We start from the raw sequence: 72,089 nt of genomic DNA, 5'->3' as shown, positions 1-72,089 counted from the left end.
ACTTGAAGCATGGTCGCACCCTCCTCAAATGCCCCCTCAAGGGCTTCGGGGGGCAGCAACGGTATGTCAGACTAAAGTGAAAAGTGTACCCATTCCCTCTTTATGTCTCCATTTGCCACCCTCATTAGGGCCATTCATGAGCACTTAGAGGCCCCCTGCACATCCCACACATCACCCTGGCCAGGTCTGCCCTCTCCTCGAAGCACCTTTCCCCAATCAAATAACTATCATTAAAAACCCCTGTGTGCACGGGAGTGTATGTGTGTGTGTGTGTGAGAGAGAGAGAGAGAGAGAGAGAGTCAAAGACAGACAGAGAGACAGGGAAAGACAGGAGAGGCAGACACAAGACAGTTGTATCCATATAGCGTGATCATACTAATGTAATATTGATTGGTCCCAGTCACCATGGCACCAGGACAATAGTCCAGTCCTCCTGGCCACTGGTCAGTCCCCCAGCAGCTCCCTCCGTCTCCGCTCCGCTCCCCCCCTCCCCCCACCTGGCTGGCTGGCTGGCTGGACGCTCCACGCTGCAGCAGATTAAAACGCATGGCTCCCTGCATCGTTGCATACAGTACACCCCTATAGCTCCGTAACCTATAACACACAGGACAGCAGCGCCAGCCAAAGTCAGAGGACAAAATCTAAATGTATTCATAAACTTCAGCCTCAAAGTGGCAGATCCGTAGTCGTAAATCTCTGGCTCATCCTCTCGCTCCGTCTCTCTCTCTATCTCCCTCTCTCTCTCTCTCTCTCTCTCTCTCTCTCCCCCCCCTCCCTCTCTCTCTCTCTCGCCCCGACGCCGCTGGCCTGTCAAGCCTCAGAGGAAGGGAAAACAAGAATGGGGCGGTCGTGAGGGAGGAAGAAGAGTGTGAAAATACAAGGAGGTGAAGCAAGTACAAATGTTGAGCTCAGAGAAACCGGTCCCCTGTGAGTCCTGGTGCAGAGCTACGGAGCCACGAGGAAAAACTCACGCTCACACTTAGTCCCCCTGTGCTGAACTTCTGCTACAATGCAAATGCGGCGGATGGGTTGACGTCATCTTGAATTCCAAATGTCTGACACCGTTTCTTCAGTCGTTTTTCGTCCGGACAGCTGTCCCCTTCCATCCGCTGCGGACCACACACACTCTGACACGAGGGACTGAGCACAACGCCGAAGAAGCTTTACAGCAGGAAAAATGTAAAGCAGAGGAGAAATGTGTGCCCGCTATTTTCCTGATGTCTCAGCTACCTGAAAACAAAGGGAAGATTCAAACCACAACCACTTTTGAAGAGAAGCGAGTGATTTGCATAGAAAAGTTCATAAGCACGGGACATAAGGATATGGTCATAAAAGAGGGCAATAAAAATTTTAACTATGACAGAATATTAAAAGTGGCTGTAAATTGAAGGCAGGCTGCAGAATGACCCTTGCGGAGCGGCTCCTCGGTTGGGACCGCTAATCTCGGCGTGTGAGAGGGGCGCTCACTGTACACAGAGAATAAAGCATCTCCCGCCGACCCCTGACAGATATGGTTGTCTCTCACACTTCCATCCTGCTGGATAGTTAAGATTTAAGATAATGACACAACGACTTTCACGTTGATGCGTTTCCCCGCCGACATTGAATCTTTTTAAGAGGCCTCCTCCCGCCGCGCCGGGCCAGCCTGTCACCCACTGGCAGTGAAAGAGTTGAATGTCTTGCGCATACTCGTTTCCCGATGTCAGGAAGAAATTGTTCGTAACATCGGCCCCTCACACTTGTCTCAACTCATTTATTTCAGCCAAGGTCTACGGATATAAATAAAAGGAAATGTTACTGGAGCATTTAAACTCGGCGCCAGCCTTGAGACCCGTAATGTAACCACATATCATCAAAAGTGCTGAATCTCCCTTTGTCACCACACATGACATGCAATTCCTCCAAACATATTCACGTTTGTTGCCATTCATACAAATAAATAATCACACCAAGCCAGGACAGCCCTTTAAAGTTGACCTCTGCTATTGACTGTCCATCAGATTTATCCTCCAGCTGTTAAAAATAGATCTGTGAAATTATTTACCACCAACAATACAAGCATTTTCTTTTTAATATTGTTGCGCACCCCACCTTTAAACACTCCCTATGTAATAAGTTACTCCAGCCGGATTCATGGGTTTTCATCATGAATGCAGTTCAACAGGTGGTCCATAGATGGAGCTCTTCTCATTAGAATATACTGTACATTACACTACATTACGAGGCTGTCCTCGGGTAACTGTGTGCTGTCCTTCATTTCTTCAACAGCGTTGCTGAGCAGGGATCCGGGCTCTTCCTCTGCCTTTGTGTAAGCAGGAGGGAAGTTTATGAAAAAAATGAAGAAGGAGAACAGATGTATGCCGCCTTGGATATATATTGATATGTGTCTTTGATGGATCTAGTGACCATTTTAATAGTTGCGTTCCTCTGCCTTACTTAACAGACTGGACCCCTTGTGAGTGAGTGTCAAACCACAAACCACTGGGTCCCCGGAGCAGTATGACTTAATTGAGCTATCCTGGGAAATCTAATTACAATAATGCACAGAGGATTGTGTAATATTCCCTCTGCTTCTGCCCCGACACCTATCACTCCATACACTCACACACACACATGCACACTCAGGCACGTGCACACACGCACGCACACACACAGGACAAGAGAGAGAGGATGACAGAGAGACACACAGACACAGATGTGTCGGAAGGTTGTAGATAGGCACAAACAGCAACAACCGTAAAGCGTTTCATGGGAGATGTTTTAATCACGATTCATGGGCCAGTAAACCTTTAAACAGCAGTCAGTCAGCCTCACTGGCTGTGCAGAAGGGCCCAGTGAGGACAAAACAATGACAGTGTTATATACGATCAAAGAGTGAGGCGCGGGGACAAAAATAAAGTTCTTCAAAATATTCAAAATATTTTACAGTTCTTCAAAAAGAAGGCAAGGAGGTTATAGCGCAAGAGCACGATATTTCCATCCACGTCCCACAGTTAGAGGTGAAGGAGGAGGATAATAATAATAAAAAAAAACACTTAATTTGCCCGCTTGATATTGCGCTGTACAGCTGTGCAATGATCATCGCCATATCACTGTAGAGTAGTTATTGAGCAAATCGCAGCCATTCAAATACTGCTGGGGCCAAGAGACAAGCTCCATACATACACACCCATGGCGCTTATTGGGATTTCTAGAATAATCTATCCTCTGACCGTTCTCATTAGCTGAGTAGTGACAGCGTTAATTCCACTGAAAAGTGTCCGAAAATGCCTGCCGATATGTGAGCTTTAACTACACAAAGACAATAGCAACAGTCCTGCAGCTTTACATTGGAGGTATTGATGCTTGTCAGGCATTGACAGAGGCAGCCTTTGTGTCTGGCATTGAGTAGGACCAGACTGACAATGTAGGGGGCAGGACTGACCCTTCTAAAGGAAATGACCTAACACTGTATGCTGAAATGAATGAGCAAATAAGTGAATAAATACTTTAGACTATGCACATTTTTTTTTATGTGAGGTTTCTTGCTGTAGGGTGTTGCAGGGTGTGTATGGTGTGAAAAATGCACAGCATCTAAATGGGGGAAAAAAGCAAGCTAGGAAACAAAGCAGATATGTCTAAATTGTATTATGTGTACGGTTTCTTATAAAGTCAATGTGTGTGTGTGTGTGTGTTAGGTCTGTTTGTGATTGAGAGCAAGGTCAAAGGGACATAGGGGAGATGGGGGGGGGGGGGGGGGGGGACTAAGAGGGGGGGTTTGCTGCTGTGCCCAAGGCCATACCCACACAGACGGACACCATATTGAAATTAGCAAATGGACTGCATAGTGTCGCTTGCTGCCCCATTTGCGGTTCCCCTCTTCTCCGGGTGATATACAGATGCACCCAGCGAGGGGACATCACCGTTTCAAGGGACACTGGAGGGGGGTGGGGTGGCAGGGGGAGCGGAGGGATGGGGGATGGGGGGGGTACGGCTAACCTCCCCCTGTCCTAAAATGAAATGGATCGACTCTTATTTATTTACTGCATGTTTTGCACTCATCCCATAACACTGTAAATTACCCGCATGGTCAAGGCTCCTCTCTCAGGCAAGGAGAGAGGGGAGAAAAGGACATAAAACATGTGATCTATACGATATTTAATTCAGGAATCACATATGATCTGTCAATTTCCATATATCATGCTTTATGAGTCATATTTTAAATACAAAATCACGTTTATGAATATAAATGTGTGAATTACGAGCGGTCATATGTGTTATATGATGTACAATATGTCTATAGGCTCCAGACAGACAGAGTGTCTTGCCAATATTTATGAGATTTCTATATCTCCTAAGAGGATAAGGGACGGGTGATTTCCTCTCTGGGGTCTTAGGTGGTTGATCACGTATCTATTTCCCAGATCGCATGCAGTCTCATCACGCTGCCATGTTTGACTCCCTCTTACCTTCTAAAATGCAAATGACATGAAAATGGCAAAGATAGACATCAGGCAATACATTTTCATTTTGCATTTGTTTTGTAAAAGCGTCAATCTAAAATACTTGCATCGTACGTTTATTTTTGTTTGATATGAGAAAGGCTGACACTTAGTTGAACTTATATATGGCAAGAGAAGCAGGCAGCAGTGGAGACAGTAGGCTGTGTGTGTGTGTGTGTGTGTGTGTGTGTGTGTGTGTGTGTGTAAAGAGAGAATTCCATCGGAGGGAATTCTCTCGGGACCGGACCTGGTCTCTCCCTGCTAGCTGAAATAGGCAGGGGCCTCCTCCATTATGGCAAACAAGTGCATTTGCTTTAAGGCCAGTGGAGATTTCTAACCTTTGCTTGACATGCCGAAAAGGTCAGGTCCATCCGCGGCTTCCCTCCAGAGTCCGGCCTGACCATTTTCTCCCTGGCCGGGGCTCCGAGGGAGGCTGAACTCTGCTCCTCCAGTCCCCGGGAAGCCCCTGGGCCCCCGGTCCCCCGGTCCCCCGGTCCCCCGGTCCCCCGGTCCCCCGGTCCCCCGGTCCCAACAAGCATGCATTCATATTGCAAATGATAAATGACAAAATTAGTCTTCCTACTTAAATTGCACAATCACTGCTCACTTATTTTGAAGGCTCAGTGTAAAGAAAATGTATAAATGCATAATACAAAAAATACTACCTATGCATTTTAGTGTTTTTTAATTGATAGGTGTAGGCTAGATATATATGGATATGTACAATAGAGCAGATATTTTTGCTAAATTTGGAAAAAAAAAAACTTCTTACATCTGATTTTCATCTAAAAATATGTTCAGAAAAATGATTAAGATATTAGAACAACCACACTCGCACACTCCGATCAAACAAACGTCTTAATATAATTCAATACATAGACCTGATCCACAGTAATATCACGGTAATTGTGTTAAACGCCTGTGAAGTGAGCACACACAGCACTCTGTGTGAGTTTTTCTCCATTTGATGGACGTATCCATGCTTATCAGTGCTCCTTATCTCCCTTCATTATTTCCAAACCAGTGGTTAAATTGGAAAAGCCCATAAGAACGTGTGAATACATGGCAGAGGCAATAAAACAGTGGGAGAAGAGCTCCCACATCCCACAACAGTGTTTTCCTTGGGTGGAGGGAGATACATTCACCAGATAGTTGGAAATATTTCTGCTCCCCCACAGCTTCATATCAGTGAGCAGCACAGATAAAGATACAGCTGGGCAAATAAATCTCAAATGAAGGAACAAAACCCTTCACATGCAGTTATCTTGTGTGTGTGTGAGTGTGTATGCGTGTGTGTGCATGTACGCGCCCACTATGCGTTATTACCTACCTACTCTCTACCTACACAGTGCTTGTGTCCCTGCAATATTCAAGAAGTAGGAAATAAAGGTGTACTATTTCCAGGTGGAATCAGTGTGTGTTCCCTGCAGTCCTGGAGAGCCGGTGTGGTCCCGTCCTAACATCCTGTGTGGCGGCGGCCCGCTGGTGCGCTTCCCTCTGAATCCTTTGGGACGGCTCCTCTGGGGGGTTTTGTGGATCACTTAATTTCTATAGTGCTGATCAGCTGAAACAGTGGGGCCCGTTCAGGCAACACCCTCCCTCTGGTGAGAAGGACCCAGAAACCATATCAGCACACACCACACCGTCAGCTGATGTCACTTATGAAATACAGGACCTGATATGAGCGTTCCTCCACTCCATTTCCTTTTTTTTTTTTGCAACCATCTGTTATTATTTCATTCAAACCATCCATCTTTGTCCCTGGATTTTCTTCAGATACCAAGACTGTCTTCAGATTGATATGGATCTTTAAACTGTACTTGCCTGATTGCATGATGGTGTGATGAAAAATGTAACCAGAGTAATTTGGCAAACTAGGACAAAGGTCCGCTGATGGCCATTAAGGTTTTTTTAGGACAGCGGCTCAGCCATGCATTAAGTGGCGAGGAGAGTAGGCGTGTAACCTGATAAATGCACTTAAAACAGTGAAGATGGACATAGAGAGGGCGAAATCTCAGATGGCCTGGCCCGGGTGCCTGCTAGGCACTTTGACAGCCTATTGATCAGCCAAACACAGTCTTGGGCAGGGTCAGAGGTGCGGGCTTCATGGCTCATCTCCTGCTGGGGGGGCAGGTACAGGACAGAACCAGGATCTGTTCATAAATACATAACAAGGAGAGAGGAGCCACCGTTGAGCCAATTCAAATTCAGCTACAAATGATGTGTTCTTGACTGCTGGCACTTACGATTCCCTCTTTGGCTGCAGCTCCTGTTGGACACCATAGAAAACAAGACTCTGTCTAGATAAAGTTTAATGGCTGAATTTTCCTCTCCAATATAATACACAACAAGAGCATTGCAATCTTTCTGTTGTTTGAAATTGATGTGACGTAACATTTCTGTCTGGGACATTGATAGCCCTAGGTTGTGAAAATGCCCAGCTCCTGTTATTGAATAGTAATAGGCTTGTCGGCCGGTGCCTCCAATTTCACAAATGGAGCAATAAATACACATAACAGAATCAGTGGAACAATAAGAATCCCCATAAAGAACGGTTGTGTCTCAAAAACAAGGAGGAGAGTGAGGGGAGAGGCAGGGAGAGGAGGCTAGGAAAAAAAAAATGACAAAGGGAAGAGATGAAAAGTGTGTGTGTGTGAGAGAGAGAGAGAGAGAGAGAGAGAGAGAGAGAGATGGTGGCCCACTCTTCATTTCTGTGCCACAAGCTCTCCTGGGCATTTGCGTGCTCCGTTTTCAACCTAAGTGTAATTTGAGCCCTGGGTTGATACAAAGTGTATGCAGCAGCTCTGTTCAAACCCAATCACTCACCCTGACGTGTAATCCTTTCCCTCACCATCATCAACGTTGCTTTGAGAATAATGAAACACACTTAAGCAGTACACAGCAGTCATGCAGCTGGGAGCGGGGCCGCATCTTGATGAGATGCGTCGTAACTCTAATGAAAGGTGTTTTGACCTGTCAATGGAGGTAAATGATTGCCTTGCTACTGTATCAGTGAGAACCGTATTGATGGGGATATCTGGTCCTGCCGGATGATTTGCATGAGGAATGAGTGGCCCATTGCTTTTAAATATACAGCGCTTGGCAAGCCCGCTTTACCTTTTATTTGTGTACAGTTGTGTAGCTGACATGTAAGGCCTCCAGACCTCACAGTGACTATCCATCTCCTCTTTCTTTCCTTTTCCTCCTCAAGTCATCTTGTCTCATGCCTTGTGATGCCATTGTTTCCACGTAGAGGATTATTACAATTAATTGGCTAGCAAGACATTATTTCAAAAAGGGAAATTGGCTCTTATAATTATATAGAGAAGGGAATACTTTAACTCCCTGGAATATCAGCTTCCTGAAATAATGGAGCTACAGCCCCTCGCTTCCCCCCCACCCTCCATCAGCGCTAGCGTGTCTGTCTGCCTGTTTCCTGTGACGGATCCATTTTCAACAGCTCCCGGCCCTGCAGCGGCTGCGGCTGGTGGCTGGGCGGCTGGGTGGCCCGGGTGAATCTGACTGGCTGCCTTCTCCTCCTTCTCTGTGACCCGTCTCTGGTCTGCTGGGAGCGCCGGGCTGCTCTTTGTTCTGTCCCACTGCTGAACTCCCAGTCAGTCGTCAACAATCATGTGTGTGTGTGTGTGTGTGTGTGTGTGAGTGTGTGTGTGACTGGCCATTGCAGAATGGGTAAATACACTGAGGAGAGGACAGGGTTAGGGTAAGGGTTGCTATACGAGCTGAATGACTAAGTAGACATACTATACTGATGGTAGTACACAGTCAAAGGGCAAATGTTATACAGTATAGCTATTTCTTGTGAAGCTGTTAAGTTACTAGAATAATTTGTTTTTTTTTATTCCGTGTTATCTGAAACACTGTTGGCTTGTATTTATTAAATGTGATGTATAAAACAATTATCAAACCAGTCGTAGACCATGTAGAATTCTTAATGTTGGAAGTTTAGTTGGAAAACGAATGAATCACAGAGTTCAGGGAGTATTTAATTCATTGTTCCTTTACCTTTTTGAAAATCAAAACATAAAAGTTACACAGATATTGGTGATTCAACGATCAGATATCAATGTACACCATTGCCAAATGATATAATTCACACCATAAATACTCATATCACAGGCGCAGGAAATCATTTACCTGCCCCTGTCTGCAATTTATCATCAAGGGACCAATTCTGACACACTGATGTTCATAAAAACACATACCCGCTTAGCAACCAGAAAGAGGGTCACGCCCACTAATGGCCACGTCATGAGGTCAACTTGAAGCATGCTTTACCTTTACAAACAGATCTATGAAGGATGGATGGAAGAGGAGACTGGTAACTACAATTACAAATATCTTGGCAGGAGCACTGAGGGAGAGAGACAGTAGTTCTTTGATAAAAACGTGGATGGCTCAGGTATGTTACAGTCATGGTGAAGATGACAAAGAGGAGAACGTGTTGAATTGCAGAAATATTGACAATATGATAATGAGGTAGTAGTCAGCAGGGCGCTGCATACTTTATTTTCAATGGTATTTCGGCAACCCACTGTGTTGACGCTGATATATTTACACATTTAGACACAGCTTGTAATGTAAGACATGTTCTTTTTTACTCTACACAGTGCCATATTGCAAAGTAAAAACCTTAAAGGGAGATGAGTGGATGCCCATCATTATGAATCCTTATGGCTGGTCATCTTGGGCCACTACAAAATACTAGTTGTAAAGATTTTCTGCAAAAGTTTTCATTTATACTGCACTTTTATTGAAACAAACAAAAAAAGTCTTATTGACAATTGAGCAAAACAAATATAGTTCTTCTGATATACAGGATACATATGTTTTTGATTAGAGGGATTTAGAATATGTTACTAAATGGCGTACAAATTCTCCCAAATCTAAGTAAAAGCATGCTCTTAGCATGGTTTCAGTCAGAATTGGTCCCTGTTGTATTGCACAACAGTAAAATAACTCAAGTTACATTGTCACCCTCTACAGTGGAGCTTGTTAACTGGACAGCGGCTAGATCAAGTTGGGATGATTAGGTGCTGGGGTGTGTAGTCATCCTCCATCAAGTGGCCGATCGGGCCACTGTAAAAAAGGGTTCCAGCCGTTGGATTAGTGCTGGCCAATGATATTGCTAGCATGGCGGCAACTCTACCCTTTTGCAATGTCAGGGATTCCTTTGATCACAGTATCATATTGTTGTGACAGCGCCACAATTTATCACATCACATAAATTCCTTCAGTAGTATAAGCATTCGCCTCCAACACATTCTCTCTCACATGGAGGAGAGCGGCATGGCTCTGCTGAACCGGACTATAGCACTAATCCTATCCAGCATTATGGACGTGGAGCTAAACACAGGGAGAAGGGAGCATGAGATCTCATTCTCCCACCAGAGATCACACCTTGTACTGACACACTGCTGGGCCGCCGTTACCCTTTGGAGCACGCCGACACTTTGTTGCTTGCATAGCTATTCACATGGTGCACGCTTGGGGGTCCTTAGCTGTCCTTACAGATGCCTGCCTGCTTCCTGGCCAGTGGGAAGAGTGTTACTGTGCACTGGCCACTGTGTCAACATGAGGTCAAGAAGTGTTCCACGTGTCTACTGTACTCCTGGAGGGAGGCCGCGCAGACAACAACCTCCTGCTGGGTTAAAAATAAACCCAGTGTGAAGTGCCACCACTTCAGCCCTGCACCTGCCATTTACCTCCGTTTGGTTGAAGCTCTATAAATGCAGGCACGGCTATTAAAAGACGGGAGGCGTCTAAAATGGTGAGAGCAGATGCTGGGCACCTTGCTCCCTGTGTGTGGGATGACTCCGCCACAGGCTTAAAGGGGCAAAAATAGAGTGGTTGACATATGGGCCTCTGATTGTTTGAACATGGAATCTCCTGGACTTCTGCCACTGGGCATAAATCCTTTGATACTGCCGCCCCAAACCCACTGATCATCTTTCACCTAGCCCAAATCAGGTCATCTATTTGCATGCCAAGGGGCAATTTCCATGGGCTTAAACAGTGACCAAATTTGGGGTTCAAGGAGTTACAGGAACAGAACCGACACACACAACTACAAGAGAGGAGACGTACGACTGTGCAACAGTGGCGCAGTGGTGTGTCCCGCTGGTGGGACTGAGATACACACGCATGGGAAGGCATGGTCTTCTAGCAACAGCAGCATTGAAAAGCACATGAAGGATAGGAGGTTAAGCATGGCTTTCCCACAGCTCCCTTTATTGCTGAGTTACTACAGAATAAGACGACTGACTATTGTACCTGCCTATGCTAGTTTGGTTAAACATGGGACCAGTAAGTCTTCCTGTCTGAGACAGATCCACACAGATCACACGGCTCACTGCTCTGGAGAGGTATATTCAAGGACATTTAAATCGATAGAGTTCACATTTAGGTAACAGTTTTAGTTCTTTTTTTCCAGGAGAACAAGAGAAAATGGCCACCGAGTTCACCAGACTTTGAACTGTACACTCAGTCTTCCAATAATAAATATATACATGTCCTGGTCAAGTCCAGGCAAAAACACAACTGTGAGACAAGTGAGTCTGTTTATGGTTGTTGACACTTCTGTTGTCTTCAGAACAAATATAAGGAAGTTTTAGTTTTCTGAGAAAAAGAAACCCCGTTATCTTGTTAATCAAGAACTGGCAACTACTTATTCTGAAGATACTGAGGGGCAGAAGGGTCCTTCTTCATATACAGCATGACCACAGACCATAAACAAAAAAACAAAAAAATTATTACTGTACATAGTATTTCTTATATATTTTAAATTAATCTGCATCATTTTTATATTTATACTAATAACCAAGTATTGCATTTGTTCTTTTTTAGATAGTGTTCCAGGGTTCCAAGAGGAGGAGTGGGAGAGGTCGGTCCTGTCCTGCCTAGCACAGTCAGTGGGGGTCTCCCTCTCCTGAGTACCCTCAGCCTTGGTTCAAGTCACTCTCTGCGTCGCCAACGCGACCCTCCGTTGCCGTGGCCGACGCCGGGGCAACCCGCCACCCTCCGATCAGACCTTGGCCTCCAGCATCTCCAGGAAGAGTTTGTGCATGGGCACCTTGCCCTGCACCTTGATGCTGTAAAAGTGCTGCACGGCCTTGGTGGCTGTCTGCCGCAGCAGGGGCAGCGTCATGAGCAGCTTGCCCGCCCGCCGTGGGTCCTCCTGGTGCTGGCTACTCTCGTAGTCCTGCAGGGCCTCGTGGAGAGCGTCCTGCAGCTTCTGGACCGCCTCCATGTCCTCTATGTGCATGGAGTCTGACGGGAGGGAGAGCACAGGACACACACACATGAACACTGTGCCCTGGGATACTCAGGATGATAGCATGAATACGTCTCAAACACGATTTTCAAATTTGAAAAACCTGTAACTTGGAAGAAATGTAGTTGAACTTTGAGACACCAGTAATATAACAGGAGTGATGGGAAATGGATTTTTCTAAAACAAAATTAAATCTCATGATTGATCTTTACTGGCCTGTCAGTGCAGTCAGGTAGAGGACACATTATCAGTATAACTCACACCCTGACAAGATAAAGAATAGATCATAAAGAAAGAAAAAACAAGATCTAATATCTTTTTTCCTTGTCTGGTGGACTGGGCGGGATATTCATATGGCCTTTGACCAATGAGACTGAAAATCAATGTTATCCTCCAGCAACAATGGAATGAATAGCAGCCAATCTCTGCTGAATGAGTACACATTAAACACCTCACTGTTCCAGAGGACAGATTGTTTTCTTTAAAAAAAACAAAAAAAACAAACTCCATTAGAGAATTGGACGGCATAAACAAGCCCCAGTTAAACACAATGCTTCCTTCCTATTAATTTCCCTCCTATTCCCTCAAAGGAGTTTGGAGAGTGGAGAGAAAACAAATACTATTGGGCTTATTTCCCTACTAGATACAACAACAAATGTGGGCTTTCTACATTGGTGTTCATCGTCTTTCAATTTGGAAACCATTTAAGCAAATATAAGCATTCAAAACTGGCAAAATTAAATTTGCCTGTTCAGTTTTTCATTACTTGTCTATAATTTTTTCTTTTTTCATTGAGATAAAACACAAAATACCGAACATACCTCACAGATTTCTTACCAAAAACACAATATCTTATTATTTTGGAATGATTGTGCATTACAATGTAAAGTTGTGTTTGTTATATTGCAACAACAACAACAACAACAACAACAACTGTGACTCTCTCTCAGCCTCAGTCAGCCCAACTATTCTCTCTCACCTCCTGTGTTCAGTTTCAGTTTCTAAGGTTTTTCGGCCTGTAACGTTTCTCTCTGCTCCTACTGTACGCCATGCCACAGCACTCCCTCCTCATTCTCTCCATTTTCTGTCTCTCCCTCTGTCTCTATCTCCCCTCCTCTCTCTGGGATAGTCTGGGGTCGCGGTTCTCTCACTGGTTAACCGGTGTCTGGCACTCCGGAGGCGGCATGTCATTGGCTGCCTGACTCGTCTCACCTTGGCGGTGCATATTTTACCACACGGGACAATAAAAGGCAAAACAGATTTCAGACTTCGCCCCAAATTCATTGACTGGAACAACTGTATTCCCAAGACCTTGAGACATTTCTCACCCTGACGGTTTTCAAATCCACAGCGGTAAAATGAAGTAGGTCGTTTTGGAAAGTGAATGGGGAAGGGAGGGAGGGAGGGGGGGAGGATGGAACAAGAGAGAAGAACAAAAGGCAAAAAAAAAGAAGAAAAAAATCTCTGATGAGGATGTGATGTGACATAATTATCTCCTGTTCGTTTCACAGAGGATTGGCCAGTAAAGTGACTCCTTGGGATCACAAAAGTTACATTTTAACAAATCAAAGCAAAGTGTGAAAAAAAAAAAATGTAAAGTCAAATATTTTGTTCTCTTTGGTTTCTTCTTCTGTTGAATATATTTTCTGATGCCTGCAGGAGAGTTTCAGCGATGTCTCTCACACACGCACACACATTGTAGTGATAAACCTGATTTGAACCGAACTATAGTGGAATGTTTTGTGGCGAGCGAAAGGGAAAAAAGAGGGAAAATAAAAAGCGAGACAGAGACATCTCACAAGATGGGAAGGAAAAGGCGAGCGAGACGCGGGGAGCACGCCGCCTGTAGCCCTTGGAGGAGGGGTGGGCTTAAAAAAACAACTTTGAAGAAACAATTTCCTTGCAATCCATCAGAGAGCCCACGTCGATCCGATTGATAAACTGCTAATTACAAAATCAATCGCTATGAATTTTCACAGCTGTCAGACAGAGGGGCTCCCGGGAGAGTGATCTCCCAGAGACCTTGTTCTAACGTTCCGGACACCCTCCTCCCCCTCCCCCTCCTCCTCCTCTTCTCCCCTCGACCCCCATCTCTCCTCTCGCCTCCCTCCCACACCCCACCTCCCTACCAAAAGCTCTGTCGTCTGAAAGCAAAGCCCCACCATCAGCATTTTCATTTTTCAGCCCCGGACAAAACAAGGGAAAGCGGCCCGGTGACCCAGGCGCGCATTGATCAGAGCGGGACAGGTCCTGCCTTCTCAAAAGCAGCCTGTCGATAGCAGCGTGCCGTCTTCGCATTGGAACAAACGAGGCCTATCACTCCCTGATACTCATTCCATTCGACTTAACACATTTTATTGACAGCCCCTGTGCTCCTAATGAAATGCTAAATTTATCTCCCGTGGCTGCTGTGCCCCGCAGCTACTGTTATGGAGATAGAGAAAGAGAGGGAGAGGGAGCGGTGGAGAAATACCACAACATGGAAGGCGTTCAATTAAAAAAGCTCCCTCCTCCCTCCCCCCCTCCCTCCTTCCCATACACTGCCCTTATCTTCTCTCCATCTCTCCGTCTCACGCTCCAAACTAAAGGTTACACTCAAAAACTCCTGAGAAACTAAGAAATGTTATTTCAGAAACTGTGTTAGACTTCACTTTACAGTCTCTGGATATCGTACTGTACTGTGCAAGGAGTACACAAACTGAAACAACAGTACAGCTGGGTAAAAGTAAAAATCCTCTCACAGTTTGTAACATTTCCATGTAATTAAAAGTATTTAAGTATCCTAAATAAAGGTACATCTTCAATGTACGTTTCATATACCATGCACATGTTCATTTATTTCAGTATATGAAAATGCTAAAGGGTTTGGTGATTCACTTGTCACTCTTCTTAAAAACATTTTTCTTCAAAATAGTTGGCTGCACTTAAATGGATAAATGGAGAGAATAATTTTTGCATAAAACAAAAATTTAATTAAATCATGAAATGAAATCATATTAACACCAGCGTAATATGCACTGTAGCACGGAACATGTTCAAAAAGAAAATTTGATGTAAAGTGTAAATGTTTTCCAAAAAATTATCTTTTGGAAAAGGTTTATGCCTCTGAAAGTGTCCTCTTAAATTTAGAGTCAAATATTGTTTAAAATTAATTTATTTATATATTGGATTAATCAGAAAAGATTTGAGGAACTGTTTAATTCAAACCAATCATGGTATACATACTTACAGTGTAAGTCTAATTCTATATATAGTATTTCTGATGCTTTGATATTATTAACACAATTTTTTGATATGTTATTATTATAAACCCAAATGTGTTTAAAATACTCACCCTGAAAATTTATAAATAAATGTTTTCACAATGAAAGTGTTTTCCACATCAATACTTGCATATAATTTCACTTTGGTGTTTGTAAGTTACAATGTACTTCCTTCTAATTTTGTAATGCTTAATTTAAACAGTGTAGATGAATTTTGACACTTGACAGTCATTCGTGATAAGTTAGCATGCTGCAGCTCCCCTACCTGAGTTGGCGAGAGCGATGGCCTTGAGGGTGACGAACTCCTCCTTCTCCACCTTGAGCTTCTTGTATTTGCGGACCAGCTGCAGGATGGAGACGTAGAGGTCGAGCAGGCCCGTCAGCCGCGAGTGCTCCTCGTCCATGATGTAGTCCTCGGCGTACACCAGCTCGTCTTCGTACGGCAGCGAGCGGAACACAATGCTGAGGATGAGGATCTCCATCCAGGCGCTCTGCAGTAGACTCATCTGGTCTCCCAGAGACAGAGTGGAGAAGCCTGGGGAGACGGGGCAGAGGGGGAGACGCCATGAGGATCGGAGGACCTCCAAGGAAAAATGGAGGGACGTCTGTGTGTGTGTGTGTGTGTGTGAGTGTGAGTGTGTGGATTTGTGCGTTTCTGTTCACACCTAAATAACATTTTGAAATATGCTCATATGTGTGCCTGTTCCATGTTTTCACAGAACTCTTGAAATGCAACACTTGGAAACAAAATGTATTTTATTTTAACAAAGAAAGTACTTTAAATGAAAAGAAAAAAAGCATATTGGTCATTCACACAAAACCATAGTCATCTCTCTCGGTGACTTCAGCTCTCTGGGTTGATCAGCAAAGCAAACATGAGTTGTTGAGCCTCGCCCCGGCAGCCTGCGGGACATGTAAGCACGAGGTGTTTAATTTTAAATGCGCTGTGGAAGGTCCTCTTTGAGGCCGGTGTCACAGCACTTGAGTGGGCTTTACTGTAAGTGAGGACAGTAAATCGGTGCAAAGGTCTGGGAGACACAAAGCCGTGTGGTTACCCCTTGTATCCTGTCACACTGCTATTGGTGTGAGGGGGATTAGCACTGAGACACATCCTCATTGGAGGGGTTGAGGACATGACATGTACTCAGTGCTGCACCGTGTAGCGCGGGGAGGTGATGAGGGAACACACACACACACACACACACGGACGTGCATGGATACACAAAAATGTGTGCGCATGTACGGACACATGCAACCACGAAAACAAACACGCAAAGCGCATGTGTGCACATGCATGCCGCATGTTCACACATATATGCACATAAATCCATACACACGCACGTAAACAGAAATACGCACAAACACACACACACACACGCACACACACACACACACACACACACAGCAAGGGGTCACATGGTTCAACCCCAGCCTGAAGACCTGATTAAACTCTGTCCCCCCCATTCTAAAACAGCAGCTGGATGAGCTGAAATTGGCTCAGTGGCATCAAACCGCTGTCATTTCCCCCTCAAACACCTCTACATATGCTTAGAATAGAACATTAAATAAAACAAACCGCGAGATCCCCCAAAGATGAGCTGCGAGAAATTCAAACAAATTAAAAGGGTAAAGGCGAAAGAGAAGAGGAGAGAGAGGAGCAGATACCCAGATAGCCATCTCATCCCTTTTTCCCCTCGTACTACCCTTCAGCTGTCAATAAACTGCGATCCCCTCCCCCTGCCCAGCCTGCCTGCGGGCGGCCCATTCTGACAGCATATTAGGCCCTTCAACTCAGCCCCTGATTAAAATGATTGCTTTTACAAGTTTGCTGTTGCCATGCTATCTGCCATGCCGTGATTAAGAGGCGATAGATTACAGTATTGACCAGGGCGCTCACCACACCTCCGCCCCATGTTTTCTCTTAAATATAAATGATCTCATTGGGGCGCAGTCACCAGCCTGATGTTTATCTCCTCCAGCCAGGACACCATGAACACACGCACACACACACACACAGGTCCATGCGCACACATAGACTCTCTCTCACACACACACACACACATGCAGGTTGAGAAGAACGAGAGACACGATGAGGAAGAGTGAGAGAAAGTGGAAAAGAGGCAGGACAGGGAGCGAGTGTGAGAGAGAGACAGGCAGAGAGAAAAGAAGAGCGAGGGAGAGGAGTACCTGAGTGTTCAATTTCCCTTATCGTGGTGATGACCACAGGAGGGGAAGAGCTGGAGGATACATTAATTAACAGATTGTGATCAGAATGTGAGGGCCTTCACATTGTGAAGGGGAATCAATAGTCAGTAGAATGGAGTGCTGTGATCAAACACAGAAAGGTGCTGGCGCCTGGCTGGACCGGTCAGGGGGTCTGAGGAGCATGCAGCCCAAATTAGACCCAACAAAGCAAACTGCCGAAAGCACTCAAAACAGTTGACTATTATCAGTGGACGCAATAAGCCATATTTTGTAAAAGTCTGTGCCATTACACATATCCAGAATGCATCTTAAAATCTTTTGTTGTGTAATTTCCTTGTCTGCATACATGGCCATTAAATCGGACAGAATGTGGACTGGCCGGAGGGAAATTGTCATGCAAGCATGGACGCGGTCTTGATTGCCGCATCAGGTTGGCATCACAATCACAGGCAAGGCTTTGTCTAGCCTTTTAATGCCAAGGAGGACTGAAGCGGAACTAAAGCGCTGCTCCCAATGTGACAGCCCATATGAAGGCCTTGTTCAGGGCTTGTTGGAGAGGCTTTAGAGTTGCTCTGATACAGCAGACACCTCTCAGCCATATGCACACACACAGCCCAGCAGCCTACAATTACCTTTGACGCTAAAAGTCCTTGAATTTAATCCAGTGTTGTGAGATGGAGAGGTGGTGTTTTTCCCCTGCTCCATCCCCTCTCTTCAGGGCCTAAATTATCGCTCCAAATGGGATCTCGTGTCGTTGCCTTGCCTTTTTCCACTCAATTTAATCGAGTAATGAAGTGACTTCCCGACTCCGCGGGTCACACGGCGCTCCGGCCGCCGCACTCTGAAGGCGGCCCGGTTAAGTGCCGTCGGAGTGGGTGATTTCCTCTAATGAAATATCAATATTTACATCTTCATTTCCAGCCCACTGCCTTGGTGGGGTTTGACCAAACATGACACAATATTGACCAAATCAGAAAGGCCTGTCTGCGCGCTTGAAGGGCCTTTTCCACTCCACTGCTGAGTGCACCGGCGGATCTCAGTCTGAAAGGCTTCTAGGCTAGAATAGGGAGATAATAACAATGCAGAGTTTTTCTTTGTTCACTCTGAGTTAAGCACCCTGCTCATGGGGAAATCATACGTCTCAAAGGCATTTTGATTTTCGACATTACAAGATGTCAAGATGAGTAAGTTTATCCTATATGTGCATCACTGAATTGCGGTCCAATCTAGACAAAGGAACAAAAATAAATATAGGTGACAAAAACAACACTACAACTGACCACTGTGTAGCAACATCAGTACACCATCATTCACGGCTTGCAAGTGAAAACAAGACCACTAAAGACCAACAAGGGAGCCAAAACCCACATCCTCTCTCCCTTTATCTCCCCAAAAGCCCTTGGCTGTGGGCAGGAGGGGGCAGCCCAAACCCACAGACGGCTGGTTCAAACCCCTCGCACAGATTAATCAGAGCGCCGTTTCATCTGCCAGAGCACAGGACGGTCCAAAATGAAATGCTGGAGATTTCTGTTGAGCTGGAGTTCATATTCTATTAATTTATTATTGTTTCCCTCTCCCCGAGGGCCATTAGCGCGGGTAATAAAAAGAGATGTAATTACGAGGCACGGTGGCCCCCTCCAGCTGCAGCCCCCTCGTAACTCACCCTCAATCAGACGACAGAGCAGACAGAGGGAGGGAGGGAAAGAAAAAAAATGGCGAGAGAGAGAGAGAGAGAGAGAGAGAGAGAGAGAGGGAGATGGAGGAGAAAAGAGAGGAGAAGATATGGGCCAGAGAGGAGGGAGATAAGGGAGAGAGAAAGAGAAAGAGAGCAGCAGGGAGCGAAAAAGGGGAAGAGAGCATGAGGGGGGAAGGAAGAGGGAGATAGAGAGAGGAAAGAGAGTAATTCTGGCTGGACAGCGGCTGATCTATCATGGCCAGCTATCAGAAGGACAAGCAGGCCCTGAAGACTTCTGCCCAGCGGCAATCTCACCTCAGCCAAGTCAAGTGCTCTCCAGGCTCCAGTTGGAGTAAAACTGCCCCTAACAGGACCCCAGAGGTTCAGCTCATCTTTTTTTTTTTTTTTTACTATCAAACTGATCTGAATGATCATGCTGCCATAAGCTTATTCTATATCAAAGCTTTCTATTTTAGATGATACCCTTAAAAAAAGAGGACAGGGGGAAAAAAGATGTATGCACCTCTGATTTGTATAGCCTCCTGTGATCATACTATAGTGTAAGATGTATAACCAATACAGGAATGAAGGACAATTTTGAGCAGATTCATAATGGTGTGCGTGTGTGTCTGCATGCGGGCATGTTTGTGAGGATCTGTGTGTGTGTGTGTGTGTGTGTGTGTGTGTAACTTGCAGCTGCCGACCATGATTCTTCCTGAATTTACATGACAGCGTCAGGAGGACCCAATCAATAGCAGCTTGGTAATAAATTGCTGCGCTTGACATAAATAATTTGACCTGAAGTCCAGCCACATGTACAACAGAAACAGCTCAGTTTGCCGTGAGCCTTCCCTTGATACTGATTTGATGACACAAAGGCTGTTTTATATTGGACAAAATCATGTCAACACAAAATATATCTATATCTATCTATATATTTTTTTCAGCTTCAATGCTCCACTTTAAGGAGCGCTGGCTATCTGCTTCTTTTCAACGCGATAACCAGCCCATTATCCCATTGTAAGTAGCTGGGGAATGGGTGATTTGACCAGCAGCCTGTGAACGGTTATGAGGTTGAATAACGTTAAATTCAGTAATCCCCTTGTCTTAATCTGCACCCTCTGACCTCCTGACCCTGGCACGGGAGTCTTTAGCCCTCCCCAGGGTCCCACTGCCCGCCACTGATGTTATATATCTCTGTTTAGCCCCAAAGACCAGGACGAATCAGGCTTTAATCATTGCCATAATTACACATAATTTATCTCCGCTGCCATCCAGCAACACTGCTTAATGAGGGACGGCGCTCTGCTGACGATGACTTAAAGGCACATCGGCATACAAGATTTCCTACAGGAGGATTTTATGCAAAATACGACTACGGAAAATGCTACACAGATGCTGCAGTTTCAGACCCGGGCACCGATATGGATTCAACTTACTACAGTATGAGAAGCGCACGCACGTAATTGCGATACTGCATGTACCTGTTCATGTATCACAGTAACTAAACAAAGCCTTCCCCCACCCTGCCTGGCAGATGTCCCTTTCCTGGCCCTGCACACCCCCGGCTGCCTGTCTGCCTCCGATACGCCCCCATCTCAATCTCCCCGCAGCTTTTCCGCCTTCCTCCCGCTCTCCTGCCCGGGTTCAGGCCTCAGCATCCACCTGATTGCTCAATCTATCTTTATCTCCTGTGTTGAAGCCTACGTCAGAGGGTAAATTGAATATACTAAGAGCTGTCTGTTGGTGTCTATATTTAATAAAGTGCACTGATGAGGTGCTGATTTATTGCCCGGCAGTATTCACACTCTATTACAAGGAGATTACGCAGCTTGAGTGGGATCAGGCTGGCAACACAGTAAGTAGATTTCACAATTTAATGGCAAAGAGAAAACAGGAGCCCGGAGGGGGCTGGAGGAGGGTGGGCTGATGGGTGGGTGGGTGGTTATGGTGGTGGGTTGAGCTGACACAAACACGACAACATACAAGAGGCGTGATCTCTCATCGCTGCCTCCCCGCTAACAACTAACACGCCAGCCGCGCGGTTGTCTGTCAAATGCTGAGCTGATGAACTGAAATCCAATAAAGCAGAGATGATGAATATTCCCAAAACACCAGTAATGAATAGAACAATGCAAACAAGGATATTTCATTAGATTCATCTGGTCTAAATCTAATACAAAAAAACGCAGAAACACACAAGGAGGACGTTAGAATAAAAACATGGTGGGAACGTATTCCTTTATTACCTCAACTATTTTAAAGTAATACGAAAAAAATATCAAAAATGAACAGCATGAATCACAACTCTATTTAAATATTTTACATTCTAAGGGTGATATGCCAGAGAAGAAGAAATAGGTCTGACTGCACAGGAGGCAAGCAGTGTCCGCTCATCCCTTTAGCTTTGAGAGAATTCCCAGCTGAAAACACTGCTGGCCTGGGAAGCTGGGATGGGAACTGTGGCAAACATCTAACAACAAGCATCTCTTGCATAAGCAACATGCATGGCAGTTTTTACATATGGCCGCATGACATTCCCACTGCGGCTGGGAAGTGACAGGGGGGTGTCATGGGGCTAAAGGGGTCACATTGGTACCCCCCCCCCCCACCCCCCGTTCACCACTCATGAGGAAGGGAGCAATGTCAAGGAGGTAAACAGGTTCCAGTGTTTTGAAGCTGCAGTATACTTAGTTCCTCCCTAAACCTCTTGGACTGAGTGAAATGCAGCTTTAGGGGATGGAAGGGGGCCAGAGGGGTGGACAGTGGACTGCTATGTGTGTCAAAGGTTGTTAGCACCTTAGGAACAACAAGCCATCTGTCAGCATCCCCCTAACACTGCTCCTAATGACCCTGCCCCCCTCAGGCAACAGCCGTGTTAGACTCTGCTTCATGGTGCTATTTGGAGCAGTGACACTCGTGTCCAAAAGCTCCACAGTGATTATCAATTAATCAAAGGCAGATTCAGAATGAGGGCAAGGCCGGGGCCTGGCAGTGGCAAACCTGTGAACAGGCTCTTGCTTGTTCACACCAGCCTCCGACATCTACTTCATTGTACTAAGGTAAAACAGCGGTAGTGCAACTATCGCCTCATCTTATTAAATAATTCTTATTTCTGTGTTCATTTTGTTCAATTTGTATTACTGTGCTTATAAAAACGATTGTAAAATTACTTCATGTATGTAAATTAACAGACATTCCCCTTTCACTGTATGTAAAATAGAGGAGAGATGACAAAGTTGACATTGAGCCTGTAAGACAAAGATACCATCAAGGCTAATGATACAGCTTTGCTATCCTCCAATCGCCCTCCAATTAGAACTCAATAAGGCCACTTTATTGCAAATTACGCCACTTTTAAAACACTTTTTCAAATGTTAGCTGAGAAAAGGGGAAATTAAAAATCAATTGGGAGAAGGTAAGTGCCAATTTTCCTGACGTCTAAATTGTTAAATTTGGACTTTGGTCATTGGCCCATCTGTCAATGGCCTAATCAATGTGGTCTACTTCATAATGAACTGTTAATCTTTTTAATTCCATTGCCAAAGGCCGCAAAAATCTATCAGAATGCAATCAGCAGTTTTTCCCTCTTCCCTTCTTCTCCCTGAGCGGATGGAGGGAGAAATATGGTAGGAGCGGAGCATGGTGCTGCCCTGGGGTACCGTTGGTGCATGGAGTGTTAGTGCATGGAGTCTCGCTCAACCAGTGAACCGTCTCTGATCAGGTTCAGCCATGTACAACTCAATTATGCAGCCATTTCATGGCCAGAGGAGACCCACTGTCCTAATACAGACGCCACCAAAGGGACAGACACAGACCGAGCTCCCAGCTGAACTGGAAGTCTCTATTTAGAGTCAAATCGTCTGTTTTTTAAGGAAAAAGAATCAGTGAGTGATTTGATTTTAAGATAAAGTCACAGGTAATAACTTGACTAATAGAAAACAAATACACAGGTGTGCGTGCAAGTAAATGTATACCAATGCAGATCTGAATAATCCACTTAAGGTCCATCATCTCCCAGGTAGCTTGTTTAGCAGAACTGTCTATTCAATACTGAGTGTTCACTCAATTGGAACAGTCCGACACGCAAGCTTACTGCCTCAGGTTTTGGGTTAAATGATCATTATCGACGCGTTCAGAATGACGAGCCCTCTGCCACAATCTGTACGGCAAATCCCATTAACATTATGAGTCTATCCACTGCACAGTAGGTGTTAGTATAATCTGATTAACACAGCGCTTAAAAGCTATGACACTCACAAAAACCTAGTTAGAGTGTACAGCTACTACATTGATGACGCACTTCAGGAATGCAAGTTAACCTGTTTAACACCAACTATATGTTAAAACATGAGTATGTATTTTTTCCTATAGACTATAAAATAGAATTTACATGGAAAAACACTAAGCCCAGTCATAAGCAGTATACAGCACGAGTATGGCTGCTGTAATAACTAAACCCGCGTCAGTGCCTCAGTTGCCTCAAATGACCTGTTAAGTTTTCAGTGTATTTTTTTCACTGAACTATAAAAGGATTATGTGTGCCGTCTGTATCTGTGTGTATGCGTGTCTCGGTGAGTGATGCCTCCATGCCCGCACAGTGTGTGTATCCGTACCTTGCATGGGCGTGTTAGCGTGTGTGTGCATGTCTGTCATGCCGGTATGTTTTGGGTCACGTCGATGAGAGTGTGTTATCGGGTCAGTTGTGATCCGGTCCTGAGTAAGCTCCTTGGTTACACTCTCAGCCTGCTGACCACGCAGGGCCCATGGGGAGTGATCCAGACAGTTTAGATGGGTAAGGGACGGGGGTTGTGGCCGGGGCTGGGAGCATATCCATCCCTAATCTCCTTACTATCAGATCTGTACCTGATTAATACCCCTCCTTCTGAGAAATACTCTAATACCTTTTCAGTACAAAACGCTCCCGCCTGAGGTCAGCTGGAGTCCAGTCCACTTTACTGAAAATAAACGGAGTGTCTAAATCTCTGAATTGGGATTGCGATTCATCTTCTGAATAAACTGATATGATGCCAAATTTAAGTGGACCCTGGACCTAGAGGATGCACACACTCACTTTTTGTGTGTGTGAGAGAGAGAGAGTGAGAGAGAGAGAGAGAGAGAGAGAGAGAGAGAGAGAGAGAGAGAGAGAGAGAGAGGAGAGAGAGTGTCAGTGCTGGAGTGCCGTCACAGAGGCCCTGCATGCTGACAGCTCTGTCCCTGTCCAAGTTATGCTGATGAGAAGAAGAGGTTATGGAGGTGCCGCTGAGGGACACATTCATTTAGTGTGTTACCTCTCCATGCCTACAGCACTGTAATGTTATAGAGTTATGGGGGGTCAAGCTCAAGATCAAGGAGAATCTGCTTTGGTTGCAAAAAAGAGCAGCTAAACAATGTGTTCTCTGTCAAAAATCAGAGGAAAACTCTTGAAGGAAGCAAAATCTCTGCTGACGTGAGGCGCTGTATCCTTAATTCAACAGCCTCTTATAACCTAACACCTCGTCTATCAGAATGTCTATGGGGCAAGGAAGAAACATGATTATGCCCATCAATAATTCAATGGAAGTGTTTGTGCGTGGGTGTGCGTGTGTGTGTGTGTGTGTGTGTGTGTGTGTGTGTGTGTGCGTGTGTGATGTGATGTCTTGTTTGATTGGGCGGGTCCCCAACTCTGCTCTAAATCTCCCTTGTGATTACGATATACATTGGCACCAGGTCTGTGTCCCCCTCCCCATTCAATGCAGGGATTTTAGCTGCACTCTATTGATTTGTTTCTTGCAAAGCTGTGTCCATTTTGCCCCACCCCCCACCCCATCCCACATACCCCGGGGCCGTGTGAGCTGCTGACATTAATTATCTATGTGTGTGTGTGTGTGTGTGTGTGTGGATGTGCACATGTTTATGTGTACATAGCATGTGAGAGAGAGAGAGAGAGAGTGGGTGAAGAAAAATGAGAATGGGAGAATGCAGCTCAAAAAAGACAGAAGGAAAAGGGAAGAAGAGGAAGAAGAAAAGGAGGTGAGGATATTTGTTATGTACCTGGGATATGCTTGGCCCAGCCGATGATGACCACCAGCTCGCGGTCAGCCAGGTCGCACAGCGTGGTCAGGGCCTTGATGTCGCTCTCCGGCATGGTGGGGTCAGGCATGGCATAGATCTTCTCCGGCTCCGCCACCAACAGGTGAGACACTATCTTTGTGACTGAGGATGGAGGAGGAAGGAGGGGACGAGGGGGAGGGCGGGGGTGTCAAAGCAAAACAGAGGTCAAAGGTCATATCACTGCAATGCTCAGCGAGGCGCAAAGATGCACTACACTGATAAACATTGTGCGCCGGTGAAATTGCACTACGCTGTACAAATGGGCGGTCGGCTTTTTCTCTCTTCCTCATTATGCAAACTAATGGATGGAGCTTAGATTTGTAGGAGTGAAATGAAGGCACTGAAAGCACTTATCCCCACAGAATGCATGTGGGAAAAAAAAACGTATATGTGAAAATGTGAGGCACTAGTGTCCCCGAGCGCTCTCTCATTGTTTAATATCGGTCATCTGCTCAGAGACTTATCATAATTCAGCTCTGACCGGAACAATACCTGGCCTATATTTCTGACCAATGAACTCTCAACTGTCCAAACACGGGAGAGACAGGGGAACGCGAGTCTGGCCTAGAATCTGCCTTAGCGCTTTACCTGCGCAGGGGAGACAATGGGCTAGTGACGGAGCAGTACTCACGAGGCTTTTTGGTGGGAGGGGGGAGCGTCAAGCCCAGGTACGGGGTGTTTTCTGCGTCCAACCTCCTCTTGTACTTCTGTCTGCCCCCTCGCACGCGATCCAGACGCACGCCTGCGGGGGAGGAACAAGGAGGGGACATGGTTGGCATGAAAAGAGTTGATCTTCTCAAACTAGATCTTACGGGATATCATGACAGTATTACAGTCAATCAGAAGAATGAAAATTAAGTAGGTCGTAAAAATTTCTGCAATAAAAATTCACAGTTAAAAGTAGATACTGTACATTAGAGATACACAGCTATCCAGAAGAAATCATCCATCTTTCACACATACACACTGGGACAAAGATGTAGGGTGACATCCAGACACGGTAAGAAATTAAAGCCCGCCACATATTAGTTTGCACAGAGACATATCATGTGTAAAACCAGTAGTGTGAGTGACCGCGCTGGTCTCTAGCCTGTTTTTGAGCATTGTAAAGGGACGGTGGGTGTGTGTGTGTGTGTGTGTGTGTGCGTGTGTGTGCGGTTGAGTGCGCGTGTGTAGACGTGTCAGAGGCACGGCTGCCTTCCCATATGTGGTCCATGCCTGGCTGGTCTACTGTGACACAGCTGAGCCCAGAGCAGGTCTAAACATATGAATATTTAACGCAGGGTCAATGATCTCACAGACTGGCCCTCTAATTATTTAGCTTTTGGGGTGAGGCAGACTGCATACCAATTAGCTGCCAGCTACATGCCTTTTTTGCGTGTGTGTGTGTACGTGTGTGTGAGCTCAGGTGTGAGTGTCCCTTTCGGTATCCAGAATAGAAACTTAACCGGCCTACGAGCGGAGGCATACTCCCGCACACGCTGTACAAAACATCCACTGTCTTACGGCAGATAGATAGCTAGGTATAGCTTTCCCATAAAAGACCCTTATTTCACCCCTCTTTCACTGGAGGAGCACCGAGGCCTTATCACCCCCAGCCACACCTAGGGGGCCAGGTTCCGCACTGATACTGTAAATGTCAAGCCGGCCTCATCATAACATAAGTTATTTATTATCTCATTATTTGATAAGAATGTTTCCATTTGGATGTCTTTTCTATTCTATTAATTTTCAACATAGTTAAAATATTTCATCTGCGCTGTTCTATTTATTTGATACCACTGGGCAGGTATTTGGTTATTTAATGTAATTGTATGCAAACATTTATATCCTGCATCCCCATATTTGGAGCGGCGTGTCACTGCGACCGCACAGCTAAAATATACATGATATCTTAATCCCGCTGACAGGGACGATCCCTTCAATTCGCCTTCTATGCATAATGTAACCCCCAAACAAATTTATACTAAAGGGTAGCTGAAAGAAGCCTCAATGAAATGCTTGCGGTTGGGGAGGAGTTAATTTGTCAGCCTACCACGTCCTCTGAGCGAACAACACCCGCAGCCGGAGCACTTCCTTGATGATTTCATCACTTTATAACAGGGAGGACGGTGTCAAACCTGGGCATTGTGTGGCCACTGCAAATGAGCCTAATACAATTTGCCCATCAGCGAGTGCTCTCGGAGAGGATGAGTTTGGATGTGTCCCATGCACAGTGACTGGAGGTCGCTGGGTGAACGGGGGAAGGAAGAGCAGATGATGTAATATAGAACGGGTGGCCTTCATTTCACAAAGAGGAATTCAACTGTGGATTTATGCAAAATGTCCTCTTCATTGTCACCACTTATCTGACACGGCCAACACTGTATGCACGGGCGGGTGCAGTAAACTGTATTATCATGTAGCAGTAGAATAAAGAGATTTCTTCTACTTATATAAATTATTTGATTCCCTAGAAACACAAATCTGATTAGGATTGTCTTTCAATTTCCTGACACTGACAACCCACTAACCTAATTACCCCCAATTCCCAACAGAGGCTCATCCTTCCCAGCAAGCACTAGGGAATCATCTGATGGCAACTACCTGTACTTTACACACACGCAAAAAAAATCACTATTTCATCTTGATATGTATCATGTCATATCAAGGATGAGAGAATATTTTTTTTTAATGAGCAGGAATCTTGTCTGGGAAGGCGACTTGAGAATAGCCTTTGAACACCCTCCACTCGGCTCTTGGGTTTAAGCGCTTAAGAACTTTCCGATTCAGCTGTGATGGTACGGTTACTACTGTAGCCACGGAAAATTCCTCTCCCTGTTAAATGTGATGTCACCACTTTCTACAGTTTCTTTCCGGCTCTCCTGAAGAGCTCAGCCGCTGCCAGGTGGACGTGCTCCTGCTCACCATGATCCTCTCTGCCGGTTGAGTCATGTGGCTGTGTCAGCCAGCGCAAAGCCAGTGTGAGGATTCCAAGGTACATGGGTGCCTCTTTTAATTAGAACAGTCCCGGCCATAATTAACAGATGCTGACAGGAATTAAAGCTTGGCACTAACCTGTCTCATTTTACTGTCCAAGAGGGCCAGACGCAGGCAGACAGGAAGAGAGAGTGATGAAGAGCAGCTAGACCGATTCATTCACTCACACTGCCAGGGTCTGCGGCCAGGACTTTATAGAGGCCTTTGTGAGGCTCACATGTCCTTTTGCCGGTCCTCGAAGCTTTAAGTGCTCCGACTCGGACCAGTCAGTATTACTCCCTCCAGAGTAAACAGTAGGTGTGTTATGAGTGTGCGAGAGTCGAGTACCACCTCATCCAAAGTCATCGCACTGTTTTATGGCCCGCTACACGGTGCAGCGAGGGTGGTAGCGGGTGAGCTCGGGTATCATCTCTTCAAAGCAGGGTGCTGGGGGAGAGGGCTTTTGGCCAAGGCGGCTGGCATTTGTGCGCGGATTAACGCAGGCCTCGGGGCGGGGGCTGGGGCCAGCTGACCTAGGGCTCTTCTTTCTCTCCAAAAACAATAATGATCCCCCTCCAAGCACACTCCTACAAAAGGGCCTGTCTTCACTCACTTTGTGTGGCCGGCCAGGGCAGGGGCCCTTATTTTGAGCCTCTCACCTGTTCTGGGTGTCTCTCCCTGGGGAAAGTGTCAGGATGTCTGGGATGGTTGGCAATGCCAAGGGGGGCTTAGGCGGACCCTATTTTAGCTGGGAAAATCAGAAGGCCACATGGCAAGGCATGGTGAACCCTGCCTTTCAAGGCAGCCGCCCCGCTAAACTGCCGTCAGCACTATTTCAAAGGGCCCCTGTTGCCAGCTTTGCATGCTTGTAAGCGTGTTGCAGCATTTTTAATCACGAGTGGTGATGAGCGAGGGTAGCGGAAAAATGGTCACACGTTGGCCCCCCTATCTGCTGACCCCAGGGGCTGCCATACTGACACCCTCCTCACATACTCCATTTACAGGTTAGCTACAATTTCCCTGGTGAACTGACATCCTCCTCATACTGCATGACTAATTGAAAAACACTACATGGTATTTGCGAAACAGAAACTATACTGTAAATGCTCCAAACTTAAATCATATAAAAAATATATTTTAAGTGAGGTTTGCCTTAGCAAAAAGCTGCAAAAGACATATGGATAGGTCTATAAATTATATAGATAGGGTTCTGTTTGCCTATTTATATGTCAAGTATTTCAGTGACTATACATGTGAGTGTAGTGTGGTTTGTATGTATGTACTGTATGTGACTATGAGGTGGCTATTGTGGGATGTGGTTGTCGTTTGCATGCCAGTCTGCTAAAAACAATGACATGCTGGGAGAGGTGTATTGTGTATCAGCAACTCTCTGCTCCTTTGATCAGCAGATGTTCATGACTGTTGCAATGCTCTGTCACATGTCATACAAAGGGAATAAGACAGGACAGCTCTCATCCCGACTCTCTACTGTCACACACAGCATTGTTATACTGTGAGGACAATAGAGCAAAAATATATTTTCTTTGACCAACCCTACAGATGTGTGCATATATAAAATGTGCTTTACAGAAATCAAGTGTTTCTTTGCACTTGTGTGTGTGTGTGTGCGTCTATGTGGAGGCATCTGTGTGTGTGGATGCATGTGTGAGTGAGTGAGTGAGTGAGGGAGGGAGAGAGGAAGTCGGGGCAGAGAGCAACTGCCACTGAATGATGTCAATGTAATCTCTCAATAGTATCTTGTCTTCTCTCTTGCTCTAAGCTCTGATCCGTTTCCATTGATCAGAGGAAAAACCTGTTGCCCCTGACATTTGATTCTTCTATTGATCACTTCCTCCTTTATACAGTCAGGGGAAAGTACAGCGACTCGACACAGGTCTCAGGCAGATCCCCTGTAAGCGGATTGCTGATCTTTGAAGACTATTTTCCTTACACATCTCTGCTACACTTACTGATATGAACCTGCTAACAGTACATTCTGTGCTTGATCCGAAGATGTTGAAAGTGCATTAATTTTGCTTTTGTGAGTATAATCAAAAACATCAAATCTTAATCTGCAGTATTTTTATTATGTGATTCTTTGAGGGACAGTGATGGATTTAAACATCTGCTTCATCCGGAGACGGTAGGGGGGCAGCACTGTACTTTGTTGGAGCTGTAAAGTTATAATTAGGTGATTTTTCCATTGAGACACAATGTGACCTTTCTGCAGTAATGAAAGTAAGTAGCAACCTCAGTCACATGAGCAGTGGTCATCTCCACACCCTGGGCCTGAGCGTGGCGTTGAGCCGACGGCTTCATAGAGCTTACAGTGGACACAGACCACGTGTCTCTCTTTCCATCTCGTCTTGGTCACACTTTAAGGCGCCCGGGGCTCGAAGTGAAGGTTACGCAAAAATGCACTTCACATTTCTCCATTAATCAGGACAAATGTTTTGAATGATTTTGACTGTGGTAGAAATCAGTTATTCGAGAGGGATTGATGACAACACCTGCACAGGGCTTCAATCAGTCAGTGATAATGGTTACTGTGTGGTGATGGTAGCCACTATGTAAAAGAGGAGGGTCATTCTCATTCTGGGAATGTGCTGAATACACAGAAGCTTGCATTAGAACCTCGGGCTTAGCCTAAGTCTGCATATTTGAGCTTTACGCTCTTTTTTACTCTGACCCGACACTGGTCATTCATTTATAGCCATGACTACATATTTTTGTAGTCTCTTATTCTCCAAGATGATATATTGGCATAAATTTTTCATCAGATAGTAATGCGATTACTCTGTCTTTCTGGCACTGTGTCTTTATCTGGCTGCATGCAGTCCAGGGGATTCTGTTACTGTGTGGAGATCCATATGGGCTGTGTCTGTGGCTGGGACTAGATATTATACATCCATAAATTCCACTCTCCGGTGAATAATGGGCGAAATAATGGGGAAATACATCGCAAGTGAGTTTGACAGAGAATTCATACATGTAAAGTTTACGCGATTTTGTTTATTAGATCTAAGTAAAATTCTAAGACCAAGTCGTGAGCTGTGTAGTGTAAGCATTCCTGGAATAAATTCCCAGAGAGCGCTACTTATTCATATATAGACTACTGTATACCCTGGTCAAAAGTGAGGGACAATCATACTTTGTAAAACATAAGTGCCACTTGACCCACACTCACCAGCACTCAAGGAAAGCCGAAAAAAAAAATAACAATAACATGTTTCCTTACAGAGTCTCTGAGCTGCTCCCAGCGGAGGCTTGAATAAATATAACACCGCCTCTTCACCCCCAAGCCACATATCTTTCATTATTCATTTGTCTGGCCTTTTTGGAGCAACCAACAAGTGAGAGAGACAGCAGGCACGAGCATGAGAGACAGAGAGAGGGAGAGAGAGGGGGAGAGAGAGAGACAGAGACAGAGAGAGAGAAGCAGGGGAGAGCGTATCCACTAATGCAATGGGGTAAGGGAGACGGAATAGGTGCCTCCCCCGGAAGAGCGTCCCGGCCTCTGGGTCTCAGGGGGCTCGGTGGCGATAGGGAGGGGGGAGAAACCCAGCCAGAGAAATCCATCGGAAGCATGTTTAATTGTCACTGAATTCCCTGCTGGCGTGACTTTAAAAAACCATCCACAGGAAGAGAGCTGAGATGTTCGGAAAACATTTAGTGGATCAATATGCCGGGGAGAGCTGAGACTGTGCCGAGTGTGTGCTCAGGGACCCGGCCTGAGCCTTTCCAGTCGGAATACTGTTACATTTCTATCACTCAGACGGCGGGATCGACCTATTCAGCATATTTTTGTCCCCAGCTCAACTGCACATTATTTACTGCTGTGTTGGTAGGGGGAGGACAGGGGGGCTGGGATCTGTTGTCTAGGCCAGCCAGCTGCATGTATTTCTCACTCTGGGCTGCTGGGAGAAAACTACTGTGCTGCTCATTGCTGAAGCAGTCTGGGACTTAACAAGATGACTATCATGAGAGCCAGTGTGTGATGTTGCAGTATTCCCTTAGCATATTCCATTTCACATCAATGGATTTTTTTTTTATTTTGCATGAATGAGACTGTATAACAAAATACATATGTGTATCTGTGGACATAGTAATAAACAAAAAAAAAGAGTAGAATTGTTTTCTTACCCTCTTTGAGCATCCCCACTTTGAGGCATTTCATGAAGCGACAAGCTTGACAGGATTTGCGTCTCCGTTTTGTGATCTCACACTCATTTGTGGCGGGACAGCTGTATTCTATGTTGCCTGAGAAGAATAAGAGGTAGAGCAGGTTAGTGTCAACATAATCATAAGTGAGTTGGGCAACACCCAATGCATTACAAGTTAAAATAAAATAGTAGTAGTAGTTCATGTTTGGGGAAATAAAAAATGTAATATTTCAATATTGGGAACCATATTGAGTGGAAGCATTTCACTAGTCGTTAAGACTTAATGCAAAACCTTGGGGCGCTGCTATTGATGCAATAAACAGTGTGTACTCGCTGCAGTATCAGATGCTCTATAATAAATCATCTTTTGCCGACCAGGCGTGGGCACGTGTTAATCATATCCTATGGAATACATTTCAATAGCGTGCAGGTGGCTGAGTTGTCCTCCAGCGACAAGGTAACTTCCAGCACCGGGGGCCTCGGGAGGAGGAGAAGCGAGGGGTGGGGGTGGGGGGTACGGCTACAGCAGTCCTCCAGGACCCATCAGTAGACGCCACCCTGGTCCCACACTAAATTGGCCTCATTAATTCTGCGCGTGTCCCCTCCAGGCCCCGGGTGCAGGCCACGTCCCCCTGCGCTCAGAGGGGCCTGCCACTGCCTCAATAGCGGGCTAGAGAGCCGGACATGCCGCCCCTGGCCACTTTACATAATACTCCGGCAGACCCAAACCTGTTGTTACCACTGTTGCCATTGTTGACTATTTACATAGTGTACAGGCAAGAGGCCTTATGCATTATTCAACTGCAGCGTCTGATTCCAGGATGGCGCAATGAAAAAGAGTTTCATTGCTACACAATAAAAGAGATGCTTCTGCTCTACTCTAGCATTAGCAATAGAAAGGGCAGGGTATGTGAGGCAATTCTTCCGCTTGTGTCTGATTCCCTACATTTTACTGTATTCAGGGGTTTTCAATAAAGGGTTTCAGTATAATGGCTGCTTCAGCCTAGGAATTTGAATCATCCCCATTCTGAATGGGCTTTGAGCTTTTAAGCTTTTTGACATTGGTATTTTACTAAACTTTGCTCTTAAGATAGTTTTATTTCTTTGTCTATACAGTACAGAATTACATTGTTGGGTAATGTAAAATTTTAATTTAATTATCAGAATTGCCTCATTATACATTTTTAAGTAATTGCCCCATTCACTGACATATATGTAAGCACGTCAGTGAATATGGTCTCTGTCATATTATATCCCCAAATACACATACTCTATCTCTCTAGCTAGAGTCTGTTAACTGCCAGACAAACATCCATACACAAGCACACTGGGATTGCATCCCAACACACTGGAGCTGCTCTGACCCTCACTCCATGTTTTCGTACAGAGAGACAGAAAGCTGTATAATATTCCAGCAGCGTTCCACCACCAGCCCTCCAACACCCTTTGACAACTTATGCAATTATGTTAACATTATTGGACAGATCAAGTGGAGGGTCCCAAGATGTTATAAATAATTAGAAATTCCTCCTTATATCTGGGTTAGAAATCATTATGCTAATTCCCCTCATCTCTTTGGGATTGGGGTAAATAAAGGTGTGAGGGAAGCGGCTGATGAGCTCTGATGGTCTCTCCTCTGCCTGTTTTCTCTGTTGTCATAGCAGAACCAGACCATAATAATCCTATCCATTTCCCATATGTTGGGAGGAGGCAATCAGCGCCAGCCAGCACTGGAATCAATTCATGGAGGTCTGTTTTATTGTTTGCTTTCGTTATTGTATGCTATCGATTTACCAGTTTGTTGCGATGTACATTCTAAAATAATAAAAATGCTGATTGCAATTCAAAAACAATTCTGGACATTTTTACTTTTAATTGTCATGGTGCCTCTTGAGATTCACGTCATATTATCATTCCTAAAAGCCAGTAGACTGTTGGCACATGCATGCTGCTATGCTGCTGGTATGCCTGCCAGACCAACAGGGCACAGTTGACCCCGTTTGTCCCTGAGGACGCTTTGTTTACAGGGATATTTTTCGCTCTCCCCCCCCCTCCCCTCCCTTTCTCGGGGGGTGCCGGGGACACGTGCGCACAACACACCTGGTGGCTAACTAAGAGAGTTAGCCCTCTGATAACACACACTCCAGAAACAAAAACAAACATGCGCTCGCACACTGCCGCGCCACCGTGTCCACCTGTCCCGTCAAGCCCCCTGTGTGTCTGATGTTCGGTCAGAAGGGGCTTCTCATAGCTCAGCGCAGGGAGAGGGGGTGGATTAACTTATTTTTCATCTCTACATTCGGCTTATATTTAGAGACTGCGAAGAAGTGTTTCAGTGTCAGTGTGCACAAAGTGCCGCTTCATGCCATGCCTAACGCCTATTAGCTGTTCTATTGTAAACTACGGCCTCTCTTGGCTTATTGTTTTTATAAAATGGTAAAAACACACAATTGTAATTAAAAAAAACACAAATAACCAAAAATCTAATCTATACTAATAATAACAATATAATGTAATTATAATAATTATTTAGAATTATTATTTTATTTTTACACCTACTATAGCAATACAGTCTTCGAACAGTAGATACGCGACACATAAGTACTGATATGATTAGAGATTTTTGGTTAAATCAACTGTTATGCGGTCAAAGTTGCGCCTTTATCAGGTATTTTACAATGGCTTCAAAAGTTTTAAAGTGGCTTAACCAATCACAACAGAGGACCAGAACTGTTATATTGTACTATTATATATTACATTGTATAATTATATCTAGAGACTAGTAAGGTGAGTTTTAATATCAGTAATGAAGCGTACGCACAGAATGCCATGAAACAGGCAGTGTCTCCACTTCCCATGAAACGAGGTTAACATGACTATTTATTACCGTTCGATCAGTCAAGCATCTGAAGTGTAACCCCTGAACTGAGGGCCACGCTCGGGTTTATCTGCCTCTACAGAGGTTATGGTATGGTTACGAATAACATTACAGAGTGAAGGGAGAAGAAAAAGATTTCCCTCCTTCTTCTCTTGATATGTATCTGTCTCAATTTATTTTATGGCTTTTCAGGACCCATGCCAGGGCACAGAGGGGAAAGTCAGGTCTTGTAAGTAAATTACAGTAAAATGGCAGGTATTTCTCATCAAAATCTAAACTGACTTTTACAGGCTTACTGTCAAGGTCTATTACTTCATATAAAAAAAAAGAGGGCCACTGAGTTCAGTTGGTTTTCAAGCAATTTTACACTTGGGTTCAAAATGGGAAGAAAATACGGTTCAATAAGAGATTTATGTTTTTGATTGGTGGGGCACGTGAGGTGCAGGGATGGGGGTATGATTAGGGAGCAATGAGAACAGGGGTATTTCTGGGATGGATGGTGATCTAGGTTGACATTAATTTGGGCCTGGCCTTGACTAATGTAACTATCTCCACGTAGGAGTTCAAGGGGCTTTTCACTGGATGAATAGGTGACAGAAGATGGATTTTCCGTCCCTTTTTGCTGAAAAGGTAGGGGCATCAGGTCTTTTTTCCCCTCCACAAACCTGAAGACGTGGAGGACAGCGGAGCAAGTGAAATGGATGCAAAGGTTAATGAAGATAGTAGGTTACGCAAAAAAAAACTAAGGGTTATGAATGTCAATATTCCAACAATTCTGACTACTATAAAAAATGTAGATGAAATGTAAGGGCACACGGTATGCCCGATTATTTCAAATACAATAAAACAGTAAGAATACGATATCTTGAAAAAAAAAAAAGTGAATGAGCAAATGCGAAGAATTTGCCATCAAGAATCTGCTGCAGTTTAACAAGGATACACAGAGTGATACACAAGGTGAGAGCACAAGGTGATAAAAGAACTGTCATGTACATGGTAACATTAACTTAGCATGCTGTTTGCCCTAAGTGCTATAGAACAATGTGATAAAGGGCTGGAAAAGACAGCTCCTTTGTTTTCTTCTCATTAGAAGAGGCCGTCTCACACTCCACCCTTGACTGCCTCGTTATTCCTTTAATTAATCAGTTCTCATCAACGGCACCCTCTCATTCTTTCAAGGGCTCTACATCCTGCTATTTACTGCCTCCATTTTCCTCCAGCGATCCTGCATGTGTTTCTTTTATCATTTCGGAAAGCTTTCACCTCCCCCCAAAAAGTCCCTGCGTCCTCCTGCCTTCTCTGCCTGGGACCCCTGTCTGATTATTATGCCATTAAGCCTCTCCTCCTCTCCTCTGAAAGAGCAGCAGGGTCCCTCTCCAATCTAAAGAAGTCCTGGGTTTTTTTCCCCTCCTTTCCCTGAAATTACCCGGCGACGCGTGCCTGAGTTTCTAATTGGCATGCCCGTCCCTGGAGACGGCCCCCTCCCTTCCTCCTAATGAAAAGCCTCGGCCTTAATTACACTTTCCAAACGCTGATTGTTATTGACAAAACTCCTGTGGCTCGGACAAACGACGGCAGATTAGCTCCATTACAGGCAGCCCTCCAAGAGGAGAAAGAGAGGGATTTCAAATCGACAATGCAAAGTGAGGGGGGGAAAAAAAAGAAGAGCGCTTTCAATTTTTTTTTCTTTCATGTACCTCCCTCTTAATTGTTTGGGCCATTGCTCCACTTAAGACGTCTCTTTCTTCCCCAATGCCTCTTTTCTGTTCCATTGTGTTGCCGTCAGTGTATTTTTAGTGAGGGGACAAAAGCTCAGTTATGTTACTTGAGAGAAAATGTTCATCTTTTGTCAATAGACAGGATTGCTGATGGCAGCGTGGGTAAACAGGAGGATTTGGCCTAATGCTTTTGTTTGCCTGCAAAAGGTACATAGACTGTCTAAAGCTGATAGGGCTGGAAGGTCCAAAATCAACACCTAGCATCAAGACAGCCTGCACTCCATATAATGCCTGCAATCGATTGCTGATAAAAACAAATGAGGATTAAAAGATATTGGACTAATTTAGCTTAAATGTAAAATGTATTTTTCTTCCATTCTAAATCGTCTCATTTTACCATTACTTTACCCTTTGCCTCATTTTGCCCCATTTTATCTAGTTTTCCTTTGCATGTCTTCCACTGCTAAGCAGACAGGGTTAGACCTAGGCAGCTGTGCCTGTTGTGCAGTGATTTTTTTCCAGGCTCAATAATATCTCTGTCTCCCTGATTAATCTGGGACAGAGCGCACAGTTTCACAGTGGGGGGCCTTTCATTGCCTCTCTAATGGGAAGCTGTGATACATCATGCCATGCAGATAGCCAATCGCACCCTAGTCCCCAGGCATAAGCACACACACACATGCACATACACACACACACACACACGCACACACACACACACACAAACGACAGGACAGGACAGGAATAATAAAGCACACGCTCTGAGCCCCCTAAGGCATCTGGGCAAACAGCCCCCACACTCCACCAAATCTGACCTCTGATGATGATGTCATGGCCACCGCACCCCCACCCCACCGCCCACCACTGATCTTGACTGATGATGTCATCATCTGCTCACTAGCAGCGTTCCCCATGTCAAAATATTCTTATTGTTTAGTGCAGTAAATGTTGGCATAATGGCTTAGTATGGGTCTCCTTTACCATGATTAAATGCATAAACTTTAAGTACAATGCTGTGCATGTTGTAACAGATACAATTAAACTAGAGGTACTGTCAGATTTTATTCTTCTATTTTGCCTTTTTTTTAAACAGCCTGTAAAATCAATATTTGAAGACAAATTGAACTATTTCATGTCCAGTGTATCAGTGTGCACTGTGCATGCTTTTTATGCTCGACTGTAGTAGTTAGGTGCTGCACCGGATTGTGTAAAGGGAATAAAACCAAACAGAGTCTCTGGAGGTGCAGAAAACGCCTTGTGCACTATAGTGATTTTTAACACTGTGAATCACTTGGACTGAGTATGTTTAAGTGTTGTTGAGGGGCCGGGGGTGCCTTGTATGGAGAGTGTTTTTGTGTCCGGTGATGCGGCGACGGGGGATGGAATAACTTGTATTGAGTGTGTTCAAGTGTTTGTGGCGGGTGAAAGGAGAAAAAATACCTTGTATTGTCCTTTTAAAAAAGGCTTTGCAGGCCTCACAGGAGGCCACGCCATAGTGATACCCCGAGGCTATATCTCCACAGACCAGGCACAGCCTCTTGGGGATGGAGTTCAACATGTATTCGCACTTTATGGGCGAGTCCTCCATGATGGTGCTGGAGCAGTCGTCGTAGCGCTTGCGGCAGGTGCCCGCCCCGAGCCCACCGGGGGTGAACATAGGTGGAGAGTCCAGGCCGTTGGAGTGGCTGTTCATGGCGCTGACATAGCCGCCGCTGGCGTCCGAGTTGCCACTGGGGCTGTGGTGGCTGACCGTGTCGATGACCGAGGAGGGGCTGGACGGCTCCGTCTTGATGTAGGACCCACAGCTGGAGGGTAGGTGCCGGTCATCAGCGGCCATTCTATTCAGCAGCCTGGGGGAGGGATGGAGGAGAGGGAGGGGGTTGATGGGAAAGGGAGAGGGAGAGGAGGAAGATGATTAGCAGAAGTCTTCAGAGGGTAGAAATGAATCTCACCAACCAGTGGTGTGACTGACAGAAATGACAAAAATAACTGATTGATGTTAAACACAAATTACATGGATTATGTGGCCAAAATATCCATTCAAATGTTGCATTCATGACAATTACAACACAAAATTCTCTATTTTCCTACAACTAGACGTCACGTTGACTTCCTAGAGGAAAACATTTTAGACCGTCACAGAAAGACAAGGCTTGACAGACTGCCTATATTCAGTGACACAGTTCAACTGCTCTTGTAGGGTAGATGTCAAACACCTGAGTTTTTTTTTTCACGCTTGAATGTTTTCCTTATGGTTTACAGTGGAAAAGATGTGTTTTTGAGCAGAGATCTGTGCAATTTGTGCATATAGCACAGGGGGCAGAAACAGACGAAACATGAAATAGGTTTCATGGGGTCGCACTGCACCAAGATAGCATTTCTTGTTCCGTTTAATAGCCAACTCACACTTTTGCCAGTTTGTTGGACATATCCCCTTTTACTGACATCTTTCTTTTTTTCCCACTCTCTCCATCGCTCTCGCTCTCTCCATCTCCTGCACCACTATGTGTCCTAACCTTCCCTATGAACCAGTGAACCAGGTGGGAGGATCCTAAGTGCCTCATTAGCTACACACCCCAGCAGCTGCAAAAGAGTTCCAGTGAACAAATACACTCTCACACGCAAACGCAACCACAACACACACACACACACACGCCTACACAGCACACACACAGACAGGAAGAAGAAAGCGAGAGAGAGAGAGAGAGAGAGAGAGAGAGAGAGAAGACGTAACACACACAAATACCGAAACACACACACGCACAGACTCACAGACACACACATCCTTAAAAGACAGCGGCCTCTCCATAGTTTAGAGAGCAGAGTGGACCTTGGCTTGTCTCCTTGAGTCAGCAGTCAGGCAAAAGGAAACATGATGGCAGGATATTGACTTTTTCACTGTCTGCCTAATAACTGTATTTTGGAGTACATACAATCTGATGTTGTAGCGCGTGCAGACTAAAGTGCTGGCTGTGGCCACAAAATGCACTCCGAACCCTACCAGCCTTCTTTGCCCATATAAATCTATTCCTGTCCTGCTCTATAACCTTTAACTTTAAACTGCACCGGGAGAAGAAGGGGGAAAAACTTAGCTCGGACACGCTCAGCCCATTTTATTTCCAGCAAATAGAGTGAAGTGAAGAGGTGGACTGATAGAGAAGATGGATAACTCGATGTATTGGGGACGCCGTGTGGACATTGTGACCTCTCAGGGTCAAGGCGAGGTCGCACACATACGTACACACACACCCCTCTGCATTAGGTACCGCTGAAGAGGTGAAAGGTCACCTGCACTCGCCTACATTAACGAAATTGAGCCTTGCATGGCTTATGCAAATTCAGACACGGGGGCTCCTAGTGAGTGGCAGCTAGACAGCCCAAGTTCTGCCTTAGCACATTAGTGCCATTAGCATATTGCCAACTAATGGTAATGTTTACATACTTGACATGTCAGTTTACCATCAGCACTGGGAGAGGGGGACGTTCCCCACCGGGCGCGCTCTTCCTTGGTTGGTGGACAGCTGTCTGTCTCAGAGTGCTTGAGAGGAAATGGGAAGCGAGAGGCCTCCACCGTGTCCCCTATCGTTCGGCCGGACTGCCTCTTGCTCTCTCCGGCTGATTTAATTGTGAGAGTGGGTGACGGAGGAGTTCAGGCCCAGGGGTCAGTGGGTCAACCTTATTTTCTCACCCTGGCTTCCTGGGCCCGTGGAGATGGGGGTCAGCGTGTCAAATTAAATCTCATTCCCGGGTTTCCCTCCCTACTGTCATGTATATTCATCGGAGCTCCAGGTGCCCAACACTTCTGGAAATTCACAAAAAGGTTAACTGCTAAAATAAATAATAAAAAATGCCCCCTGTTAAAACCGTTGACCTTGTGGAATAAGCCCTTTGGCTGAGCACTTCTGGAATTCCTCTTTCAATATTAAGCCTACACAATATAAAACCTATACATAAAACCTACACACCAACTACCATTTTGCTAGAGACCATGCTGTCCAATTTACAGTTTTTCCCTCAATGACTCTGAACTCATTTAAACAACGCAAAAAAAAATCTGTAATATTGGTGGTGGGGGAGGTTATTCAGATTTAGCAGTTTTAAAAATTGTCCAGTTGTGCTTCTAAATGTCCTTGCAGTGAGAAATTGAAAAAGTGAATCCATTTCATGCCTTTCTAAAATAGAACTTGCCCCTCTTGATAATGAATGCAGATTGCATCCCCATAAATTAATGCACGGCTCTGTGTTCATCTGCTTTATGTTCTCTGTTTCAGATGGATATGTGCACCTGTGCGATAGGGCACCTGCACTCGGCTTATTAAAGGCTATATATTAAAACGCAGGAGCGCAAGATGGCTCCATTTAGCTTTTATTTCACAAATTCAGAGTAAGCTTAACCCCGGTTCAAAGGCCGTCTTCAGGGTGACACTTAGCATAATTGCATAAGTGTCTTAACTGTTTCCCCTCCAGCTCAATGTGGTCATTTATAATAAATGTGCTGGCTAGAATCCCCTTAACTCATTCTGCTATGACACATTATACCACTGCTATGCTTATGTTTTTAACAAGCTTGCATATATTGATTAATGATACTGAAGGAATACTAACCACTTGAACCTGGCATATTAATCAAATAGTCTGAAATATTTCTATAAATATTCGTATTCTCTAATGGGACAGGTCCAATTTAAATCTATAAATACCATTGTATGGGAAAATGAATTATGAACATTAAATAGTTTGACAGCAGCAATAGTACTAATAAATAATTCAATATGTGGGGCAGGTGCTAATTAGCTTGTGTGCTACACAGACAGATAGAACAGGAGAAGGAAAAGGTCTGCTGAACTAACTGAGACTTGATGCTGTAAAATCTATAGTTCTGTCTTACTTCCTTCCTCAAGGTAAGAGCATTTCAAATTCTGCTGCCTGGCTGCCCAAAGGAGCAGTGCTCGTCAAAGATACAGTATCTCTCTCTCTCTCTCTGTTCCTCCTCCTTTTGTTCCCTTTGTACCGATCAAAATTCATGCTGAGTGGTGGGTTATGGGCCCGCAAAAGCACACTGCGCAGTTTGGTTTTAATCTGATTCCACCTGGCCCTCCTAACAGCATTTCAGATCCCTAATATCATTCCACTGCTGCTGCCGTGACCAGGATTAGCCGGCCTAATGATCTGGCAGCTCGGCTCGCGCTCGCTGCTCCTCGACTTCCAAGAGGAGAACCGAGGAGCTCGTTCCCCCACGTCTCAGCGCTCCCCTCGCCTGCAAGCCAAACTCAGAACACGGGCTGACACTGTCGTAAGAACGCAGAACCTTGAGGATCTAATTGGGCCAATTTGTAAGTACTCCTGCTGAGAGCTTCCCACTCACTTCAGGAGGATACTGATGTCCTCCGCTGTTCTTCTGAATCGCTACGGCCCTTTCCCCGTTTCATGTACATCATACACATACAGCACAAACCTGTGCTAGAAGCTCCACTCAAAGAGTGAGTAAATGCCTGATGTCCTTTTCACTCTCAAGGCCGCCAGATGCCAAAAACATGGTTTTATAACATTTGCTAACCTCATCCCAGAGTGTCAGAGCCCTGCTACCTGATCAGACTGGGTAAGCGGAGGGGAAGGGGTGGGCGGTGGGGGAGGGGGTTGACATCCGCAGGCAGGGTGACGGTGATATCAGATGCCCCAGTAGGGGCAGATCTGTCTGGAGGGCCCCAGGCGATGTGGCCTGATAAGCCACTGGCCCCAGAGTCAGCGCGGGTAGGACGAACTCAATTAGCTCCTGACAGACCTCCTCTCAGCCCGGCTCAGCCTCCCCACCACAGCCAGAACCCACTGGCAGCTGCCACGCTGACCTCTCCTCCAGGGGCCACTGCCACCTCTTACCGCTCCGACACACAGCCAGGGACTCATTTGGGGAGAGCGCAGACCGTGCTGAAAGTCTGCACGGCACAGCTACAGTTGCGGAAATACATACAGTATATGCCACCAAGTGTGAGGGGTGTGTGTTGTCACATGGGAACATGTAAATGAAAAAGGAATATGGGGGCTCCAGGAGGGGTTGGAGCGGCTCCTGGGAGAGAGGGAGGGAATGGAGACTCCAAAACACACTTAGCTGAAATATGGAGGACGCCTCTCTGTGTAACTGGTTCCAGGTTAATGACCATCAGGGGAATATGGGGCCAAAAGACCCTTGGGGCAATCTGTGTGTGTGCATGTGTGTCTGTGTGCATGCATGCATGGGTGCATGTGTTCATGGGTGTGAGTGTGTGTGTTTGCGTTCCAGACAGAATATGAAAGGTGGAAATACGGCAGGGAGGGGGGTTGATGGCAGTGGTTTGGTTGGAGGCAAGCCCGGCACTCCATAGGGACCCATTCTAATCTATGAGGGAGAGGCCCCTAATTTTGGAGTTTCTCATTCATTAGTCCTGCTCTGGCAGAGAGAGGAGGGAGTGGTGGAAGGGGGGGGGGGGGGGGGGGGGGGGGGGGGCTGGACCTGAGGGGAGGGGAGGGGCCTCTTTATTAACGGATATGCCAGACACTCAGGAGAGGCTGACAGAGATTTATGATGTGCAGATCTATGGAAGCAAACAAAAGGGAAAGAAGAGAGGAGACAGAAAAACAGAGGAAAAGAGGGTAAGGGAGAGATAGAGAGACATAGAAGAGCGAGAGGGAGGGGGAGAGGGAGAGAGAGAGGGGGAAAGAGAGAGAGAGCTGTTTATCGTACCAATGGAGAGCGAGGGCCCCAGATCAATAGTCCGTAGGCTAGGGGCTGGTGCTGGGTTACCACTGGGGGGACCATGCTGCTCCGTGGCCTGGGCAATTAAGTTTTTCAGTCTCCAGCAGAGGATTATATTTAGCTGCTCCACAGCGATGTCACTGTAGTCTTTATAAAGCCATGAGCTCACTCCACTACGACAACATGAGCCCCATGCTCCAGCGGCACCACAAGATAGTGCTGGCCAAGAAGCAGATCACATCTATTGATCCCCCCTCCCACTCCTTCCTGTTCTAGAGATGCTGCTGGCAGGAAAGAGAGGGCCTCTTGTGATACAGGCGCTGCTGTTTGTCTGACGTAAACTGTCTGAGCCGCACTGGGCAGATCTTGTTCTTATAAGGGGCTGAGTTCAGGATGCTCGGAGAAGCGACGGCTAATGATAGGATTATTGTCAGTGGGGGATGTTCGCGCTGTTAGAGAGTCGCGTTGTCCAAACTCCCCGCTATGGAGAGCAAAGAGTTAACAATCTGCTATGCGTACCCAGTGGGGACGCTCCCAGCAGAATTGGACAGCTCATCACACTGTATGTAAAAAGAAGTTCAGTGATAAGTCTAGCCTGGCATGCGGTACTTTTGGGATCAAATTTCTAATTCTGCTTTTTCATCAGAAATAATTAGTTTCCATTACATCCATTATGTGGCATGGTCGCGGTATAATTTAACAACAGAAATTCACAATGGTTGATGATAACTAGAAGAAGTTATGATAGTATAGTACCACCAAAATTCACCCACAAATTCTTATGGTTATGGGCAGTAAAGTCTACTTGTGTATATGAAGTCTCCTCCAAAGCTAGTCACAAGAAAACCAAATCCCTGGTCGGTAGAGCTGAAACAATTAGTCGATTAATCGATTAGTCGAACGACAGAGAATTAATCGATGATAAATTTGATAATCGTTTTAGTCATTTAGTTAAAATTTTTGTTAAAATACCAAACATTTGCTGATTACAGCTTCACAAATGCTAAGATGTGCTGCTTTTCTCAGTTTCATATCATTATAAAATTTATACTTTTTTACTTTGGGAGTTTTTGGCTGCTGGTCAGACTAAAGCAATTTTAAGAATCACTTTGGGCTCTGGGAACTTGTGATGGGCATTTGTCATTATTTTTGACATTTTATAGACTAAATGATTCATCAAAAAAATAATTTCTAGATTAATCGATAATGAAAATAATCATTAGCTGCAGCCCTACTGGTCTGTAATGTCATCAAACGATACTTTCTAGAGCTGCTGCACTGACGTTGAGGACGAACGTCATGGACAGTGTGACGGGGTGATTTTCCTGGAATGTGGGGACGATTTAGGATTCAGAACTTGTACAAGTTCAATGACATGATGACACATTTGTCTGTAAAAGCTAAAAAGAATTCTATGAATACAAAGTCAGCCAATGGAAAAGATTCAGAAAGCAGAAAGCTCTCTTGTTTCCACGTTAAACAGCAAAGACATTTACTGAACTGTCTAAGCTCATAGGAATAATTTATGTGAATTCTGCTTTATGAGAGAAATGCCTTTTAAGAAGTTTTATTCAATTGCATACACAATGTGGAACGCCAGCCGGTGTCCACACAACACAGCACAGTAACACATACTCTCAATAGGGTTCAATGTGTAAAATCCAGGGCAAGATTACATGAAATATGACTAATAAACATGTTCATGAAAAACAGTGCTATTGGTGCATTAATGTTCACTATCTACCGGCTTGAATATTTGTGGAAGAACCTTTTGAGAGAAGAGATACAAGCAATTTGGCGGAGACTGGTCAATTTAATCAGAAAATGGTCAATAACTAGTACACAAAGCACGTGAAGTGTATTACTGATTATGTTGCATGCATTCTGCAGTGTGTGTGTGTGTGTGTGTGTGTGTGTGTAGATTACAAACAGAAAGAAATATTATTATAAAGGGTTAAGGCTATTTAACACAGTCCAATGTAAATCACAGGTTTAGACACAGTGACTGTGTGTACAGGGGGACAGAGGCAAGGAGCCATGCATGAAATTACTTCATTAATCTTCTTCTGATAGGCTGTCCTTGTTTAGGGGGAACTCTACCTGCTTAAAACAAAGAGCCCATCCTGCCTCAACCATAAATTACCCTCTTCATCAGAAGAAGAGCCAAATACAAATAGACAAACACACACACGTGCACACACACATACATAGACACACACACAAATATACAAGGCAAAATTAACGGGCCAAAATTAGCAGGTTTATCAGGTGTCCAGGATAATTTAAACGCAATCAAATGTGTAAATGTTTGTACAGGCTCACAGTCGTAATGCAATCACAGCACATACGATCCAGATATGGTGCATGATACAGAATGCTGTGATCATGTTCGAATTTTAACTTGATTTGTCAAATATAAAATGCTGGCTATAGAGCACAATTCAAATAACTCAAAAATGAACAACTCAAAAAATGAATTGATGTTGCTCATAACACTGGTTAAGAACCTGGCTGAGGCAGAGTAGACCTCTCCCCATAGTCTCTAGCTTTTTACAGGCTCATCTCCGCCAGCTGCCCCTCATTCCCCATAAATAGTGCTGATAATAAAAAGGCGGGTGGGCCTAACTGATTTATACGGTAGCGTCCAGCACCACACCATTCAGGAATAATTAAACTTTGGGGATATTTCCTGAATTAATGTGTCTCCTTCAGGGGGCAATCTAAACATACATTTCAGCACGCATTGCGTCTGGTGTCACCGCCGTCCTGGGAGGGACTCTCCAAGTGGCAGGTTCAACAACTAGACACTCAACTTAACCATTCGATTGCACTTAGCCCTGCAGGGTGGTCGAGTGTTGACTCGCAAGGAGGCATTTTATGCGAACATGTTTTGTGACCAACGGGCAAACGCACACACACAAGTACACACTCATATAACATGCAGGCAGGCAGGCGAGCAGGTACGCACACAAGGAAGCACACACACGCACACACACACACACACACACACACACACAAACAAATCTGCCAATTATCAGATCATGATCGTATCACAAGAGTAAAGTTGTGATCAATTAGAAACTGGTGTCCTAGACTTTTTAACAAGCTAAGCTATCCTCTAATGCATGACTTGTCTCCATCTCCTGCTCCAAACCCCTGGTATGACATTCTAGATATGAAGGTAGAAAGGCTTCACTCTGAATAAAGATTTACATTGTAATGCATTCTGGGTAACGGAGACACTCAAGGTCAGTAAAGCACAAACACACACAGAAACAAAACACTGATTTTGATTTACACTGAGGTAGTAGAAACTTCACATGGAATTAAAAGAAATAAATGAAATGGATGTGCTAACCTTCCAAAAAGAATACAAAAAGAAAATAAAGCAGATAACAAACAGTAAGGATACAGTTAGTTAAATCTTATTATATTGTAAATTCATTGCATAGTGGAACATCGCTAATCCTGTGTGCGCCAGCAAGGAAATTCAAATGTGTGTATAAAATTGATTGAATATATTTCCACACTGCCAAACATTTGTTCATTATGTCAGTTTTGTAGACCAGTCAGCTCTGATTTCTGACAGACAAACAAGATTCTACTGAAATGTCTTCTATCAGAATTTATGTTTTCAACTTAACTTCAAACTTCAAATCAAAGCATTCCTGTTCTTTCTGCAGCACAACAGCAAAGCATATTTGACATGGGTCAAGAGAAACAAATACATCAATAGAAATTCCTATCCGCCACTGTGAAACTAGGCCTGCACACTGGCTGAGTGGCTGGCAGTCTGCACCCTGCCATGTTAATGGCTGGTTATTGGTCACATCTAGTTCCCTTGGGCAAACCAGGAGTGAGCGATAGTAGTACTCTCTGGAAGACATACCCGTAACGCTGGTAGCTGTACACACACCGTCACTACACCTCTGCGTCTATTCTTTTTAATTTAACAGTTTCAACATTTGATGATACCGCGTCCGAAGGCAGTACATCAAAGAACGTCCTGTCCATTTTAAAATATCAGCCTGAAACGTCTGATCAGAGCTTCCCAAAGAGTGGTGAGAAAAACAGCTCTCAGTCTAAAAGCTGTAATGGGCGCAAGGCTCACAGGCCGCTGTACAGTGAAGACTTTGTGAAGCTGTCAGTGGGAATCAGAGCTGCTATTGTGACGGACGGTTTCAATATTGATTTCATAAATAAACAGAGCTAACCATCGATCCTAATGTTATTTTGCATTTCAATTACTGCTCCGAAACATAACCTTCAAACGACTGGCCGCTCAATACCAATAGCCTTCACTGATAAACGCCCGTGTAGCCGCCCTACTTTACGTCACACTTTCTTACCAAGTGTGAATTAGCGGACTTAGCATTTTCCCTCCATCACATTTAGGACGGAGCGATTTCGAAAAGCAAGAGAATTGTCATTACCCCTTCATATCCACAAGGCGACCATGCAACACAAATACAGATGGGAAGAACCGCATGAAACATGGCAAACACAGCAAACCTCACTTTCAGCAGTTTCATTTTTTTTTACCACTCAACTGCAGTCTTTTTCACAGAACTATTACAATTTGTTAAATGTTTTCAGGATTTCGCCAAGTGTGTTACCAGGTTATAAGCTCTTCTCATGACTCAATTATTTCTTTGAACTTCTCTGGTATTTCAGTTCTTGAGCGGTACCTGTGTGTGTGTGTGTGTGTGTGTGTGTGTGTGTGTGTAAATGAAGAGGGGCCCTTTCAGTGTTGGAGCAACAGGAAGAAGTGCTGACGCACCGTGTCAGTGATAGCACTCTGCTGCCACAAGGGCATGAGAGCCCACGTAGGCTAGCATTATCCTTCTAGACTAATGGACCTGGTTATTTTTAAACAGATTCTCACACTGCGGTGGAGGTGTCCAAGGTTACCGTGGACGAGAAATCAGGAGGGACGCGTGCGGTGACGGTTGGTGGTTTCTGTGCGGGTGGATGTCGTGAAATAGCCAAAGAGGCATGGTAGCTAATCGCTGAGGACTGTAAAGGCCAAACATCACATGGGTTCTCATGAGTCACGGTGTTAAAATAACAGTGAAATCCTCATCACTGGACAATAACATTACAAATCATGCAGTAATGTAGTATGCTCTCTGCCATGGGATTTATGCAATGTTTGCTGTTAAAAATAGAACAATAAATCATAAACTTCACACCTGCAACATGACTATCTTTACACACATTATTATGCACAATGAAACACAGTACACATGGCATCCCAATGAAGAAAGAATATAAAATAAAGAGGTATAGTTTCTTATAACACTACTGCATGGGAAGCTAAGTTTTAATCCTTACATTCTGTCCCAGCTAATTACCTGGGGAATAAAGCTCCCCAGGGTGGGGAGGGCCGCTGCATGTGAGAGGGTGAATCGAGGGGTTTGAAGTGGCTGCTCCTAAAAAGCAGGCCCAGGCCGCTAACAACTACAAACACACAGAGAGCTACAGAATAGTGAACACCCAGAGAGCGTCAATACACTCTGCATCCCCATTTGCCCTGGAGAGGGACAGCATCCCCCACCCTCCCCCCGCTCAGTCCGGGCTGAGTGACATATTTACAGTGAAAGAAATGATACTCATATGCAGGGCTTACCAGAAATGAGAGGGCTCCAATGTGGCCAGTGGACTGAGTAATCGCCCTAATGAATTGGACAACGAAGCCCTGTTGGTACAAGGAGATGCATTTAGAATTGGGTGACAAATTGAATTGAAAAACATTAGGTTTTCTTTAAAAGGCACACGTCCCAACACCTCCTAAATGCCAAGGGAGAGGAGGAGGGTGGGAGTGGGGCCGGTGGGCTGGCCGGTCAGCGGGGCTGGACGCTGCGGCTACAGAGGCCACCGGCTCCTGGCTCTTAGCGGGGTGGCCATTCTCGGCCAGGAGCCTCTTCTGGTAATGTATTCTGAAACCAAATTACCGTAAGCTGATCCCATCTGGATAGTGTCTGTGCAGGGCTGCTTTGGTTACCCACCACTGCCTCTAGCCTGCGATAGCATCTCCATGAAGACAGCAAAAATCTGATTAACCCAATAACACTGAAACACTTGGTCAAAGAGCAAAGAGCTTTTAACTTAAGATACACTAATGCAATTCCCTCGCCTTGTTTTCTGAAACCTAATAAGAACCAAGAGAAAAAGGACGGGACGGAATGGTAGAGATGGGCATTTGCTGACTCTAATGCAGCAAGCTGGGAATGAAGTCAAATAAATTGAAATCTAATTCATCATTGTGTGCTAACTTCTGCTTCTCTAAAAAAATACATTAAAAAGCTCTTATTTCATGAAGGGAAATTGGATATTTAGTGAATGGCAATGGCTGGGCCAGGGCTTGAGGAAAGCAGCGAGGTGTTGATGGAACATTTAGGACCAGAAAGAAGTCACATCTCAATTCACTGCCGCTCAGGCTATGTGTGTTTTCTAGTAAGCACAGATGAACTCAAACTGACAATCCTCAGCATTGGCTGATTTCTGAGTGGCGCGCGACCAGCCACTGCAATACAAGATCAACAATAAGCCTGTCAGACTCATATATGCTCCATCTCACTGTGTGAGCCAGGAGAGATTTAGACTTAAACAAGTCAAGCAAAAGTAAATAACAGATTGAGTGTAATGGGCTACATACTAATGGCAATGAAGGAAACCAATTTTGAGCAAATACACACAATGGAGAATGCAACTTACAGTAAAACCTAAGTGTTAACAGAATGCCTGGTAATAACCTGCATGTGTTCACATTTCTTAGATGACCAATCTGCAAACACACAAGAAGAGTTTACCTCTCCATTCTGAAGACAAAAACTCTGCCACTGTTTCAATCCAATTCCCAGGCAGTGCGATGCCCCCAGGTCAATCTATAGAGTGTATACTAGTGATTCCACAACAGTGCTGTGCTAATTACATGGAGCACATACGTCCCACTAATCCTCTCAGCCAAGCATCACGGCCACATCCAGCCCACACTGAGGGCTGCAAATACCGCTATACAATTAGCAGAGGAGAGCTACTGTTGAACCAAAATTAACAACATGCTCAGGCCACTGTTGGCTAGATCCCACCAATGACTGGTCGGCAGGTAGGCCTGTAATTAGGAAAAAATTAAATTTAGTATGCTCATTTCTATGGAATGTATTGTAACAGATTTTTTTGGAGTTTGGAAAAAAATGTGTTGCAATCATATTATATATTGAAAACAATTTCTTCAGTTAAATGAATATGCCAAACACCTGTTCACCACTCAGCTTTGCAAAAGCAAAGGCGCTTTTCACAAAACTACATTTCAAAATTGAAATTCATGTTAATACAATATTATGAATATGAGATATGAAAATCTAACTTCTTTCTTGTGTACAGCGTCATTAAGTCATCAACAGTATTTTCTGTTATTATATACAAATGCCCAATCAGTGCACATAATCACTAAATCTCTAATAATAATATTGTAATTTGTCACACTGTAACTGGAATTTCTTAAAAAAAAAAAAACAACAACTCATAAACATCTATGCCACTATATCGTGGAAACAATGTTTTGCATGCACAAATTTGGGAATTTGTCATTTCACGTTTGATAAATTGTCTAATGTATGCTAGATTGTATCTATGTTAGATTTCAATATAAAAATATGTTCCTGACTTTTAATAGATATTATGAAAGAAAACAGAGTCAAATTAAGTCCAATGAAACTAAAGCACCCTTTAAAGAAATGGCTCACAACAGAATTAAAAATGTCAAATGTATTAATGTTTCACCAACATTTCCCTTAGTTGCAATGAATATGATTGACAATGCATTTGGATTATTTCATTTGAAGGAAAAATAATTAAATTGGCGAAAAAGCTGCACTTCTTGGAAAATTTTGTGAAAATAATACAACATTTAAAATAATAAAATAGTTTAAATGGTGGAGTATCAAACTGTATCAAAACAAAATATTAATTCCAATTTTGCGTTCCTATTTAGGGACAGTTTGATTTAACCAGGCATAAAGAAAAAATAAATACAGTTGAACTTATAATACCTGATGTGTTTGAGAAATACCTAGTGTGTCTCACTGTGGGCGAGTTACTGCTGCATGTGTAATTTTGTATTAAGGTGTATCTGAGAGAGTTGAGAACTTCTATAATCCAGCTTAGTGAGAAAACAAAGAAGATTACTGCATGCACGTCTAAGGAGTTAATATGTACACTAGATTGGCTTTTTGAGTATGCAGTGGTTAAAGTTGAGACTCCCTGAAAACAAATGAATGAGGAAAAGCAACACACACCAACAGAATTCTGCTCTCTCACCTCACACTGAATTATTTTCTGTTAGGGATTTGTGGCGCTTGCACTGCTTTGAAATATAATGAAATCATTTTTAAAATATCTATACTGCTCAAGCATCGTACCATTAACACATTTTTCAGCACACATGGTTCACTTACAAGAACACACAATTTGGGCAAGTGATATGAATGCACAATTTAATTTAAAATACCTCAATTTAATATACATTTTCCCAAAAATGTTTCCCTTCCCTACTAGTGAAAAAAATCAAATTGTCTAAATGCCAAAAAAGTAAAAGAACAAGGCAACTGTCACTCATGAAAAAGATTTTACCAATCACCTCTCTTTACATGTATACTTTACTTTATCAATAATATCTATTTAAAATAGAGAAGACTCATGAATAAAAATTATATCTAGACTGTAACAAAGGTTTGTAATCCCTGTGTTTCTTTTAATAGTCTTTTTTATACTACTGTTTCCTCAGAAAGGTGTTGAAGTAAACACCTTAATATTGTAAGATAAAATAAAGTGTTTCCAATTTTAAAAAAATTATAATAAGACATTTCCCCGAGCTTAAGGCAATTTATTTTCTATGAAATGTAAGTTGTGGATTGATTTACAAGATTACAGCGTGGTAAGTAAGCCCAGACTTGGCCCAGCACCCAGGAGCTGGTGAGGCAGCAGCTTGCCTCGTGTGCCGGTGGCTGGGATGGAGCTGCCAGCTCTCTGGGGTTACAGGGTCCTTTCATTTATCTTTCTCTGGGTACAAATATTACAGTGTGTAATTCATCCTCTCCAATTCCATGGATTCACTTTAATCTCATCTCCTTAAAATATTATTCTCATTCTCCCAGGGCGGCCCGATCTAGAAACAAAGCCATCACCAAACAGCCTCCTAACCCGACAGGACAGGTACCCCAAATTCTTTAGGAAAAAATATATAATTTGCAGTGGGGCGAGCTTAATCGATCGGCCATGCTCTGAGTGAAATTTATAGACTGGCATGCACGATGTGCTCTCAGGACAAATCTACACACACACACACACACACACACACACACACACACACACAGTTGCACCTGCCCTGTTGCTTTATACTGTCAAAGTCCTACAGGATTTAAAAGCCCTTAAAACAATGGACAAGAGAAAGTCAGAAAATGCATGTTTAGGAGTGTGAGTGGGTGTGAGAGGGCATATGAAGAGAGACACCAGCAAAAGCTAAGTACATCATTGCTAGAACAGTAAAAAAAAAAAAAAAAAAAAAAAAAAGTTCAGTGCCTAGATCAGCAGGTCCATTGTGAAGGAAACAAAACAAGCGCAGGCACTGCTAAAAGAACAGATGAGGAGAACAAGAATAAGAGGAGAAAGAGAAAAGAAAGCAGAGAGAAAGGGGCAAAAAACAGCATCACAACAGACGGGTTAAAAGGAAGGAGTGAAAGAAAGAAAAGAGGTGCACCTACTGGTTATGATAGCTGAGAGGGTCTGGAAGACAAAGTTCTGAAATGTCCATCAGTCCAGTTTTAGCATTCCAGGAATGAGAGGAAGAGGAAAGAGAAAACAATTGAGACCCGCTTCTTCCCCAAATGATAGCACAGCACCCTCAGAGACAACGCTGCCGAAAACCCCCTCCAGCACTGCTCCCCCCAGCCTGCACAGGTATGTTGGACTCTGATGGTTTGAGTGGGCGTGTGTGTGTGTGCGTGAGCATGTGTGTGTGAGTGTGTTTATGTATGTATGTGTGGGAGAGAGAGAGAGAGACAGAATGTGTGTCTGAGTGTATGTGAGTGTATGTAAGTGAATGTGTGTGTGTATGAGAGAGAGAGTGAGAGAGAGAGAGAGAGTGGTGGGGGGGAGAGAGGGAGGGACAGAGAGACCGAGAGGTAAAGGGGGGTGAGAGAGAGAGAAGCGCAGGCAGCAGCGGATGAGCGCTAAGATGGAGAGAGCATGAGAGAGCGAGCGAGAGGAATGACTCTTTCCATGGTCAGGATAGGGCTCTTTAAGACTCAAGGGCTTGATGAATATGGAACAGCTGCTGTTGGCTGGCTCTGAGGGGCAGGACTTAAAGCGACAGAGGGGCCGGCAGAGCACAGGGGAGGAGGGATCCAAACGCTCGCTCGCTCTCGCACACCCCGCTACACACACACCCACACACACATACGCTCGTACACACACATAGACAAAACAACCTATCACATGAACAACAGAGACGCGTACACACAAAGTTTCCATCTTAGCATAATGAAAAATAGAGTCGTAAAAAAAATTCTGGACACCAAAAAACTCAAATACAATTCCAGTGAAAATGAAGATGATAAAAAGAAGAAGGGGATTATCAGTATCAGCGTTAGCATTTGTGAAATAATTAAGAATAGCTTGATTAATTGCCTTCTGTATCGACCTGTAGGAAATGCAAGATCCAGTAACAGTATTTAGTAATAAATGTAATTTCTCCATAGATTTTGTATCAACAATTTTTCAGCTATTCTGAAAAGTAATGCAATTTCTCTATATATTGTTGCATTGTTGATATCAAAAAAAGCCACTGGAAAACCAAAACAATATTAATGCACACAACCAATGACACAAAACTTCACCAAGCAGTTGCCGTCACAGACCTTGACTATATGAGGATGACAAAAAACAGCTATAATATACCCAAGCATGTTTAAAATACCAAGAAGTCACCTGTACTATTCTATAAACACATTATAAAGTCAAATCTGACACCAGCGCAAGCCACTATAGAAATACTACAGCAAACAGTGGAGTGCATCTGCAGCACTTCACTTTCAATAAGCTATAGCTTTTAAACCACTGAGGACAGTAAATGTATTTATTGAGCTGTGTCGCTAGCTCCATTTGCGGGTGTTACATGTGAGAGACCATTGTGAACCTTTCAGCACCTGTGAGAGATGATCTCAAGCCATAACTCAAATTCTGGAAGCCCATCAGCTTCTAAAGCGGCGGAAAATCCAGCTCTGTCTTCTCTAACCCCAGCTTTAAAACCGTCTGTGTTTCACTGTTGATCAAGCTCAGGAAGAATGCCGAGAATGCAGATACCATTTCACAGTCGGTGAGGGTCTCCATGTTACTGTATCCCCACATTATAAGAACAGAGCTTACCATGGCATCTTATTGGAGAAATGAGCAGTCCGACAGTGGAGTCAAACAGAAAGAGAGAGCAGCTTGCCCACTTCTCTAAAACTCTGCTTGAGCAAGGCAAGTCACAAGATGCCTGTCGACAGTTACTTCAGCCACAGTAAAAAACGAGAGTCACTGAGGAGGAGTCAACGTCTACCAGTCTTGATTCTTGGTGTGTTGGGTCACTTTGCTGCTCTCCAGTTTTGTCTGCTGAGCAGGAACAGTGTTTCAGTGGTGAATCAGGAATGCCCCATCACTGCATGTAATGGTCCTACCCCCGGAGAGGAATCTAGTTCCATTCATCAGCTCACATTTCTATAATCAATGCAAAAACATCACGCAATCCCTATTGATCATCACAGGCCTATTGATGTTCAGCAATAGTCCCTTCACAGTAGCGCAGATCACACAGCATCTGGTCTCTTTTCATGACAATAACAAATGACTAAATAACTGAAATCCAATTTCAGATTGATACCAAATCAAACAACTGTCAGTTTAAGACAGACTGTATCTCAGACTTCAAGAACTAGGAGCCACTGCCAACTGAATGCAGGTTAAAAAAAGAAAGAAAAAAACATGCCTACACATCACACATTGCCAACACAAGACTCAAGTGATTTTGTATTGTAACATTACATTTTATCATATTAGTTAATTCTAAAACAATGTAGGCTAATTTAAAAACTGAATTTGAGGTAATTTATTCAAGTATTTCAAGTATCTCATTTGATTGTAGAGAGAATGGAAAAATCTTTTGAAATACAAGAAGGATAGCTCAGTTAAGGAAACCTACACTGAGGACAAAAAAAAAAACATTTTGTGCAAACATCACTGCACAAAACCCAGGACTCAAGTGTTGTTTAATAGGTGATCCAGCATGGTTTAAGTCAGAGACTTGTCTACTGCTGTTTCCAAGGCCTATCATCTGGCTAAACTAACATCTGAGGTGATACTTTCCCATGACAGACTGCACTATTATCCCGGTATCTAACCTGTGTCTTGTTTTTCACGTTGATAACTGACTCCATTTGATGCAAATCACATTTCTACATATTTTCCTTTGCCCTCCCAAGGCTTTAGAGTGACATTGTACAGACTTTTGTCATGTAGTCTGAGCTATGAAAGCCCTGCTGCTGCTATCGTCGCCTCTTATCAGCTCTGTTATGAAAAACTCACTGCTTGTGACAGTTGATTTGACAGGGAGAAATCTGATACAAATAAAGAATAGACCTGCACTAGGCAAACACTTGATCACTCGTGGCAGGACAAAGTTAGTGCAGTATTACAACCAGGAGCGGTACAGTATTGATTGATACACGTATTCATTCATTTTCCATACCCGCTTATTCCTATTCAGGGTCACGGGGGGGCTGGAGCCTATACCAGCATGCACTGGGCAGAAAGCACGGAAACACCATAGACAGGTCGCCAGTCCATCATCCTCTTGCTATACAGTGCTAATCACTGAGCCACCATGCCGCCCTTGATACATGTAAAACATATTCAGCCCATACACCTCACCTGTGTGTGTGTGTGTGTGTGTGTGTGTGTGTGGAGGGGGGGTGCTATGAGGCAACATCCAAGTTAAATGAACTTAAATGAACTCAAAAGAAGGAAGGACATGCGTGTGACTGCTCAAAACTATTCACTTTGAAAGGTCAATCAGGACAATAACAAGGCCAATCATAATACACCTACAAGTGTATTAAGATAATAATGATTTCATTTTTTCCTATTATGGTACTATCACATAGTAGATTAGAAGAACCATTACATATATAATGTACATAACAATATCCAATGTGTTCTAAAATGAAGGATAAAAGAAGAGATTTTAAACAGTGCTGAAGTTGTTAAAGTACATACATAAAGCACACATGGTGGCCTCTACTGAGGCAGCAGGTGAGCAAGATGAGGTCTAAACTTACTTATGGTCTAATAAAGATAATGTTGCTTTAATTAATGCACTAACTGGCTAGAGTAGTCAATTTATTTTTATATTAATTTCAAAACAGGCTGGAGATGTAAACGAGCTTGACTAGGCTGGCATTTCATCAACATAACAGTCTTATACTTTTGTAAAGTAGCCTACCTTAAGCAACACCAAACAAATCTGCAATGTTTGTATTTTATCAAATAATTTGTAACTTCTCAGCTAGGCCTTAAAGTCGCTGGACGTGTTTAACGTTTTTATGCATAAATTAATATGCATTCACCAGCTCAAATCAATTCAGTCATCGTCCCCAGAGGAAAAGCTATACTGTAGGTCTACGTATATCCCTAGTAGAAGACAAACAGAACACTGATGTATCTTGTAGGCTACTGTAAGTGTTTCAAAGCGAACTGTAATCCTGGATGCAATTTTAAAAACTTTTCCAAAATAATAAGTACCCAGTACAAAACACAGGGGGGAAAGGCCTCAAATGTCAGTGGAAGAGAAAGTAAGGTTGATAGGAATGTAGTCTACCTTACTCAGACAGGTCATATCAAATCCCCCAGGTGCCCAGTGCGTACTGTCTGTAGAAGTGGAGTCTCCAGGTTGTAGTGGTGGGACTGTGCTTCTAAATGCGCCGTTTAACTGTCACACGCGACAGCCACGGTATCAACTCCTCCTCCGGCGCGCGCCCTGCGGCTACACCAAACACCTCCGCCACCGCAGAGCGAGGAACTGGGTGAGCGAGGTCAAATATGATTCTGCCGTCTCGAGGAAAAAACTATTCAAAAATCAACGGTTCCGCCAGTATTTCTGTTAAGTTTATCTCCCACTGTTTTGTTTGGTGGTGTACGAGCTAGGAAAATGTAAAACTTAATTTAAGTCAAGAAAAATAAAATATATTTTTTTTGCCGTTGCCGTGTAACTTCCTGTTGCCATCCCAACCGGTAAGAGAACTCGCTAGCCAAACATTAGCCTTTTTTTGGCGAAGGAGTAACGTTACTTGTAACTTGCTGTGTCTGTGCTATAGGTGCCGGTGCAGCTGTTTGAAGCCACTACTGAGGCTTTCACTGCAGGAGAAAAAGTCGGGGGGTATAATTTGGATAACTGCTCATTCTTTCCCTCTCTGCTCATTACCAGCCGGGGTGTCGTAAATCTTCACCCGAGAAAACAGCTCGTGACAGCAGACGTGCAAATGTTGAATACCACGGCAGTCGGTTGGATTCCACTGCTGATGAATAAATAACAGGACAATAGTAGCGTCGCGTCTGTTGCAGAGATCAGAGTCGCTGTATCACATAGCCCAGGGGTTCCCAAACTTTTTCATGCCAAGGCCACCCAGCTGGATGCACATTTAGACTATGGTCCCATTTAGTCCGTCAGAGAGGATTTTTGTTAGTAGATTTTACTTAGTATAGGATTGGATAACTATAGGTGAGGCGCAGTAGCCACCGTGGGACAGTGAAACCTATGATCAAAATAGCCATCCTTATATTACCTAATTGTGCTCAGTGTAGCTATTTAAATAAGAGTGAAATTAAACTGTTCCCCATCTTGCTGTGGGACCCCATGGAACCCCCATCCTTAGACCCTACTTTGGGAACCACTGACATAGCATAGAGGCAAAATGTGACAGTTTCAGGACGTTTGTCAACATGCAATAAGAACTAAATAATAAATTGTCCCAGCAATACACCTGACCCTAGAATTTCTGTCTTTCAAGGGGCAAAAAAAAAGAAATGTGTAAAATGATTTATTTACAGGAAATGTTTTCTGAAACACCGACACTACCCTGTCCCATCAAAAGTTTTTCATTCAAACATTTTTCTCCCATCATGTAGTGTCTGCCTCATCTGTGGACAAGAGCATAAAGCCAACTGACAGCAGTAGCCAACTCTATCATCTCCACTAGAGGGAGGGCTATCTCACAACAAGGCCACTGAGGAGATGCAGCAGAGGTACCTTTATTTATTTATTTATTTTCCTAGGGTAATAGTGTAATTCATAAACTGAATGAATGACAGTCAGGACAGTGCCAACAACCAGGCACACAATGGAAATTGTAGACTACATTTACTCCGGAGTACAAAAACCTATCCATTACAAACGCGTAATTATTGTCCTTAATAGATTAATTCATGCTGAAAGATAGAAATGGGTTCCAGGCTATTGATGTAATCATTTCACTGAGGAAATTAAGTGACATTAAAAGAATGATATTGTCACCGTGAAAGTATCATTGATTCTTTTCGAATGCAATTAACTGTATTTGAAAATGGGGCCTGCACATTGAGCTGCACAAGGAGCACTGAGGATCACTTCATTTGTGAGCGATATAAAGACCAGATTATCCCATCAAAGAGAAAATCTATAAATGTAATGGCGCAGTGCTTCAGCACTAAGGAATGACAACAGTGGTCCTGTTCAGTTCCCTCTGTTAGGTGTATTAACTAGCAGTCAGCGCCTCCCAACAATTCACAGAAAGAAGTGTATCCACACGGTGAATTAAAGGGGAATATCGCTCAATTTAAGAATTCACACGTGTGATTTTTATTGGCTAACACAAACAACTCTCTCTTAAAACTAGAAGCCCAGAGAGAAATAAGGCTCCAAACTATGATGTAATCAAGATACTGCCAGGAGCCAATCCATTGACAATAAATGGGAGACTGATTTCATGGGCTTGTAGAATCTTTGTTTCAGTTTTTACACTGAAATGAGGTTTTCCACTTTACACAAATGTAACTTGTATGTGATTTTCTCAAGTTTTCTGTATGTCATCCTCAAATGAACTGTGATAACAACCATCATCACTAAGGCCTGTAACGCCTTTGAGCGATTTTTATTGCCGTCTCTGCTGCCTGCTGCTTTGATGTATAAATTATCAATGTACTGGAAGGGATTTTGACACAAATCAAGCCCAAGAACTTATAAATTACACAAAAGGAAAGCGCAAAGCAGATCACTGAGGCCACCCTCTGTAACACTGACTCACATTTTGGTTTTTTTTAGCTTTAGAATAGATCATCACAACTAATTTGACAGGGATATATCTGTGAGGAAACCCTACATGTAGCATCTTTAACATTACAACCTGCTCTCAACTCTGCATTTTTTGCTAATCCTAGTTTAACGTGTTGTAGCGTGTGTAAATTCCTACAGTCAACCTGTCTTGTGTATCTTGACTCGCCATAGTTTTGTTTTGGGTTTAGACAAAAGCATGCTTCTGCAGTGGTTGTTGTTCCACATAGCTCCCTAACCCAATTACAATGTTGGTAATCCAGGGAAAAGTAATTCAGTAGAGAGAGAGCGAGAGAGAGAGAGGGAGAGAGAGAGGATACATGAAACATATCAGGCACAGCTACTGATGCGATGTCCCAGGATCAGAGGAATCAGGCATCAATCTCAACTCCTGGTCAGAAATGTTGCATAATTCAAACCCAAACATTTTTCTTTGCGTGGTTCAAACCAAATCAGAGGGGCCAAGCCTCTCTCCTTCTACCTGCTGTCAGCCGCCCTCCATCCCGCCCCCCCCTAAATTTCATTTAGGAGACATCTCTCTCCCTTTCCCCCCTCTCTCTCTCATGCTCTCTACATCGCTATCTCTCCTCTCTCTCTGAATTCAGTGCACCGAAGCCCTTAGATTTACTTGCTTAACAAATATGGACAGGGGGCCTAAGTGGTTTTTGAAATCTTCGAATGGACTTTGGAGTGCCTGTGCTGTGCTGTGCTGTGCTGGGTGACAACAGTCTCTCTGTCTCTCTCTCTCTCCCCCTCGTGTGTGTGTGTATGTGTGTGTGTGTGTGTGTATGTGTGTGTGTGTATTTGTCCTGATGTCTGTCTGTGTGTGTTTGTGTGTGTGTGCGTATTATGGCTTCCCCGCGCTCTCCCAGACTCCCTGGCTGGGAGATGGCAGTGCTGGGTGGAGAGGCAGTCTGGAAATGAGATAAGGATGTCTGATTCATAGGATCTGACAGGAAATCTATACTCTGCAATGTTTATAATCCAGCCATTACTACACAGCCAAATGAAAGAACAATAATCCAATCATTTACTCCATATTTACCTGAGGCAGATTCTCGGCTTTAAAGGTAAAGTGCATAGCGTGGTGACGGAGGCTGTAAAACGGCTGATATGGAGGGTGGGGGGGTGGGGGGGGGGGGGGGGGGATAGGCAGACAGTCTGTAGCACAGAGAGGAGACATCGAGGAGGGCGAGGATGGACTGTCCTCTGGGGAGACGTGTGTCTACAGGAGAAGGGGTGGTTCACCTGTGTGCGCTATGCAGGGTCAAGGGTCACTCGTTACTCATCATTAAGACCACATTGATTTATGAGTAACTAACAAAAAAAGGGAATAACCGGAGTTCATGAAACATGAGGTTAAGGGTTACGGAGATGAGCTCTAAAATTATCCTGAAACAATGTAAAAAATAATCCTATCTTCTGCATACATGTACTGTAGCATTAGCCCAATACTATTAAGGCTTCTACATCATTGGGATTAATAGAGACTAAAAGAATTTGTGCATGCAGTATGAATTGGCTCCCTCCCACTGATCCTGTGTCATCCATAACAGAGGATTCCTGAGACGTAACCTCTCTCCATAAGCATAAGAGAATCCTCTGGTGGAGGGTTACTTATCATAGAGTCTTTCATGGACAGTATGAGCTGCTCCTCATTGTGTACGAGGGGGGAGGTTTATCTTATTTGGGAAAGTGAAGGGGGCCTGCCCTTATCTGTCAATAAACAGTAATTAGATTTTGTGGCCGATAGCGTCGATTGGTTTCTAATCTAGCTGTCGCCCTAGACGTGTGTAATTAAAATCCTGATTGATAAAGGGGCAGAAGCCCGCCCACGCCACCACTTACCAGACCCTACCCCCGACCCCTTCAAAACACAAACAGGGGAGAGATATGAAAGAAGGCCTGGGGAGCAAAACTGCACTTCTTATTGATCAGCTCTATCTGCCTTCCTATCAATGCCCTTTTCTCACAATGGAGGGGTGAGTACAAAGGTTCCCTACGTAAAACTTCATACTTAATCTTCAACCGGGAGATTTTATCCTCCTTAAAAAAAACAAAAAACAAAACATAATCATTTTACCTTTTTAGACTCACTTGGTATGATAGGAGAACTAAGATGGGGCTGCATGCACTCAAAAAAAAACAAGACAAACTGTGTGTGCGTGTGTGTGTGCGTGACCGTGTGTATGTGTGTATTTGTAAAATTCACCATCTAAAATAAGGAATTAAAACATGCTTGCCACTAATGAGGGGAGGCTTACTGTGAATGTAATGCAATCAAGGAAAGACACCCCTCAGGCAATAAAGAGATGAAAAAGGAATGATGCATTTTATGTATTAAACCGACGGGCCTGTGAACATGAGAATAAGGTCCACACAAACACACATACACGTACGCATACACACACACACACACACACACACACACACACAGGTGAATGTCTGGTGGTGCATCACGCATTAGATAAATAAGGTGGTACCTTCAACTCAGTGGACTCCCGCAGAGAGCAGGCAGGCAGAGAGACGTTCAAAAACACTGCCTCCAGACTTCACCGTCATCAGGGTCCATGCAGACAGACCAGCCAGGAAAAAAGGATACGTGCTGTCTAAGTTCTGGAGAAAAAGGGACAGTGAAAAAAGAAAAATAGCAAGAGAAGAGAGCGGGACAGAGGAAACGCATCAGGCAAAGAGGCATCCAGCTATGTGAGCTTGCGCGTTTAGCTGCTGCACCAGCAAGCAGATATCTCATCATGACCCAAACCACAGAATGGTACCATGAGGATGTGAGCGGCAGAAGATCTGCCATATTAAGTCGAGCTGAAGTTTTGCGTGGTTGTCTGCAGGATTTTCAAGCTCCGTAAACTGGGAGAGAGTGGAGACTGCAGGCCTGTGACCTTTCCTGTCTGACACTGGTCACCTGCTGTCACGTGCGAGGGCTGACCCACAGCAGTGAATGATGGCTGCATACTCTGCTTCACCCCCCCTCTGTGACACATAAGCACTGGCAAATGCACGTACACATACACACACACACACACACACACACACTGTGCAGCGGATAAACCACCTTTCACTCAACAGCACGCCAATCCTGGCTACCTCAACGAGAACATAATAAATCACAAATTAAAAGTGTGTGTGTGTCTGTATGTGTGTGTGTGTGTGTGTTTCAAAGGGGGTGGACTTCTAGAAAGCATTGGTCCAGTACTTAATTTGATTCTTAATGGAAGGCAAAATTTCCAAAGGAAAACTTCCATTGGGCACAAAATGACTTTCCTTAGTTTCAATTTCCAAGACTGTGAGAGAGATTGAGATTGATAAATGCTGGCAGTGCCAGCCCATGCATGCTGTACCTCATTTAGCTGATTTGTGTAATTTCCTCACTAAACAAAGTGATTTATACGTGGTTATCCAAACAAATGAAAAATAGGCCGTAGAATAAATCTTACTATGAAAGGTATTTAACTTCTTGACCATAAACCAGATGCATTGCTTGTCTTATAAATATCTCATTTTATAGACTTTTCATCCAATACTGACTTGAAGGGTTCCTTATAGGCATTATTATGCTTTAAAGGGCATGATAAGTATTTTGCATTAGGGACATTATAAACATCCAGAAGACTACACAACACATTATAATACATAATTAATATGGTTTGACTGTATTATGTGACATATTAGTTATATATTTACAACTTGGGCTTGTTTTAATTTTTATAGGTGATGGCGAGTTTGGGGAAATTGAGCATGAGAAACTGCATCATCTCTTCCTACATGCAACATATGATGGTAAGACAATGATAAACCTTTTGAAAACCTATATTATTGTTAAAACCTATTGAAATGTTTTGAAGGGGAGGGGGATTTGACAATACCTTATACTTAAACATAAAATTCTGAGATTGTGAAATGTTTTCTGAGATCACTTTACACAACACAGAATGCAAAAACTAACTCATAAAAAAGAAACACAGTCATATGGCGTTGTTTAATGTTATTTAATGTCAAAATATATTTACACTACCAGTCAAACGTTTGGACACACCTGATTGAATGTACTACATTTTTCATTCTCTTAATGCCATTTTCATCTAAAGGCTTATGCTTAATGCTTGAAATTTGTTTCTTAGACAAATATAAATAGTGAAGTTGATGCCTATGTATGAATTTCTTTCCAAAGCCTTTGTCTTTCTATCAAGGCAAAGGGCGGCTAATGTAAAGAATCTAAAATATAAGATAGTTTTGAGTTGTTTAACACTTTTTTGGTCACTGCATAATTCCATTTGTGTTATTTCATAGTTTTGATGTCTTTACTATTATTCTAAAATGTGAAAAATAGTAAAAATAAATAAAAATGCGTGTGTCCAAACTGTTGACTGGTAGTGTATGTGATTGTAATGCACCCATAATTCCTTTCTAAAAATGTTTATTGTGCTTAGGACGCCTCATAGGGCACTTTAAATAAATCGTTAACCTTGAAACTTGAAGGAAAGCTCCTGGATATGGAGAACCTTGTCATCTTGTGTGAATAAATGTGATTTCAGATCAGATTCTCCTTTAGATTCTTCTTAAGAATGACTTCTCTCCTGATAATAAGGCCATCTCCCCCTGTGGTGCCACAGCAGTGGAGTGACCTCGTGACCAGGGTGCCATGTGTCACAGTGGGGAGACCCAGAGGGAGAGGGAGGGGTGAGCAGGTCATCTCCCTGCCTGCCTGGTACCCGTGCCCTACCCTCCCTGCTCCCACCACAGGCCCCGCACCAGAGAGGCCAAGGCAGGGAGAGGAGCAGCTCCAGGCTCTGGAGAACATGACTCCAATTAAGCTGTGGAAGCCTGGCTCACGCTCCACTGCCTCTGCCCAGTTGTCCTCAGCAGGAAGACACACAGTCAACCCAGGGAGATGAACCCAGTCAGCATAGTCAAGATAGACACCGACGGAGATTATGCTTTACAACCAATTTCTAGGAGATAGGACCCGCCAGGAGTCAGGATGAAACGGTAGAATGAAACGGTGAGTGTAACACCATGAACATAAAACACTGTTCAATGATACAAAAATTAAACAAGAAACCACAAGGAAAAAGAGCAATGAAGGTGATAATCTCCCTTGCTTGTTTCCTGTTTTGAGAGTCCTGGAGAAAAAATGTGGAGAGTTAAGCACACAGTAATAGATGAGAGCGATCGAGAGGCCTCGTTTTCCCCTGTGATTAAAAATGTATGTTGCCACACGCAGCCTTTGGTGTGGAACTCCCCTGGAAAAGAAGCTGGTTAATATTCAGGCCCATGTCTGGCTAATGTCTTAAAGTGATAAATAGGAGGGGGGTGCTGCCGTTTGATTGTTCTTCACAGGCAGTCTGGGAGCGGCAGCACAGGGGGATTTAAGGTGGAGGAATCCTCTCAAAGCTCCTCATTCATTCACTCTCAGACGCCCCATCATTAATTGGGCCTGTCGACACGACTCCTCTGTACCCAGGGCCACTGGCAGCTACCATGGTGGATGAGCTTTTTAAGACAGTTCAAAAGAGTCCTTGCCTCATGAAAGGCATTCAAATGACATGAAATTGCATTCATGTCAAGCCTTGCAGGCATATACATACAGTACAGCGGCATAATGTCTTGTTTCGTGCCCTGCATATCTGTGTGACTATATAATCTTCCTCTTGGGAGCAAATCGCAATATAAAGGGTAAGCTTTTTAAACTGTTAATACGTAATGATGTTTCATTTTTGAAACACTCTCAACATAGGTACAGTAAATACAGTACCGTATCAGGGAAATACTATTCACTTCTTTGTACGGAAAGACAGCAATCTTCCCTAATAGAATTCGGTGGTGTTATACACCCAAGAGTAACTTTGACTATTATGGAAGATAATGAATATTTCCAACAGCCAAATTTTGCCTCATGCAACAGAGGATGTAATATTCCTCATGAAAACGTAGGAATAATCCACAGGGAGTCATAGCAGTATTATTACTGCAAATAAAGAGTGAATAAACTAGGCGCTGCTGGGGTTATCTTCACATGCTAGCCAGAGGTATTTGCACACGTTAAACTATAGCCACAGGGAAAAAAAGAATCCTGATCTAGCCTTACTATAAATTACTATTTCATACAGGCCTTGTGATTGAAATGCAGAATAGACAATCTAAATGGGTAGCTGAGATACAGTATGTGTAGCAGTTATCCCTTTGGCACAGTTTCCACTTTGACAGTTATCTCCCTGCACTGTATAAGTATAGCTATACAGGACAAGGTGAGTCCAGCCTTCAAAACTTTGTGATTTCTACTGATGTGGAGTTGGAAGGTGATAGCAGAGGGTGGCCAGATTTGGTTCATGGTGTCAACCATGTGATACTTTAGTATTTATAACCATTAGGGGCTGTATATATGTCATGAAGTACAGCAGGGCTCTTTTTCAGGGTGGCCATTGGCCTACTTCACTTGCCACCCATCCTTGTCCGACTATTTCTGCATGCCAGGACTGATAACCCCTTATTCTTCAGGAGAGAAGATTTAACCCTTACTGTACAAGGGAACTCTAGCTAGGTGATCCTCATTAGCCCTCACGCTTCTGTCTTAGAAAAATGTGTGGGATTTAAGAGCAGCTTTGAGTGTACTGCTTGGCCCTGGCGTTGATGTTGTTGAAAATGTAAAACGTTGGGGCGTCCTGGCAGCTCAGTGGTCTAAGGCGCATACCATGCAACCTTGATGTCCTGGGTTCGAAACTTATAAAGGCAACAAAATGCAAAAAAAAAAAAAAAAGAAATTGTAAAACATGACTATCTTAGCATGGAGAGCAGCAGTTGAGCTGTTGGAGGAAGTTATTGACACTCAGGCCTCCTGCAGCCATGTGGTGTGGAGCAGAGAGCACAGTGCTGGGCTGGGATTGGAGTCTCCCTGTTTGTTTCCACTGGGGCCTCACACAGAGCTTACAATTAGGGCCACCAATGATTCCTGCTGGGTGTCTTTCTCTCTCTCTCTTTCTCCTTCTCTCCCCTTCCCCTATCTATCAATCTGTCTAGCTCCTGCGCTGTCATTCTACTGTGCGTTTTGATTGTACTACTGCTAAAACCATTAGCAGCCTCTCTCTCTTTCTCTCTCTCTCTCTCACTCACTCTCTTTACATATTTCTCTATCTTTTGCAATCACATACTCATTCAGTATCCTCCCATTACTCTTTCTCTTCCTCCTCTCCCTGTCGTGGAAGTGGTTTCTGTTATGGCTGTGGGAAGGCTACCCGCAGCGGGAGAGATCCTAATTAACAGCCTATTCATTTGCGTGGAGCGCAGGGCTCCTGCTTTCTGAGCACTTGTTTTATGGTGGCGCTAGGGAGCCCTGTCCAGGGATTTGGAGAGGGATAATTGCCTTTGCCGCAGGCTGCAGTAATCTGGTCGGCTAATTCATTATTTTAATAAGTTAGCTTCTCCTCGGGGGTGTGCTAGCTGCGCCGCGCCTCAAACCTTGGTGGTGCACCTCGTTATTGTGGCGCTCTTTTACGCCGCCGCCCGCACGGGGTTAATAACTGTTATTAGCCTCTCTCCTCAGCCTGCAATTTCTCGTTTAACTGGGGCGATTCAAACGAAACCTTTGCGAGCGACTAATAATCAACCTCTCTGGAACCAGGGGTAATCCCTGTGAAGGGGTCCATATAGTGGAGAGGGGTAATGAATGCAATTGCCTGAGTGCCTGTGCCTCCGCTCCTTTCATTATGGGCCCTGATGTTGTTTTTGTTGTTGATGCTGTTGTTGTTTTTACTCAATTCGTCCAAAATCATTTGAGGGAAGAAATATTTGCCTGGAGCAAGGGAAATGGATCAGATTTATACATACAAATAAGATGATCATTAGGTTTGCGTAACTAATGGCTTCATTTAGGCCATAATCTTCCATCTCTAATAGGCTATGCAGTCAGTAGGGTGTGCGTGTGTGTCTGCGTACAGGCAGGCAGGTTTAATGACTCCAATTCAGTCAGACATTTTGTGCATTGGCTGATTAAAAAGCATGTCATTTCAACAGGAAGGGAATAAAGAGAGGGCTTCGTGAATAGACGTATTGGAAAAATCCAATATTGGAGATGGTGACGGCTAGATGTATGATGGAACCTGCAGTTAAAATCCAATTATGAATACAGCACAAAGTGGTTAAATGGTTTTTGAATGCACCCGTTGGATACATTATTTCACTTTGTGAGGAAAAGAGATACCCTAATTCACTTTTGAGAGAAACCAGATGAAAATACAATGTAGAAAAGGCAATCCTATTATGTGTCTCTAGATATCCCTGTTTTGCATCTGCCAATGACACAGTCTGTCCCTGTGGCTGAGGAACAGAAAAGCATTCAGACTGACTTCAGTAGTGAAGCTACAAACAGGAAAGCACAGAATGTGGTTGGTGGAAGCTATCTTTATAGAAAACCTACGTGTCAATGTGACAAGCACAGAATTTGATGCATCTTTTGACCATTTTGACTGTAGTATACCAGAGCAAATCAAGAATACACGGTTGCTTTCACCACTAACTGTATCTTAATGACACACCATCTTGCAAGTTTGGTTTCCTCTGTGCCTAACACTCCAGAAAACCACAGGCCACAGGCTGAGCCGGCCCTGTGTGTGTTATGTTCTGTCCTGTAGGCTGGCTTGTTTAGCTGTCATCATGCTGCTACCTGCCAGCCATTGTGAAAGGAGCTCCTGGATATTAAAGAGAGACTATCTCTTCATCTGTACTTAACCACAGTGGAGTGACACATGACATGGCCCTGTAAAGGAGGGGGGCAAGGTTGTGATTAGAAAGCCTTATTATGAATGGTCAGACCTAGAATATCATTCATAAACCAAGCTCTAATAACATCTAGGGTGGAAAATGTTGAAATGTGCAAGGCCATGTTCCTTAGGCAGTCATATGACTGAAAGAACAACATTCCCATTAATATGCTTTCTCATCAACCCAACAACAAGCTATTAAATCACCTGTAGTATTGCACAATGTTTATCCAAGACAGTCTGAAAATGGGCCTGCATATGCATTTAGCACTTTTATCTGCATCTAAAAGTTAAACCTGCGCTTAGCCACAGCCCCTTCTGCACACAGGAGCGGTGGTTGTGCTCCATAAAGTACGCACATGATAGTAAATGACCTGGTTCACTATTAACTAACTATTATCCACTTAATGTCCTTCCTGGCTTGCCACATGTGGAGCTGTGGCTGAGTGCCGGCCTCTGGGGCTGCCTGGGGCTCGTTCAGGGCCATGGCTTTTCAAAGCCCACTCTGCCATCTGCTAGACCAGCGGCCCTGCTCCCCTTCCCAGGCAGCGTGGCTGCAGCTGGGGCAGCGGAGGCCTGCGACTGTCCCACACCCAGGTGTTTACCGCAGCTTCATGCATATGGATACAGAGAATGCTATAGGTCTCTGATACCATATGTGTGAGCTGACTGCACAACTCTTAATGAACATACTGCTATGTGGACAGTATTGCTCAGTGCTGTTTGTGCACAGGGAGGAGTTTCCTTATTGATTTTTCCTTTTATGGATATATCTCATTTGACACTCTTCTGCATGAGATTGTATTGATCAATAATATCAGCGGATGTTTCTTTGTGTGGCCGAGCTCAGCCCTGTGGCTCCACCATGTGCAGTGCTGCCCACCTTAAAGCCGCTCAACTTAGCATGACTGGCTTCTAATGAGCGGTCCCTCCTCTCATCACACAATCCTGAGTCCCTCCCTCCCGCATTCATCAATTCTCATTAGGGAAAATCATCATGTGGAATACAAACTTTTGGCCAATATTCATCACTGTCAGCCCTCATCCACGGCAGCACAATGACAGACGCAGGCGCTGGGAGTGCCTGAGTAGCACTGACTTAGCTCTTTTATTCCCTAATCTCACCCTCTGTGCTTGCGGAGCCCAAGCAACTCTCTGCAGTGCACACTCCCTGACAGCAATTACTTTATGCAAAAAGAGTGGAGGAGTTCAGTGAGTGGCGTGAGTGAGAATAAGCCTCCTCTGAACACTGGCTGTTGGCAGGCTACAGCATTCCAATAGGGCCTCCTCACTTCCCATGGGCACCAAAGGGCAGCGAGGGGGAGGGCAAATGGGTAGAGGACAGCTTTGTAGCACTGTGACAGGGGTTTTGTTGTGACAGTGCCCATCTAGACATCATTCATATAACTGCTGTCAAATTATTACATAATTACATGCATTCATTGTTATTGTGCTCACACTGAATGGAGATCCTACCAAAAACAATACAGAAAAAAAATAAATCCTCTTATCGCCCAGTCAAAGTGTTCAGTAAAGTTTACTTACTCACTTACTTACTTACTGAAAGGAACTCTCATAGTGGGCATTATTAACAATTAATTTGTGATATATGTATGAGTCTTTATATAAGTATTGTATGATTTAAATCATGCCTGCATCTTCCTCCCACGCGATGGGTCATCTACCTTTTAGCAGCTTATCTACGTCACAGACAGATTGCCTTCGCCAGCAGTGTGTTCCCCCTTCCATAAAAATAGCTTGTGCGTGTCATTCTCATAAAGGCAGCGGGATCGATACATTCATTCCCATTTCAGCTGCTCTGCCCCCTCTGCCCACCCACGCCCAAGAATAGGACAGCTTGCAAAACCCAGCCGCCATGTCAGCTAATCACAGCCCTATTGCTTCAGTCATCCATGCCCCATCGTTGGCCCACACCGGCTGCCTGCCCAGCGCAGCTAGAGATTTACCCAGAGGTCAGTGGGCTGGCCAGCCTGTCTCAGTCCAACCTCCCCTCCTGCCAGGTGGATCAGAGGGAGGCTAGCGGTTCGCCTCTCTGCTGAGAAAATGAGATCACACCACCACAATAGGGGGGCTGCCTTTGGAGGACCTTCATTCCAGGCTACAAGATAATAGCGGAAAACCATTTGCATCAACTAGGGGGACATTATAATAAATCAGACGCCATGATAAATTCTCTTAATGCTTAGCACTAACAGGTGTTAACAACCGACTCTCAATTATTGTCATTCAGCCACAGCTACAGAGCAGGAGACGGCTTCTGTGTTTTGTTATGTAAGCGTCAATTATTGGCCGCTATCAATGGCAACAGAGATGTACAATCTTCGAATTCTCCAGGCAGCTTTTCAAAAACTGAATGATATAGACCTAAACTTAAAAATAAAAAAAATAGATATGTTTCTGTCATGTTGGAACCATGAAGTAACACAGCTTCATTTTATTCTTAAAGAGATTTTTAAAAAAGAATGCATGAAATATACGTACAATATTGAGCACATACAGTATATAGGGTAACATTGCGTTGAATCACTTTAAAGTTACTGTGCATCACTGTTTCCCATTGAAAAACCACTACAAAAAAAAAGCATCCACACACCACTGCTAGAGAAAATGTGAAGTTAATAAAAACATTAAAAAATTGTAGCCCTTTCTCTCTCCAAAATACAAACATCTATTTGGCCTATGTTTAGAAATAGACATTATATCATCCAACCAAGAAATATTTTAGTTCTATACCATATACAAGTAAAACTGGGTCTAAAACAGGGAGAGACCGATCCAAAACAGAAAATAACACAGAACCGCAAGATTTAACAATTTTATGGGATGATATACTGCTGTACTGTGCTGTATATCATCTGTAAGATTGCTAAATCTTTTATGAATACACACAGACATACACACACACACACACACACACTAGCTGGCAGATGCAGATTGCATGGGGAACCTTGGAGGGCAACATATGATGGCCTGAGGCAGTGTCTCTGTGGTTGAGGCATCAGTCACTTCCCTGAGGGCTGCCAGTGAAAACATAAACAAACAGCATTCCCACTCTGCAGGGGAGCGCTCATGTGAAAACTACCATGGACACAAATTATGCAATATAGAGTGTTTGCAATCTAAAAAGTGTATTTTAATGTTGGTTTTTTAGATGGACATTGTTTAAAAGGCGGGAAGAAATGCAGTTTAATCCCTCGCAGCGGTCTTTGTTCCTCTGCAGTCAGGTCTTCTTCCTCTGCTGCATCTTATTGAGGCGAGTGGGGAAACATCCCAGGATGGTGGCTGGAAGCTCACAAGGGGCTTTCGCTATGAGGATGTCTGCATCGGAGCCTGTCATAACAGCCCATGGCTATAGACCCTAAATCCAACACACACACACACACACACACACACACACAGACGTACAGATACGCACACATACATACATGTATATACACACA

The 72,089-nt window shown here is 44.1% G+C and overlaps 1 protein-coding gene across 11 annotated transcripts; it reads right to left on the bottom strand.

Annotated features, from left to right (window-relative positions):
• Positions 1 to 11,523: 11,523 nt before the first annotated feature.
• On the bottom strand, positions 11,524 to 53,269 carry esrrb (estrogen-related receptor beta). 11 transcript variants are annotated; one of them, XM_071924141.1, is made up of 8 exons: positions 53,220 to 53,269; positions 49,085 to 49,153; positions 38,166 to 38,575; positions 32,101 to 32,226; positions 25,640 to 25,750; positions 24,949 to 25,110; positions 15,301 to 15,570; positions 11,524 to 11,768 (listed from the first exon to the last, which is right to left on the bottom strand). In XM_071924141.1, exons 1-8 carry the CDS (start codon positions 53,267 to 53,269, stop codon positions 11,524 to 11,526), a joined length of 1,443 nt encoding a protein of 480 aa, XP_071780242.1. The 11 variants fall into 11 exon arrangements, with proteins under 11 accessions (XP_071780242.1, XP_071780243.1, XP_078145563.1 ...); XM_071924142.1 differs by having other exon boundaries at positions 32,110 to 32,226; XM_078289437.1 differs by lacking the exon at positions 49,085 to 49,153 and having other exon boundaries at positions 32,110 to 32,226.
• Between the last annotated feature and the right edge of the window lie 18,820 nt (positions 53,270 to 72,089).

The sequence above is a fragment of the Centroberyx gerrardi genome, chromosome 17 (genome assembly GCF_048128805.1).
Source record: "Centroberyx gerrardi isolate f3 chromosome 17, fCenGer3.hap1.cur.20231027, whole genome shotgun sequence".
Classification (NCBI taxonomy): domain Eukaryota; kingdom Metazoa; phylum Chordata; class Actinopteri; order Beryciformes; family Berycidae; genus Centroberyx; species Centroberyx gerrardi.
The sequence above is the reverse complement of the archived record's forward strand: the minus strand, read 5'-3'. Positions and strand labels throughout refer to the sequence as shown.

Bases quoted from the DNA above. Each gene is read 5' to 3' on its own strand.
- esrrb (XM_071924141.1), bottom strand. From the start codon at position 53,269: ATGGACATTTCAGAACTTTGTCTTCCAGACCCTCTCAGCTATCATAAC. The intron at 49,154-53,219 runs GTAGGTGCACCT...TTGTACCAACAG, and splicing joins CCTCTCAGCTATCATAACCA to GGCTTCGTTGTCCAATTCAT. The intron at 25,751-32,100 runs CAATTCTACTCT...CCTCCCCCGCAG, and splicing joins GCTCAAAGAGGGTAAGAAAA to GCGTGCGTCTGGATCGCGTG.